The sequence below is a fragment of the Arachis hypogaea genome, chromosome 11 (assembly GCF_003086295.3).
Source record: "Arachis hypogaea cultivar Tifrunner chromosome 11, arahy.Tifrunner.gnm2.J5K5, whole genome shotgun sequence".
Lineage (NCBI taxonomy): Eukaryota > Viridiplantae > Streptophyta > Magnoliopsida > Fabales > Fabaceae > Arachis > Arachis hypogaea.
The window spans coordinates 6861864-6933952 of NC_092046.1; the positions used below are offsets into that span (position 1 = coordinate 6861864).

Here is a 72089-nt window from a genome sequence, read left to right on the forward strand (position 1 = left end):
AGAGGAAGTTGTTGAGGATCTATGCATTTACTGCATATTAGTCGGAAAAAGGCTGATAAATCAGCCAATACGGCGGACACTTGGGTGGGCAATACGTGTTTTGACGCAATTGGCAATAGATGTTCCATTAGGACATGGCTGTCATGACTCTTCAAACCAAATAACTTGCGCTGTTTTAAGTCAACACAGCGAGAGATGTTGCTAGAGTACTCGTCTGGAAAGACCACATTCTTGATGGTCCTAAGAAAGACATCCTTCTGTGAGTTCAACATCGTAAAGACTGCAGTGGGATACTTTCCACCTTCAAGTGGCCACATATCATGCCTGACTCCCATCAACTGGAGATCTTTACGAGCTTTCAGGTGGTCTTTGAATTTACCGCTCTCGTTCAACATGGTGAATACAATATTATCACACACATTCTTCTCTATGTGCATGACGTCAAGGTTGTGACGTAATTCGTTGTTCTCCCAGTATGGCAGATCAAAGAATACACTCCTCTTCTTCCAGGGTAACTTGTCTTGCACCACGGTCTGCTGGCCATGTCTTCTTTTACCGCCCACCGCATGCACCTTGCCCTGTGAGACGGGCACACCCTCCAATTGTCTCAGGACATCCCTGCCAGTCAATTTGGTAGGTGGGAATCTATCCTCTACTTTACCATCAAATCTAATCCGGTCTTGTCTATATCTGTGATCGCGATTCAAGAAGCGCCGATGACCCATATAACACCATTTCTGACTGAAGGTGAGTCGCATAGTCTCGGCGTCCAAGTTACACGTGGGGCAGGCTCTCCCGCCGTACGTATTCCAACCAGATAAATTGCCCAAGCCAGGAAAGTCACTGATAGTCCACATCAACGCAGCACGCATCTTGAATGTTTCCTTCTCATTGGCGTCGTAGGTATCAAGATCGGCCCACAAGTGCTTCAACTCATCGATCAGGGGCTGCAGGTATACATCTATGTCATTGTCAGGCATTTTAGGACCGGAAATAATCAGAGAGTATGAAGTTGGATTGTTTCATGCAAATCCAGGGGGGTAAGTTGTATGGAATAAGAATCACTGGCCATATTGAGTACTTTGAACTGAGGTTTCCATAAGGATTGAAGCCATCACTGGCCAAGGCTAAGCGAACACTGCGCGGATCGCAAGAAAAGTCAGTATATCTCATGTCAAATGCTTTCCAACCCTCGCCATCTCTGGGATGCCTCAAGAAACCGTCAGGGTTGGTGCCTCTCTTGTGCCACAACATGTCCACAGCAGTCTTGCTGGACATGAATAACTGCTGCAACCGTGGAATCAGAGAAAAATAACGAAGAACTTTCACCGCCTGAGGTTTACCATTCTTCTTGACAACAGCGTTGATCCTTACTACAGAATTCTTCCTGATCTTCTGCTTCCACCTGGATGCTCCACACCGTTTGCATCTAGACAGGTCGTGGTCGTCACCCTGGTATAGCATGCAGTCATTCGGACATGCATCTATCTTCTTGTACTCAATACCCAGCTTCCTTATGATCCTCTTGGCATCGTGCAAGGTCTTTGGAATCTGTGCATGCTCAAAGGCATCCCCCAATAGCTCTAAAATCAATCCGAAAGCCTTGTTGCTCACTCTGCACATGCACTTTATATGGTACAGCCTCACCAGGAAAGACAGCTTCGAGAATCTTGAACATCCCGGATATAATTCCTGCTCGCCGTCCTTAAGCAAGTCTTGAAAGGCACGAGCAGAGTGACTAGGTTCATCAGATAAGTACGGGAACCCATCCGCAACGTCTCCATCATGCCCATCCATGGAATCTTCGTCCTCACTCTGCAGTCCCGGCAAATTGAATGCGTCGTGGACCATGTCACGCATTTGATCTCCTGAATTTAAATTGGGATCTAGTTCTTCCCTACCGCTGGGTCTCTCGTCTACAATCCTCTCACCGTGATGTAACCAAAGGGTATAGTTAGGGGGAAATGGTTTCATCAGAAGATGATCGTATGCAGCTTCTCTAGTTTGAAAAAATCGGAACCCACACAAAGGACATGGACAATGTATCATCCCATCGGATGATGCATTGGCAAATGCGAAGTCAAGGAATCTATTCAGTCCATCCCTATATTCTACACTACCTCGTGGCTTTGTAATCCAGCTTTTATCAATGTCTAAAAAATGAAATAGCACATACAAATAGATACTTGGTAAAAAAAGCCATGGAGCTAAAAAAAATTTTAAAAAATGGGGTGTGTGTTAGGAGAACCAATAACAGTGTATCACAATTATGATATGGGAGAGTATCGTACATAATAAACTCGACAATATATACAAGCAAAACCATGTAGGGAGCGACGGGATAACTCAAAAGGGAAACATAAACAAAGTTACTTGCATCCCGGATAACATGAAGCACACGAAAGGTATTGGGAAGGAGGCTTACTCATTACAAAATTCTGTGCTTTCAGAAAAGAATACTGGTAGAGAGAATTGCTGGTTCCAAGTCCAAAAAATGAAAAGACAAAGAAAAGCTTCTTAAAATTTGAAAAAGAAAACAAGACTAACCGTTAAATTTAAAAAATGAATAAGTCAATAAATATAACTAAAAATCATAGCGTACAGTGAATAGAATCTTCAAAATATCTTAAAACAGGGTTGAAAGTTATAATTAAAAGACAATTAAAAAAAATCTAAATTAAGAATTATAACAGATAGAGGATAGGATCTTAAAATTGTATATATATTATGCCTCGTATTCGAGCACAGAAAGTTTGTCGATGAATTTACTTCGAATCCAGTTGCAATTATTGATCTTACAATATAAGAGCATGACCAAATCCAATTAGCCAAACAAATTTGTGATGGACCAGCATGAAAGTATTATGTACATTGAGTATAGCCACTTTATTCATTGTCTCTATTGCCTTTTGTTACGCCAGCAAGATTCAATGCTTAATCTCCTATTAAATTAATTTGTGTTACTTTCATATTGATAATGTCACATTATTTAGGAGATATTATTCTCAATATAAAATGCATTTACGACTAGATCTTATCAACCTGAGATGTGACCGTTTGAAAAGATCAACTTGAAAGTAGCATTCCTTCTAGATAGCCATAGTCAATGTAATCAGGAAATTATTATACACAAGGTCCAAGAACTTGCATCCTAATAATTAAAACTAGATTAGCCCAGAACTAATTATCGACAATGTCCAAGAACAAGCATCCTAATTAAAACTAGATTAGTTTAGGATTCCACCGTGAATAGTCTCCGGCTGCAGTCAAGTCTGCTCTCATGACCACCGGTGAGAACCTTTTTAATGGAAAAAATTCATCACCACAAAATGCTGATTATATTTGGGAAAAAAATGAAATATGGGTTTAGAACTAAGGAATTGAGATATTAAATTTTGGTTTAATTACTCTATATTATTCCTTATAATTTTATTAATATTTTTTAATTAGGTCCTTACCGTTTAAGAATTTGTTATTAGATCTTCACTATTTGTTATTTTTCGCAAAAAAAAAAAAAATACATTGATACTAAAATATTTGCTTTTAGAATATTTCATAACTTATCCTACATCAAACACAAAAATGAATATTTCAACCAAAAATTGTTAGAAATGACCAAATTAAAAGTTTTTATCGAATATAAAGACTCAATTACACTTTTAAACTATAAGGACCTAATTGAAAATTTGATGAAACTAAAAGAACCATCTGAATTGTTAGAAAGGTAATATATTCTAACATGGATAATTAAACCTTAAATTTTCATGCTGATTTTGCTAATCTACTTTGACCTCTATGATTCAGCTACTCCCATGAAAGACTATTCAACTGAGTTAGGAACTGGTTTAGGAAGAATCAACCCTAGAGGAGCATTGGACCCAGGCTTAATCTATGACATTAATTTGGACTCTTACATTGCATTCTTATGCAATGAAGGTTACAATAGCACAAGCATTGGTATACTAAATACCCAATCCAATCATGACCATTTACTTGTTATAGAATGAATGCTAACAAAGTTGAATCAATACTCTCTGCCTTCTGTAACCAGCACGTATATTGAATTAGATATGTAGAGTTACACAAGAATTGCGTTATGACTACTGCTCAGATCAAATGAGTCAACAGAGGTTTAAGAAAATGGTGCATCAAAAGAGGTGAATTGCAGAAAGGGAGCTATTAAGTATTTTAACTCAACTTCTCTACTACTATATTAAAGTGTTGGCTACTTGGCAGAGTTTAACTCCCATACCTTGCCATTGCACTGAAAATTAAACTGTTTTGAAAATAACATGGATACGAATATTTCTTCTACTATCTTATCTTACATTTTCTACGAATGTTGCATTTTTCTCTTTAACAGCACCTATTGGCACTTGTTAGGAATCTAATAGAAAATTTATATAACATGAGAATATAATTAAGGTATTGTAAACTACAAAGATTTTCTATAAAAAGTTTGATAAAACTGTATTTACCTATAACTTTTTTAAATCTTAAAATAAATTTCCAGTTACTTGATTGAAAGACCACTTCAAATCAAACTTTAGAACAAACAAAGTGTTTGTCCTGTAACAATTTTCTCTTATTATCTCTCCCACTTCACACTTCTCATAATTAATATGGATTACTCATTACACATTACACATATACATTTTGCTGCAATTCATTGAGGTGTCTCCAATTTTGTTACTGTAACATCATAAATCTATAATTATACTATTTATTTCTATTTTTAATAACATTGTTATTAGCTATGTTCTTCTGTTTATGCAGAGGTTCTTCAGGAGATTAAACATCAATTGAAAATCTCTATTGCTAATCTGTACATATACATGCAGCAAACAACTATCTACTTTTCTTCTTTTATTACCACTGTTGATTCTTCAAAGTGAAAATAAAAACACACACATGATCAAACAACAACACAGTTTCTCATCATCATTCACTTCTTCAGTTTTGGCATTGATGATCAATCGTAAGAAAAAGGGGAGGAAAAAAGCAACAATGAACAATCAATTGAGAATCACAGAATATGTAAAATTAAATCAGATATAAAAGATATACACAAATACTTGTTCATATCTCTGAACCAATAATGAAAAACCAGAAGAAAGGATCAATGTGGAAGAACAAACCAGTGAAAGGGGAGATGCCGCAATAGCTAAGATTGGCGCAGAGTGGAGGACGTTGTAGCTGTTTCACGCATGATCGATGGGATGCTTAACTTCTTCGCCGGTTATAGGACCACGGTTGGCAGCTGCGCGATTCGACAGCCAAGACAGAAGCGGCGGGTGGAGCAGAGGTCAGGGATTTGGCAAGGGGTTTCTACAAAATTGGGGGAGTCGATTATTGGTTGTATGATGACACTGGGGAATTGAAAAATTCATTTATTATAGGATCCTCACCTGGGTGGGTTCTTGTGCTGATATTGCGCGGCTCTGCTCCCGCTCGTGTTTGGCGCGCTACCAAAATCAACTGATGGGTTTTGCAAAATTGGGGGGGAGGGGGAATCAATTAATAGTTGTAGGGTAATTAAAAGGGGGAATTGAATTAATGAATTGGAACTCACCTAGCGGGATTTCTGGGTGTTCTCGCGGAAAGGTTGAGTGCTCTTCGCGCCTCTGATCGTGTTTGTCTTCGTGCCAAGAGGATGGGTAAAATAAAGAGGATTGAAGTTATATAGAGCCCAAAATTGGCAGCGGTTCTGAGTGCATGGCCGCTACCCAGGGTCGTTTTGCGGCTTCTCTCTAGACCGCAGCTGACCTCTGCGGGGATCTATTCAATTAGCAGCGTTTGTGGCCACGGCCGCTGTTTAGCCGCCACTAGGTTTCGCCTCTGCTGTAGTGTAGTGTAAATTTTACTATTATTATATATAGTAGAGACTAAACGTAAATCATATTACACTTTGTTGTCGAGCTAGAATATATTAAGGCCTCATTCTTCTCTTTTTGTATTTTTTGTATTTTTTGTTTTACATAATCAAGAGACAAAATTATAAATAATCTCCTAAAAACAAAATTTTACATAACTTATTTATTCAAATTTAAATTGATTCAATTCCCTCCTTCTCAATTTATATGGAAATCTTCAAATTCAAATGTAGGATCTATAATAATAGAAAAATTGGATATTTTGTTTATTTTGAGAAAAAGTTGTGTTAATTTTAAGAACAAATTTAGCGCATATATATTTGTTGTTTTATTTGAGTTATTTCTAACACTATAACTATGGAACTATTAATTCATGACTTGAGATGTGCTTAGTGTTGTTTTTTATTATGTAATGTTATTTTTAGTTTTTACTTATGAATTTAGAAATTGAAGGATAGTGATTCCGTTATATGAATTTAGAAATTGGTATAATAGTACTCAAGTACGTATATTGGAAAGAGAGAAAAGGTGAGAAATGTATTAGGAATTTTTTAGAGTAATTCATCTAAATAAATGAAATGGAAATCAATATTACATGAATTTTTTAAATATAAATATATTACATATATGTCTCATTTACATATTTATATAATGATAATAATAATAAAGTCTTATCCCACTAGATGAAATCATCTATATGAATCAAACGAAATCATTTGCATATCTATATAATTTATATAAATCGAATCAATTTACATTTTTTTTAATGTAAATCAAATCAATTAAATTCGAATTAGTAGATATACTAATAAATCAAATTTATTAGCTTTGATTTATTATGAAAAATCGTTTTAAAAAGTAGTCTAATAAGTAAATCGAATCAAAATGCTTCGATTTATAGACTATAGTAAATCGAATTGATTAGGTTCGATTTATAGAAAATGACGTACTAGATAAATTGAATAAAGTAGATTCAATTTATTAGTTGTGTGTCTATATATATAATTTAAATTCAATTCACTACCACAAAAACGGGGTTTAGCCACCAAATTTTAACTACTAACACTAAATCGTGATAAAAATAAATGACCGTATCTTCTATTTATCACGAAACATTGTTACGTGGCTAAAATTTAACCTTTTGCCACACACAATATTTTTCGTAGCTGTACGCATGTACTTTCTGCTTACATTAAGACTATCCTGTTTTGAATAAATTAATTTCTTAAGTAAGTTTATTAATGTATAGTATCATTTTTTTAAATATTCTGGCATTAATACATATTTATGAAATTAAATTTAAAAATATAAAAAATAAATTTAGATAAAACAAAAAATTATAAAAATAAAGATAATATTCTAATATTTGAGTTAATTATAAAGATAAAATTTATTAAAATAATATAATTTGAATAGATAATAAAAATTTCAATAATTTTTAAGTATAACAAAAAATTTAGTTTTTTTTTTAAATAAATTATTTTATTATTTTTTAAATTTAAAAAAAATGAGGATAAATAAAAAAAATTTAGTTTTTATTTACATAGTTTAGTACTCACTATATATTTTTGTGAGTACTGTACTCTTATTATATGCATAATTATCTTTTTAAAAATTATTTTGTAAAATTATGAATTAAATTTTTATTTATATTATTATTTAATTGGTATATTTCATTAATTAATTATTTTATAATGATTTTACGTTATACAAAAATTAATACTAATTAATTTATGAGTCACTTATATAAAAATTTGCAATTTTGTTAAGTAACAAAGAAATTGATTTGTAAAATTTCTTATAACAATTTTATGTGATAATTAGTTTGTCTAATGTAATAAAATTTTAGTAACTAATTTAGTAATTAAAATTTATTAAACATTAAATTTGTTAGGTAAAAATATTTGCAAAACTTACTTAATGTATAACTCTTATTATATTGTTTCGTGTATAATAGATAAATAATTAAATAATAGTGCATTGTTTAAATCGTCAACTATCAACTGCATAAAATGAGAGATTGTGAGAGTCATATATTTATTAAAGTAGTTTGTTGGTTATTTATTGTTATTATAATAAAATTAAAGATAAAAATATTACAGACTCAAAATTTAAATTTAAATTTAAATTTTTAATCATATTTAACCATTAAAAAATAAATAAATAAATAAATAACTATTGTATTAAAAATAAAATAATTTAAAGTATATTTAGTAGATAATAAAGAGTAGAATGAAAAGAAATATTCTTAAGATTAAAAAAGTTAAAAGACGATCTAAACAACAATAACCAAGCTAAATTTTTAAGATTTAAAATTTTAATGTGTAACCTGAGGTAGTTTTTGGCGGAAAGTTAAAGTAATCACTAATCACGGACAAATTCCAATATAACTTCCCATCATTCACGTTGTCTTTCAACTCCTATTTTTGTGCAGCACCTGAAAACACTTTCTTTAACCATACTATATGAACCTATCATATGATAAGGTATCCTCCAAACTCAAAATACCGATTTTTTTCTTTCTTAATTTTTGGTGTTATTTGTTGGTATTTTTTAGCAGATTTTTTCGTGGAGCAAAAACCTAATAACTTAGGAGAGACCCTTTTAGCAGAACTACGATCACCACAGATCAAAAACAATGAAGAATTTGCAGAAGATTTGGACGAAATAAATTTCAAGCAACTGTACCTACCAGAAAAATTATAATAACCCTTTAGTCGTGAATGTCAAAGGTATATGAAATTTTAATTTTTTTTACGTGATTTTTTGAGTTCTAATATTTAATTTATTTCTTTTATTCAATTTTGTATTCAGTAGTAGACACTTCTACGGGAGAAATCACAACTGGCAAAAGGACAACAATTCAAGTTTGGCATTTGAAGAATAAGGACAACAATTCAAGTTTGGCATTTGAAGAATGATGAAAAAGACATTATGGAACTTGATGGGCATGGACAAAGTCGAGATAATGACGCAAATTTATTGGTAGGTTTCTGGGTGTATTGGAAAAGTCTTTGGTGCTGAAAATGTAGACGTGTGATAAATTTAGAGAAGCTGGTTGAAACTTCAGAGAAAAAGCTATGGATACGAAGAAACCAATGCAAGATTCAGTTGGCAGCTCTGTATAAATTTTTGTTATTAAAATACAGTGATAAAGTACCTAGTTTATCCAGTGATATGCCAGACATTTAATTTATGTATTTAATAAGTAATAGTTAAAATTTTAAATATATTTATTCTAGAAGGGATTAGAATTTATTTTATTTATGTTAAAAAAAATTATTTCTTATTATATATAAGTTTAGATTTGTATTATTATTATTATTATTATTATTATTATTTTATTTTTTTTTATGAAAAAATGTTAGATATAATATATTTAAAAAGTTTGATTTTTATTATTAATGTTATATATATAAATATAATTTTAATTTAATAAAATTGTTCAATTAGAACAAATTAGCAGAAATTAGCCACTGATTGTATGTGAAAAATAGAGTGAGTTAGCTAGAAAAATCCGGCCTGCACAAATTATTTAGCCACGGCATTATACGTGGACAATGATATATAAATTGTGGCTCTTTGAAGGTCTCCACGATGTTTAAAATTGTGGCTAATAACGTTAAAATCGTGGCAAATTGAAAATGCAACCCCCGATTAGCCACAAATATTCTTTTGTGGCTAAGTTGCTACGCTTATCTTAGAGTTTAGCTACAATTTTTTTCGTGGCTAAACCCCTTATTTCTTGTAGTGATTATTTCGAATTATAATTTACAACTTCTTTCGCCCCAAGCCACATCCAAGAAAAGAAAGTTAGGTAACAACACCACAAGATTCAAAATTACAGACATCAAGGACGACCCAAGTCGTATTTACCGATTAGACGAAGTTGTCCATATTGCTGATAGTGTTAAGAATTAACAAAAAAGTTAGTGAATGAAATTTATTTTCTTCAAGATAAATCAAAATTGTTAGTAATATTAAGTCGCTTAGAGTATTTGATTATAAGCGTTAGTTAGAATTTTTAAATTACAAATGGTAGTTAGAGTAGTGATTTAGAATTTTGTTAGAATTTTGAAACTACAACTGCAAGTTAGAATATTGATATAAATAACTGTTAGTTAGACTAGTGATTAGAGGTTCTGTTAGAATTTGTAAGTTTTAGATGTTAGATTAACTAGGAACTAAAATTTGAGTTAGAATTTAATTTAAGTTAAAAGTGTATGTGATAATAGTGATTTGGAGTTGTAATATATTTTACATTAAATTTTTTTTATTAGAATTTTTCGTTTTAGGTGACTGTAGATTTAGCTTAGATTTGATTTTTTTTTTTTTTTGAATTTGTTGGGGATATGAATATTGTAAGTTTATTTGTTTGGGTTTAGGGTATTTTGTCCAAAAGGGCATGCATTATTTAATGTTCGATTATCACCTATTTGTCCATCACCATCGCGGTTTTAAATAAGCTGTGAAGGACGAAGATGCCACCAAAACTGCCTCAGATGCAATGACAGACATAGATGAAGAGGTACCAATGGACATTGAACTAGAGGTTTCGGGCATTGCTAAAGATTGAGGATTCTAGTTCGATCCTCCTATATTACAGACCACATCTTCAAACTTGATCAATAGCTCATGGGTCCTCACCTTGAGAAATTGATGATGTTAGTGAAACAAAACTTGCAAATTTTTATCATTATCTATCACAAAAGAGTCGTACTTCACACAATCTCGTACAACAGAATTGGAATTCTATAAAATAACTTCTCCATCCATTTTATGCCATGCAGTCCCAGTTTTTGAATTATAGTATTCTGAAACTCAACAAAACTTGTAGAAGGTTTGATAAAGACGCTTAACAGATTTTTATCAATAAATTTTATTCTCTCTTGCGTTTTTTCTTAATTGTCCCTCTATAGTGCATAAGAATTAAAAAACTATTCTCATTTTGATTTATAGCATTGGCCATATATATATTGAATTCATTAGCTTCAATTTATATAATGTTGTGTCCTATTTAGTAAATTAAACCTATTTACTTCGATTTATACACGCAACATCACTATTTAATTCGATTTATATGAAAGAAAGGTAAATCAAATTCATTAACTTCCATTTTCATAGTTTTTTTTTTTTTTTTTTTTTGGTCAAAACCGAATATGCATGTAACATATTTTTTTTTAGGACTATCATATTATATTGAAGCCCATTTTATTTGTTCATGTCATTTACCCGATTTTTTATGAGTTTCAAACTAAATGTTTTGGAACATAATATCTAATGTGTGATGAGGTTTGGTAATAATAAAGCATGCATGGTAATAATACTCATTGATAATTATTTAGAAAGAAACTATAATTTCTTGTTCTAATAAAATACAATGAAATTGCCAAGCAATTATATATATTTGTTAGAACCCTGCTTTTCTTTGGAGGGTGATTGTTCTACAAACAAATAAAACCTACATAAATATTTCATTAACTATTATTGTACTAACTTACTATTATCTTATCTTATTCACTCTTAGCCACATATTCTTACAGCAATAACACCAAACTAATTAAAACAAAGAAAAGTAAGCATAGTGTTTAACTTGAACTAAGCTTGGCTTGTACAATTCCTTGAATGGACCCCACAAGTCCCACAGCAGTGACAAGAAAGCAAGCAAAGCTGAATATGTTTAGAACAATCCATTTATTACTCCATGCTTCAATTTTGTTCTGCTTGAAGTACATCTCCACTGGGAAGTAAATGGCCAATGGCCAAAAGTTTACTGCTCCTAACACTCCAAGAACTTCGTTGAAGTAAGGGAAAAGGATTGCAAGTACAGTTGTTGTGATCACAAAGATTGTTCTGAAAAAGAACCTGAAGAGGTTGATCTCAAAACGGGGCAATAGGGGTAGTTTCACTTTGTGGAATTTTGCCACAAACCCACTGTTGGGGTATTTTCTTGAGCACCATCTCTCAACTGCACCATATATTGGTTGACTGTAAATCTGTTAAGATCATATATACATCATTAGGTACAAATATAAAATAATGTTTTTAAGATTATCATATGACAATAAAGTTAATGTGTGGCTAATCAAAATACTGGTTTTATTGCAATGATTTTTCAATTGACAAGGATTGCCGAACTATTTATACTCTCAATCATAATTCAAACACCTACCCTTACTTTTATATAGTTTTTGAAAAGAGTTGTTTACATAACATTGTATTGCTAAAAATGATCACAGTGCATATATGACATGTCTTGTAAGAAATTTTGGCTTTTTGGTTTGAGCCTTTAGCAGGAAACGAAACAGAGCTAAGGAGAAAGATGCATAGAAATTCAACTTAGAAAGGAATTCAAAAGGCACCACAGTAGAAATAATGAGAAATTCAGAATGTATAGTACCTGATATCCTCCAACCAAATGAACAATAATGCAAACATTAGCAATGTCAACAAGCCAGAAAGGCTCATAGAATCCAAACCCAGTGAGCAGGTTTCCCGGCGTAGAATCTCCGAACGCAGCGTATCCAAAGCATCCGCAACAGAGATAGAAGAATGTTGTGATGAAGATTGCAATCATGGATGCCCTCTTCATGCTTTGGTTTTCCGGTGGAGAAGACTTTAATGTGTCCTTTACTCAAAAAAAAAAGCAAAATTTAGTACTACTTCATTATTATTACCTTTTTTTTTTTTCATGCACCAAATCTTTAACCACCTAAAAATAATAATATGAATATGAAAGGTCACAAGATACCTTTTGTTTGTGAATTGCTTAAAAAGAAAGGAAATGATGAAAAGAAGAAAGAAAAGGTCACAAGATGAGTACCTCAATCTCAAGGAGGAGAACAGAGTAGGGATAAGCGAATGCAATGTCGCCAAGTGCTTGAAACACCAACCATATTTTGTCTGCAGCAGTTCTAGTTGATATTCCTGTTACCCTACCCATAATGCTTCCATTTTCTGCATCCAAATTCCAATCAATTATTCTTATTTTTCTTTTGTCATACCATTCTTGCTACCATAAAGTAATATCTTTATACTAAAATATATTACTATAAACCAATAAAACAGCCACACTTGAAATGTTTTCTGAATGGTCCATAAAGTAATATCTTCAATTTTTTGGGGCACTATTTAATAGTTTCATCTTTCAATTGTTTTGTTGTGCTAACAATGTAGCAGAGTGATATAGAGTTTAGAATATTGTTAAAATTAGAAAAGTAAATAAAATGAACATTTTTTTTTTTACCTATGACTGTTGCTATGCCAAGTCCAAGTCCTATGAATGAATATGTGAAGGACATAACTGCTGCAACAATTGAAACCCATGCTAAGTTGTGAAGATCTGGTATGAATGACATTACTATCTGAATTGCTCCAAATATCACCATATACAGATTATCTCCATAGTTGCATGGAGCATCATGCCCTTCCTTGTGGTAACAATTTGATTTCAGAATCGCCCTGCAATAAATAAATAATAAGAAACAATCAGCCAATCCCTCTCTAGTGATGAAGTACCATAACCAAACAAAGACACAGAAGAATAGAGAGAGATTTAAAAATAAATATAATAAAAAATAAAAAATAAAACGTAACTACCTCATACTGGTTGCTGTGGTAATAACATATGCGACACAAGTTCCATACAAGATCACAAATTGAAGGAAACCAGCCACCACCGTCCTTTTTTTACCTGAACTTATTATAATACTACACGCGATTAGAATCTACAATTATTACTAATTCATGAAATATAGTTTGGTGTGAGGGTTATTTTTACCAAGATTGTTTGTAACAGCATCCATGTAAGAGTAGTTTCTTTTCCCAGTTACTGGGTCCGGTGTCCTGTAACAATCGGATAAAAGAAACGACGAAATATATGTGACGATTGCGAGGCAGAGCAACGCAACCGGCCCTCCGATCCATCCTAACTGTGCAGTGCTCCAAGCAAGAGACAGAACGCCGGATCCAATCACCGCCGTAATAATATGAGCCACCGCGCTCTTCACGGTTCCGGTTCTCTTGGGATGGCCATCGTCGTCGTAGGCATCACCGATTCTTGATACTTGGAAAGAGTCTTTTAGTTCCATGTTTTTATCCAACTCAGTGCAATAACATGAAGTTTACTGCATTCAATGATCCCATAGAAGGAAAAGGAAAAGGGACTAAGCTTCTGCAACTTCAAATCAAAGACAAAACTATACCATGCACTTGAAAAATGGATTCTATTGCTAAGCTTTCTATGATATTGGACAACTCTGCTTTTGAATTTCTAGAAAAATGTAGATACAATATGTTTTTACTACTTGAAGACAACTAAACTATTTTTTTTCCAAGGCTCTCCCTTCAAAATTAGTAACAAATAAGTAGCTGCATTTATTGTTTTTGTATTTGTCTTTTTGGAGGTTCAAAACAGTCAAACACTACGAAAGTGCTCTTGAATTTGTGTGAAAGGACGCATACCAAACAAAGCCTAACACATATGTGAACAATATGTTTGGCTGAATACCTTAAAAGCACGTCCAATATTTAGTTTTAGTTTAATTTAGTAGTTTTTCTTTAAAATAATACAGTATCTCCTTACTGATATTAATATTATTTTAAAAATTATATCCAATACAAGTTTCAATTTTAAATCAATTCAGTTACTGTAAAAATTAAAAGTGATACCCAAAAAATATCCCAATGGAGGAGTTGTTGATATTTTCTTATACCATCCCAGCAAGCATTGTATGCAGTCTATAGAAAAATTAATACATGTATAGTTCGAAGGGTAAAGGGTGGGAAAAAAATCTCTAATTTGCTACTATTTCCTTATCCTCCTTATGTTTCCAATGCCAATCACACTAATCACATGCGTAAGAACTCACCAACCACATAAATACACTAAGCTAAGCTATTCCTATCATATACTCAGAGATTTGATTAGATTAGATTATTGCTGATGAAACATGTGCTTTGGTAGGTTTATTAGGTAAAATATGATTAATGAATGGCCCCATGATGCAGAAACTGATGAACAAGTGACGAACTTCTAAACTTTTTGGAATCAGTAATGTCTTTGATTGACTAAACTACAAGTATAAGAAAACAGAGTAGCTTACCAGATTACTTGACAGGAAAAAGATGTAAGGAGATTTTCTTTGTACTTGAAGAGTTGAACTTGACCAAATGCTAATGCTCTTAAGTCCAATATAATTATTGTGGGTAGGAGAGAGAGAGAGAGAGAGAGGAGAGGAGAGAAAAGGATAGAACAGTATTTGGAGAAAGCTATATGATGTTTGAGTTCGTTTATGAACTCAATATTATATAGACCTTCCAAATAATGGAAGAATCTGCCGCTTTTTAATTGTTACTTTAAATTTTAAAGTTTTTTAAATATATAAATCTGAGATTAGATTTATTGTTTTTCTATTTTAAAATTTTTTAAGCCAGAATCTACAGTGATTTTCATCACAGAATTTTATTATGAGGAGTGTTAGGGACAATAACTTTTGTGATCTGTAGTCATCAAATAGCCATCAATGATGATTTTAATGGTGTGGGATTAGTGGAAAATTTTATCCAAAGAATAGGAAAAGAATAGATGAAGAAATTTTATTAATTGTTGATTGATTGAATTGAATTAAAAATTATGAAAGTAAAACTAAATATATATAGAGTATTGGGTTAAGAAAGATAAAAGCAAATAAATATAAGATAAAAAAAAAAGATAAGATAAGATAATAAAGACTAAAATTATAATTGAATTTATGTATTCTATTGGGTTGAATTTGTGAATCACGAAACTTCTTTATTATTTTCATGGGCTAAGGTGGAAGAGTAGTTTAATATTTTACATTAACACAAGAGTCAAAAAATCTAAAGAGTATAATGTAGGTAACTTATTAATTTGACTAGTATCTAATTTCATAGTTTTGTCAAACAATCCATTATTTTAAAATCACATGGAAAGAACCCAAAACAAAAATCGGTCTATTTTCCGATAATAATAATAACTACCCCCACGAAGAAAACAGGAAAATAAAACAAATCTAGCTTTTTATTTCTCTCTTCTTTTATTACTTTATGGAGGAATAGTTGAAAGAAGATTCAGTATCAGTGGATCAAATTTAAGAGTATGGGTTGTTGGTATGTCTTCAAAGAACTTGGTAACTGAAAATCATATGTTCCTAATTTTGACCATTGAAAGAAAGCACCAAAACTGGTTAAAAGAAGTTCACACTTTTTACATCAATATTGTCTTATGCTGTAGTGGCAATTTCTTCAGAAGAGTCCTTTACGTCTAGCATCTTTCATCTCAAGGAAAATTTGTAATTTACATTACATAAAAGCTAGAATATCTAGAGAGAACAAATTTATTGGAGATAAAGAAGCATCTTCCTTCAATTTGAGTCACATCTTATGTTCAACACTAAAAGTTGAACCCCAGTTTGATTGGAATATAACTTATCCTAATAGCTAATGATTGTGCTCAATTCTGGTTTTCTAGAATTAACAAGTTGCAAAAATAGATAAGTTACTTCATTTTTTATTTTTTATTAGAGTCCTAATTTAGATAAATAAGATTCAAATAGTCTTTATAAGAATTTAAACAATAGTTATTTTAAAAGCATTATTCAAATTTTTATATATTATTTTATATAATTTTAATATGTATTTTATATTTAATATATATTTTATATACATAATTAATTTAATAATTAATTCTTAACGTATATGTAAACAGTTCATTTAATATTTCATATTTCAAATTCAGTAAGAAAAAAAAAATAATTAACCCACAAAACTGATCTATATATTGACTTGATTTGATCCCTCCAAGACTTTTATTTTCTTATAAATTTATAATTTTTAAAATCAAAACTAAAAAATCCAACCTAATTCTAACCGCACATCCATTCAATTATGTAAGTTGATTCTTTGCTCTAAACCGACCTGCAAAGACTATCAATCAAGAACATAAAAAAGAATCTTGCTAACCCAATTTAGCACAAACCCAATAAGTTACCCACAATTTTGGGTCGATTATTTATTGATAAAATCAAGAACTACCACCAATCCTAGCCATGAAGGGAGTTTGGTATGATATTATTGCCTAAAGATAAGGTTTAGATAACATTTATGTTTAAATTCCTCTTTCGTCGTAACATAGCTTTTGATATTAAGTTAGACTCAATGAACCCTAATAATTTATTAGCTCAAGATGTAAGGAATTGATGCCATGGTTTGGTCTAAGAGGAATTTTTTTTTTTTTAATTTTATCCAGAAAAATTGTTTCACGAGATAGAAGATATTGATCTAGAACGTTTTTTTTTAAGTTTGGACCCTAAAGGAAATCATATTCATATTGGACTATGCTAGGTCACTAGTATAAGCCAGACTGAGTAACGTGATGTAAAAGGGAGTTAGATATTGATTCCTACTAAAAATATACGGAAACTTCAAATTTTGTGTATGAACTATTATTTATTATAATTTTATTTAAAAAATTTTGTGGCTACTCCAAAATTTGGGACCATCCTATATAGTGATAATAATCTGGCTAAGTACAAAACTCAGAGTGAATTTTATTTAAAAATTTTAATAGGCTTGCACCACGTTTGGGTCTATATTTGTGGTCTATGATTTTTCTTTTTTAATTAATTCTAAGAAAAATTCGAATTTGAGCCTATGTAGTTCCAAAATCTGTACACTACTTACTAAGAAAATGTTGGTTTATCAGTTAGCATCTCTGGGCTCGTGACACAATTCCTATTAATAAATTAATTGCGCTAATATAATAGACAGAAACCAAACAAATGAAGGAAAACAGAGCCAATTTGTTATTTTGTTAATAAATCTAATACCTTTTTGAAGGGTTGGTTCACATGATCAAAACCTTCCACTTATGTATCTCTCTGTTATGCATAGACATTTATATAGACACCAAATACGTTACGATATATATATATATATATATATATTATTTAGATAAATAATAATATATATTATTTTTAAATTAATTTTAAAAATACATATTAAAAATAAGGTTGAATAAATTAATATGTGATGGTATTTTAATATGTCTAACCGTATTTGAAGAAGAATTTTTTATCTTTTATTAAAACACAGTTGAATACAGTAGACATGCGTGTTAGATAAATATCATGTTCGAAATGTGTTAGACACAAAAACATAACTCAGCAAAATGTTTGTATTTCATAAATATCTCTTTTAGTACTCACTTGTAATTGGTCTAACCTGATCTAGTTCGGTAAAAAGAAAAAAAATTCAAACTCAAACGTAAAGTTTTTTCTTTTTTAATCTTAAGAGGTGGCTTATTGAAAATCAGGTAAAGTTAGAACATATTTAAAATTATTATGCATATATGTTATTTTTTAAAAGTGTTTTACACTTTTACTTGAGGTTTGAATTCTAAATTTTTAATTTAAAAACTTTATTATTTATCTATTTACCAAATTTTTTTAATTATATAAAATAATTTTGTCGGTATCTTATTAGATCTTAAACTCATTTAAAATTTTAGTCTAATTTAAACTTTTTATTTGTTAGTAGGCTCGTTAACAAGCCTCAAATTGGATCAGACTTTTGAACAAGCCAAACTCAGACATCTAAACAAGTATTTAATAGAACATAAACGGACTCAAGTTAAATAACTACAATATAGATCTGGTCTTTTAACGATAAAATTTGACTTGATCTGACCAATTTTTATCTTTAATCATTCCTACAGTATTCTTAAATAAATGAAAGAAAACAAAGACATTTATTATTTTTAATATGTATTTTATATAAGTAATTAATTTTGTAATTAATTTTTTGATAAATTCTACTTAACCACTTCTAAAATAATATGTAAATTATCATTTATGATGTGTCATATTTTAATTGGTTATTATCTTAATCATAGTTGAGTTATTTTATAATTTATTATTTGACATGGTAATAGTATAATTTTTTAAAATATCAAAACCCCGCTCCGATTAATTAAAGCGCATTTCCACTATTTCCTTTTTTTTTTTCCGTCACGTAGCTTCGGTCGTTTCAAGAAACATCGACGTCGTTACTATCTACTTCGTGGTTATTCCCAGTATAGCCAGCCCCCGTAACTTATTGAGTGAGATGATAGAAGATAGCGATGATGCCAACGCTGGTTATGTTGGGAAAGGACAGCGAAGTTACGAATGACGGGAATTCAACGATGTTAGTAAGGGATGATGCACTGAAGAAAGAGAGGGCAGTAGATAGCGACGACGTCGCGATGTCAATACTTGGAAGGATCGAAACTACGTGATGAAAAAAGAATGGAGGAGTGAAAATGTGCTTCAATTAAGGGGAGTGAGATTTTGATATTTTAAAAAATTATACCATTACCCATCGTAAATAATAAATTACAAAAATAACTCGACTATGATTAAAATAATGACAAATTAAAATATGACACATCATAAAAAAATAACTTACATGTTATTTTAAAAGGAGTTAGGTAGAATTCACCTAATTTTTTATATATATCTAGCATGATTGTTTCTTTAAAACAAAGACATAATTTTTATTTTGGAATATAGGGTTTCTTCATCATAAAGAGTATTCCAATAGTAGACCTTCTGTTTGTTAACCCTAAATTTAGATATTAAAAGTAAATAATTTAAATAATTAAAATTCCAATATATCAACAAAAACGTGACATAATTGGAGGAGAATATGATGAATTTTAGTCCTAGAAAAGGTACTAGATAGGAGAGCAAGAGCTTAAGATAACTACCCATACAACGGAAGTACTCTGTTTTGAAATAGAAAATATAAGAACTGTTAAGGAAGTAGATAAGAAAATAGAAAATAAACAACAATGTCCTGGTAGCAAAAGAAACCAATCTTAACTTGTATATTTTATGTATATTTATATATTCTTTTACATATTTTTAATAAAAAAATAATTAATTATTAAAATAATCAAAATTGTTATAATAAAATAAAAAGAAAATTTCTAATAGAATATAACTAATTTTTTATAACAATAATAAATAATCAAACATTATATAAATAATAAAAATCAATTATTACTATATCTTTTATTTTTTTTTTTTGTTTATAAATTTACGTAAAATTTATTATATTATTTATGAAATTTAGTTATAAATATAAATTATATTGTTGGTAAAATTTAACTATAAGAATACTTATCTAAATTACTTCCTGAGGTTTTTAATATTCGACACTTTAATTTTTCAGGTTTTAAAATACACAAAATAATTCTTAACATTTATACCTGTTAGATAATACAGTTCTTCTCTAATTTAACTAGTTTATCGAAATAATCAATTTTAAAATTTTTAAAATTTTTCAAAACCTGTTTTGAGATTTTTTAAACTCTTCGTAGATTATTTTGTATTTTATTGTTCGAATTAAATTGAAGAGTGTGTATTGTATATTTTAAAACCTAAGAACTAAAATATTCGATATTAAAATTTTACGGACCGATTTGAGTAATTTTTCTAATTATAAATATGAATGCGAGTTCATTTTATATTTTTTTTATTTCTGAAATTTTATGTGGCATGTTTTATTTGAGAAATAAATGGCTTTTAGCTAGTTAGGTTCATTTCACCATGCATGTCTTTGTCTATGTGATGAGAAAGAAGAGCATAGAAGACCACAGAGGAACAACCGAACAAAGAACGAGAATAAGAAAGGGATGCCAAAAGACAACAACAAATTGACAAACACTAATCAAGTATTCATCATTTGAGACGAAACCTCAACGGAGAAGTCTCGTGTATGTTCGCCACAATGGAAATGGAGGTAGTAGAAGCTAAGGTCGGTCCACTAGGGTTCAATATTAGGGATTGAATGATCAAGTTAATTAAGTAAGTCTCAAAATGATCTATGAATATTTTCACTTGAACTTCAAATTAGTAGTTAAATTTTCAATTGTCTCATAATATACTTCCCACCACTTATAAAAAAGTAATGACATATCAAGTAGTGACATGTAATATGTCGAATCATATTATGATATGTGGTAATACTTTGTTAACAAAAAATATTTGAGAAATTAATGTGAATTACAAAATAAAAATTTAAGATTTAAATTGAGATGACATTATGAGAAAAATTATTTTTAGCTGTTTTTTATTTTATTTTTAGTGACAATAAAACTAGCTATTAATAATATATTTATTGGTAATTTTTTATATTAGTTGTCATATATTTTATTGCTAAAGAATTTTAGTGGTAATTATACAATTATCAGTAAAAAATCTTTTTAATGGTCGTAAAAAATATATATTTATTACTATAACCTATAGTAATAACAATAAATATATAATTACCTCTAAAACATAAATTAAATAAGACATATAGTAGTCATTATGCTATTAATTACCACTAAAAATTGGTCACTAAAAATATTTATTATTGTAGTGTGATTGAAAAATTAAAAATCAATTTGAAATTTGAGTAAATATTTAGAGACTATTTTAAAATTTAACTCAGATTAAATAATAGGTAGATTCTAATATACCCATATTTATTGTGATTATGATAGTTATACAAATATTTTTAAAATTAAAGTCATTTTTTTTTACATTTTGATAACACGTTTTTTAGCACCATTTTTTTTAAAAATATTGTTAAATAATAAAAAAATATTACTTTAATTTTAACAACATTTTAGACATAATCTTAAAAAGCATAACTATAGCTAATCTATTCAAACTCAAAACACATTAGTGACATGTCAACTACTAAACCTAATCTTAAAAAGCATAACTATAGCTACCTCATAGACAAGTTATTATTTGCTCTTATAATATTTTAGACATCATTAATGATTCATTTTAGTTTTTCAACAGAGTAAATTAACAAAAACATATTTAAAAGATTTAAACGTTGATAAAAATAAGAAAAATAAAAAAGCTCATGATGAAAAATTGAAAATATTAAAAAACTGACCAAGGGTTATTAGTTCTGTTTTATGTTGTTAGCAAAAAACACTTAAACAAGCACTAAATGCATCTATCTCACATTCTTAATTAAGTCTTTACAATTGATCATTTTTGTCCATTTTAAAATTTTTTTTATCATTTTAATCTTATCTTTTCAAATACATTTTTAATAATTTATTATTTTAAAATAAATTTGAACATTAGAAAAACGAAAACTAGTGGCTACACAAATTCATAGAATTTGCATCCATATAGATATAGGCCATACCGAACAAAAATATCACTCTCCTAGTGGTCACTGATCAATGCTAACAATCCATCCCACTTTCAAATTCAACTAAGAACCAAAAATAAATTTAAAAAAAAAAAAGAAAGAAGAAAGAAAATTAAAGGAGCGGTCCAGTTTGTGCTTTGTGTTATGACAGAACAGGAATCTGTGAAGAGAGAAAAGCTGGAAAAAAGTGTGTTTTATGCAATAATGTCCAAAATTGAAGATCGAGTGGTGCATATGTGATGCTACTTCTGTGGCTTTTGTGAGGGATAACAACAAGGGAATGAACTCATTTTATTTATCTTATGATAACGTAAGCTTTCTTGCAATGATTTTAGACCTTTTTTTCTTCTTGTGTGGCAAATGAGAAACAATTTCTTTTGGTGTATATCATGAACCGATCAAAATGGAACCATGATTTTTTTTTTTATTTATTTATTTAGGGTTCGAATGTTGCGGTAGTGGTTTTGTGAGAAATGATAAGCAAATATTTGATATCCTCCACGTGTGTTGTTACTTGTTACGCAAAATTTTCCTTTTAGTTGTAAAAAAATTAAACTAATAAAATGGTTTTTGATTTTTGAGAATACAGAAAAAATACTTCCCGCAATAAAAATTAAAAATACATCCAAAATATTTTAAAATGTTACAAAAATGTTGGACGGTAAAGAAATTTTTTTCCGTTTAGTTGAATTAGCCAAGGTGACAAACGAAAATAAAAATATAGCATTATTTCTAAGACGAATGTATTAAAAAGAAGATTAAAATTGAGAGACAGAGACATTGAAACATAGAAATTAAATTAAATTTTTGTATTATATTTAGTATAAAATATATTGAATTGGATTATATTTTAGTATTATGTCTGGTTTAAGATAAATATAAAAATTAAAAAATAAATTTAAAATTTAAAAAATTAAATAAAATATTTTTAAAAAATATTATAAAAATTTTAATCTCTTGTATTTTCATTTTTTAGAAATACTAAAGTTTAAAAGAATTGGAATTTTATATCTCAAAACTAAAATTTTAATTTCTAATTACCAAATACACTACTCAGTTTCAGTTTCTTAATTTCAATCACAATCCCAAAAAATAAACACAACTTAATATATCGAATCTCATTTCTTAATTATATTTAATTATTCTTGCAACACTAATTTAAACACTAATAAAAAGTTATAATAAAACTAAGAATTTAACTTTTATGTTAAATATGTACTAATAATATAAAATAATTTTACACGAACATCTAATCTTATATTATCACATATAAAAAATAATTTCAAACTTAAATACTATTTAAAAATTATTTAAATAAATAAATTTAATTAAATAATTATATTAAATCCTTTATACTACTACCGAGATATTAAAATTAAACTCTAAAACTAAACCAAACTTATATGGTTTAAACTAAGTCACCTACCTCATTTTGTTATAACACAATATTTTTAAATTGTTTATTTAACTATTAATTAAAAAATATATTGGCAATTTTTAATTGAAAATTAAGATGTTAAGAATTGAATATTCCTATCTTTAGGAAAAGTCTGTGCATGTCTCTTAGTCTTTCATTCATATCATATCCCATAAATAATATTTATTAACATTTTTCATTTAACTTGAAAATATTTTCCACAAAATGGAATATATTCTCATATAACATTTAATAAAAGAGGTATTATCAATTCATATTAAAAAACATTATTTAAATATTTTCATTTCTTTCAAGTTATGGGCTACACGTTTAAGTATCTCAGTAGTTTTAAATTGATAGTGGATATCACAGAATCAAGTGTCGACTTTAACTGGATATTGAATTTCAATTAAAAACATTATGGAGTTATTGAGAGTTTTCTAGCTATAACATGATTATATATACTCAAAAAAAAATGAAAAATAATATATAAATAAAGTTATATCTAGATTAGATAAGTTTGCTACAGTAATTTTAGGGAAAACATAAATATGCTAGACAAAAAAAATCAAATAGTTATTTTTCTTAAGATAATTAAATATACATTCTCAATCATAATTTAATTCATATAAGTTGGATTTAATAGCTCAAATTCAAAATAATATATATTAGTATTTAAGATAATTATTATTATATAATTTAAAATAAAAAAGTAATAATAAAAAATTAAAACAACTTTTAATTAAGGATAATTTAATATTTTAAATTAAGAATAACTTATAGCGTTTGAGTGTCTGCAAATAAAGTGATGGCATTATAAAATCCAGAAGATGTTGCTAGAAGAAACAAAGATAAGAGAAAACAAAAACCATTAAGTACTAACATTTAATGAAGTCAATGTATTTTTTGTATTTTGCTTTTCAGGTCAACAATAAAAGCTATATGGCAGGTATTTATTTATTTATTTATTTATGTCCTTTTATTTTAAGAGTATATATTAAGATTATTAATTAAAATTTTTTAATACTAAGATATAAATTTAAGTTTTTAATATATTTTTTATTTAAAATAAAAAATAAATTCAATAATTAATTTAACAACATATTCTTGAAATACATGTTAACAAAATAAATTATTTATTTATTTTTTATTTTTTGTTTATTTTCTGTAGTTTTATTAGAGCCGTATAAGTTTAATTTAATTTTAAAAATTATTTTAAAGAATAAATGTTTTTTCTCAATTATAAAGCCTATAAAAATTTTATTCATGATAATATCTAGGGTTATAATATAAAAAATGGATAGTGCCGCTTCTATTTTAGTAATATCGTTCTTTAATCTTTGAAATCATATAATACAACAAAATTATATTTAAAATGACATTATCAAAAATAGGAATAAGGTTATTATTTTTCTATTATATATTCATATGTAATGTTAGTGTATATATATGTATATATTTATTTTTATTCCCGTATTATTACTAACTTATCTTTAAGGAGTGAAGATGTGTGTACACACATACCCAAAACAAATAAATACTTTGAAGGCGGCAACATTAAATGAAGTCAATCTATCTATTTGATTTTTTCTATCAAGTCAACAATAAAAGCTACTTTAAGATATTTATTTATTCGTTTGCTGATTTTCATAGTAAGCATTCTTGTCATAATTCTGAAATATAGAGAATTTGGTTTTGACATGAAAAAGTAGCAGAGTAAATATTATAAAAAATATTATTAAAATAAAGTAATACAAAGTTTAGATTACTTTTTAAATGATAAATTTAAAAAATAATTATTTTTTATTAATATAATAATACATGATTGGATAGTGGTGTAAAATTCTTATATCAATAATGCATGAAAATAAATTTTTCAGAAATAGTCTAAAACTGAAATAATGTAATGCGTTAATATTTATAATTCTCTTGTGTGACCTGAATCTTTTATAGTAGTATTAAGATAAAAAAAAAAATCAACTTAAATAATATAAAAAATCTAGATTAATGCTCCAAATTTTTTAACTTTTTAGGTATATATATAATATTATATGTAATTATATATGTATATGAATATATATTCTTTAATATATTTAATTACACTCCACTTAAACTTTAAAGGATTAAAGTAATAAATTTTTAAGTCAATATTATACATTATGGTTTAGTCTGCTTTTCAGAACTTGAGTAACACTACATCAAGTTTAAAAATAATTAACAACATTAGGGTGACCCTTCTTAGTTTCCCCAATAATTTATGTACTAATGAAGTGGAGTTAAATTTTAAAGTAGTCTGTAAATTTGCACTCAAACTTTAAAGTGATTTTTAAAATTAATAATTATTCAAATTCGTCCCTAATAAAATTATTTTCTATTACTCATAATAGTCTCTAAAATAATTTCCGTCTATCCTTATTATTAAAAAAGATTGAAACGACGTCATTTTATATTTATTAAAAAACAAAAATACCTACTCTTCCCCAACCTTTCTCCAGTTCTCCTTTCCCTTTTCCTATTCCTTCCACGCTTCTTTTCTTTTTTCCCAACCCTTCTTCGGTTTCTCTTTCCCGCTCCCCTTCCCCTTCCTCAATCCATTCCCAGTTCTCCTTTTCCTTTTCCTTTCCCAATCTGAATTCCTTTCTCTTCTTCTTCACCTTACCGATTCACTCCTAAGTCCTTCCAAGTAAATGACAATGGGCTATAACTTGCTCACGCACTCTTTCAAAGCTACGCCCTCTCCGATGTCCACATGGTGCACATGCACTCCCTCAAAACACTTGCCTCTGCTATTGTCTTTTTTTTCCAACAACACTACTCCTCACCTTCCCCTTCCACTCTAACTCCAATCAACAGCTGCAATGGTGTCAGACTACTAACAAGAAATTCTCCTCTTCCTCTTCGATGATTCTGAATCATGCATCCTCTTTCATTCTGAATCAGATGCTCAAGATGTAAGGTCCCACATCGGTTGGGGAGGGGAACGAAGCATGCCTTATAAGGGTGTGGATACCTATCCCTAACATGATGCATTTTAACGAGTGAGTGTGGGGGGCTTTGGCCATCATCCCTATCGTCAAAGGCAAAATCGTGAGGCCTTGTGTGCCAAAGCGGACAATATCATGCTAGCGGATGGTTTGGACTGTTACAGATGGTATCAGAGACAGAACCCGGATCGATGTGCCAGCGAGGACGCTGGACTCCCTTAGGGGGTGGATTGTAAGGTCCCACATCGGTTGGGGAGGGGAACAAAGCATGCCTTATAAGGGTGTGGATACCTCTCCCTAGCATGACGCGTTTTGACGAGTGAGTGTGGGGGGCTTTGGCTATCATCCCTATTGTCAAAGACAAAATCGTGAGGCCTTGTGTGTCAAAGCGGACAATATCATGCTAGCGGGTGGTCTGGACTGTTACACAAGATATAGACGATAGCTAAATAGAGTTATTCATCATTGTAAATCGTCCCAATGAGTATCTCAACCACCATACTCACGATAACTCGCTTTTATGCATTACATACTCCAATTTCTGTCGCATCTGCCTTTTCCTCCCAGCACCTCACGTTGAGAATTCTTCAACTTTTTCGAACCCTATGATGATACTCATTGTGCCATAACTGACATGGCAACATAAGAAGATAAGAAAGACACTGACAGAGAAAAGAAAAAGTGCCTTAGATTGGAAAAGAAAAAGGAGAAGGAAAAGGGCAAGAAAAACTGGGAATGAGTTGGGAAAGGAAAAGGGGAAGGAGAGCGTAGAAGGGAAGGAGAACTGAGAAAGGAAAAAAGGGAACTGCGAAAGTGTTGGGGAAGAAGAAAGGAAACATGGACGGAAAAGGGAAAGGAAAAGGGGAAAGAAGGGTTGAGGAAGAGGAGGTGTTTTTTTTTTTTTAATAAATATAAAACGACGTCATTTCAGTCTTTTTTAATAATAAAGATGGACGAAAATTATTTTAGAAATTACTATGAGTCCCGAAGGATAATTTTAGGGGCGAATTTAAGTAATTATTAATTTTAAGTATCACTTTAAGATTTGAGCGTAAATTTAGGAACTACTTTAAAATTTAACCCAATAAATGTTCTTTCACAATAATACTCAAAAGTCAAGGTTACCTTGGTGAAATTGTTGAATTAGACGCATATCTGTGTTCTTTTATTAACACATTTTTTACTGGATGGTTTTAGAAATATTTATAACTACTAATTATCTCTATTGTTTTTCTTTTTATTTATTTTTTAGACAATGTAAATAAAAGTAAGTAATTTTAATACTTATAAAAAGTAACACAAATAATTTAGTGTAATTTATTTTAAGAACATATAATTTTTTTTGGGTTAAAGTAAAGAGATTTATTTATAGGCCTCTATTGAATATGATAAAATCAGACATGGTCCTTTCAATGTGATCATATTTGTGAGTCATTATGATGACATAGCCAAATCATTTCATGGTTGGCTAATTGGTGTCCCTTCATTTCATCATGTGTCTTCTACATTAGATTTGACGAGAAAATAACCCTACACTCAGCTCCTTGTATTTTTGTCCATAAATTTCTGCACCTCTCACTTTCATTAATGTTTATTGATGGCCCTTTTACAAGTTGACTAGTGATCTTCATGCAATCAAACACATCACAAATTAAAGGAGATTATTTAATTTCTAACTCAAACATAGAATAACTAATTTTAATTTAGAATATTTTTATAATTTTAAACTTCATTTGTTTTATCAATAGCATCAGCATGACAACCCATTTGTGAATGTTTTACATACGTTATTAAAGTGATAGATTCCAATCTCATCCGTGACTTTGTCAGTATCGAAAACATTTAGTTTGTGTCAGGTTCATATCTTCATTTGAAGAGACATCAGACAAATAGTAATGTCAAATAATTATGTCTGTCCATTCAAAATGCAAACTCTGTATAATTAGAACCATAGGGTTGTATTATTGTTGAGTCGGAGAGTTTCTTTTATACCTTGATTAGATGTCCATCATTGATTTTGTTTAAAATGTAAAAGTAGTTATGATTTTAGGCAAATTTTTATAGGTGTCTTATTAAAGAATTGTCACTCTGCTAATAACTAAGATGTGCATTTTATCATGCACTTTTGTAAGAATTATGAAGTTTTTTTTTTTTTAAATTTAAACTAATATATATTATATTTTTTTTAAATTTAAACTAATAAAAAATATATATAAAATACTTATATCTTTTAAGTAAATGTGGTGCATCATATGGGATTTGGAGTTTGAGAAGGAAGAAAAAAAAAGTAAAAGAATGAGGTTTAAATTTGTTGAAAAATAAAAATGAGAGAGGAGATTGAACAAACGTAGTTTTAATAAAAGTATTATTAATAGTATAACAATTTCATTAAGTTAGTAAGAGATTTGCTGATGAGATAACATTGATATCATTTTAAATGTTTTAGGATAAAAATAAAACGATTAAAATGTTAAAGACTAAAATAAAGCTCATTTAAAAAATTAGAGGCTAAAATTATAGTTTATTCTTATATTTTTATTTTTTGTACTTGTTAAAATTGAGAACGAAAGATACCTGTTTTTGCTTTTTATGTTTGAACTTATTTTGTGGCAGATTTGAGAAAAGTCAACAATTATATACATTTAACCTAATTAAGGACACTAAACACATTTTATGGTACAAATAATAACACATCATCAGTCACATAGATATGAGAGCATCTGACACTAGGCAACAAGCTTAAATCTTTGTGGTTTTTAAAATAACAACAATTAGAGAGCACAGTTAAATTGTCGATATTTTTATTCTGATAAGCCAAGAATTAATTTATAGGTTGTTGTATATGTAAAGTAATATTTAAATTTATAATACTTATTTAATTAGATTAGTTCAGTGAATTAATCACTTGCCTAAATTAATTTAGTTTGTAATTTTTGAATTCTTGTAAACATACACAAATTACTATATACATAAACGGTTGGGATTGGATTAAATGTTTAAAAATTCACATGATCACTTTTTGTTGTTGTTTTTTTATGGATTATTTTTGTTTTAATCTTTGTTATTTGTATTTGTATAAGATTTATCCAGTTAAGTGTCATAGTTTTGGACATATTTTAATTCTACTGTATCGATATTTGGACTTACTTAACCCCTTAAATTAAGATCAAATTAGTGTAACTCTCAATATTTAGCAAGAAAGCTAAGAATACAAGAGAAATAAAATTTTAGTGAAAAAAATATTTTATTACTCAAGTGTTTATTATAAATGACTCACACAGATACATTCTAACTCTCACTCCTTATTTATAGTCATCCACCTCCGCAATTGATGGTTAGGACTAAATATAATCAATGGTCTAGATTGATCATCTAGAACCTTCGTTATAAATATCTATCCTACCACATTTCTCTAAATACTTCTAAATTATTCCATACTACTTTTCATACTTTTATATACATCCACACTCTTTCAGAATACTCTATGACATTCCAAAATCTTCTAGAATCTTTTAAGATATTCCGAGACTTTCTAGAACATTCTAAAACGTTTCGAAATCACCTAAAATATTCTCAAACACTCTAAAAAACTATACAAATACTGTTAAATCTAATTTTTTAAAATTTTCCGTGACACAAGTGTCGCTACTTGCTCTCAGTTTCTTCTTCTTCCTCTATTTTCCGTTCCTAGTTTTTTATTCATTAGTGTGCTCTTAGCGAGCCCAAGGAAAAGATATGGACAAACAATTGCCAACTCTTTTTTATTTTTCTTTCTGTATCTTTTTGGGACATATCCAACTACAAAGAAGTTATGACTATTGACTAAACAGTTATTGGGCCATTTTAGGTTAACCTGGCCCACATGCTTTTAAACTCCAAGTTTAAATATTATGTTATGTCACATAGCAAAACAAAAAAGAGTTTTTTATGGACAATCTAAGATTGAAAGATTGGATCCAAAAAAGGCTAAAAATATCAAAATTACTAAAAGCTTTAGATTCTTGACCAAAAAAAAAAAGCTTCAGATTGGTCATTCTACCAAAAAGAAAAGTAATTAACTAAGTACCTTGGAAACATCAAATTTCAGGCTGTAGAAACTAGAAACTGAAAAATCTTCGTAGAGAAACTCCCACGGCTTTCATGGCATGGGACCTCAATTGAATTAGATCAAGCTTATTTGAGTTCCTGATAGTATGATTCAGAAACCAACAATTCAATAAAACAATATTGTTTTTGGCATACAATAAAAAACTATTTTCAAGTTATAAAGAAACCAAAAAGATTATGATGGGGGTGGTTTGTCATTAAGCTAATTATCAATTATGCTGATGAACCAAAAAGATTATGATAATAAGAAACCAACAAGAAAAATTAAATTGTGGGACCAATTGAGGTATTACTCTTTATTTATTTTGCATTATGCTAAGAGCACTTAATGATTTTTAATAAAGAAAATTGATAAAATTGTGAAAGAATAAGAAAAGAAGAGAGGAAGAATATTATACTTTGTATTTTTTGATTGATTGAATTGAATTGTATTATGAAAGTAAAACTAATATATATAGAGCATTGGCCTAAGAAAGATAAACGCAAATAAAGATAAGATAAGAACAACTAAAGATAAGATAAGATAAAATAATAAAGACTAAACTTGTAATTAAATTTATGTATTATGTTGGACTGAATTTATATGTCACGAGACTTTTTTATTTATGTCATGGACTAAGGTAGAAAAGTAGTTTAATAAACATTTTGATTACGAAGTTAAAACTTTAAAATGTCCAATTGGGTATTGTTAAAGAAAAAGCTATGGAAGTTTCGAATTTAAATTACCTTGACTTAGCTTACCCTTTATTTAAAAGCGCATTTATTTGAAAATAATGCATTTTTTTCTTTTGGAATAAATAATATTAGAGCAATACTTTAAATTAATCTAAAACAATTAACCTTTATACCGGATAAATTAATCCCTAACAAAAAGGTTTAACAAAGTGACTATTTAATTCTTTTATAAAATTATACAAATTAACTTTTAACAAAATAAATAAACAGATTAATTAACCCCTTGATTTTTAAAAGTTTTATGCAATTTAATCTCTCAACCGTACTTATATTTTAAAAAAAAATATAAAAAACTTATTTGTCATTTTTTAAAATAAAATTAGAGACTAATATGTTCTTTAATTTTATTTTATTAAGAACTTTGTCTAATATATAAAAGATTAGGGATCCAATTTTTTTTTTAAAAACAATACTAATTTGTCTGATATAATAATTGACGGTATAAAGAATTTTACTAAATCACCAAATTAAATTCATATGTTTAGATGATTTTTTAATTGGTGAATTTAAAAGTGAATTACTTTTGATGATATATGACAATGTACGACTAGATGTTTATATAAAATTTATATTATCAGTATATGAAAATTAAGTTATAATAGTATTTGTTAAAATTCTTTTTAAAGTTTGAAATAATTATAAGAGAAATAAATATAATAATAATTAATTTTTAATTTTCCTATTTTTTAATGTTTAATATTATATTAAATTTTTTAATTTTAAAAATATAAACTAATTACTTTTATACAATATTTTCATAAGTTCTTTTAAAGTACTTCTGAATCCTAAGATTTGAAAATAAAAAACACAACTACATGAATTTTTTTTTTAACAAAGATAAGAGACTCGAACCCGCAACCTCTTAGTTGAGTATAGGAAGATTATGCCATTTAAGTTATAATTCATTGGCCACAACTACATGAACTTGTCAACCTATTAAACATAAAGTGTTATCTTATAATTTTAAAAGTATAAATATCTTTCGAATAAGTATTATCAGTTTCATCCTTAGTGTTTTGTTATATTTCGGCTTATCAACAAGCACTTTTTAGTTGTGTCCATTTTGAGTTTGACGACCATAACAAATGCAATGAACAATAATGTATCTATCCCCCACATGTGCAATAACGATGACAAAACATGATTTGATGTATCTATCCCCATTACAAGGTGCATCCTAGTGACTTACACAGGATAGGACACAATATAAATACACATAAATTTTTAATTATATAAAATATTTAAAATATTTTTTATTTTAATAAATAATAATATATATTATTTTTAAGCTTATTTCAAAAATATATTTAGATATACATTTTTTTATTAAGTGGGTCTAAGTGTATATAATTTTTTTTTATTTTTTATTAAGATGATTAAGAACAAAAAATATACGTATCAAACAAATGTTGTATCTAAAATATATTTAACACGTAAATGCAGTTAGCAAAGTGCCATATTTCATAGATCATTGCAAGATGAACGAACTGGGAATATTGCAGGAACTAAATAGCTAGGGACCAGAGAAAAGGAAAAGGAGTTGTTTCTGCATGGAAACATTTGCATTAATTGCATGGCTTATCATCTATAGTTCTTAATATGCGTATAACAAAACAACGGCTCAAGTGCTCAACTATCTCGATTACCTATATCTATATGTCGAAATATTTACAAACAAATAGAAATTAATCACGGTCTTTGATTATGAATACCTCAATCTTTTTTAAGAAAAGTAAATGCAAACAAGTTTCGCAGTGTACTATAAAGCTACCAAAGAAAGTTAACAATAATAATGGTTTGTTCTATATATGAGAATTGAAAGACTTTGATATCGTTGGTTAATTACCTTACCTTATGGAAGGAAATGTTTTTGAAGCGCTTCCTTCTATTGTAAATCCTTAATTGTATTTCATTCTTGTAACAATGTGACAATTTCTAATCTTGGGATTTGATGACTAATCTATCTCTTAATTTGATTAGCCTCTTTCATCTTCCACTATCCCAAAATGTGAAGCTTCAGTCTCAACACACCGAATCAATTAAGTCCCTTTTGTCCTTGTGACGTTATTGGAAGGTATATTGCATTTGTCTTTGTTTTCTTGTTTCTATTTCCGTTTCGGAAATCAACCAAAAACAAAATACATACTTGTTGATGTTTATGCCCTCATTTTTACAAACAAGTACTCTAACCGTTAAAATCTCAGCGAATTTAGGAATAAAATGATTCACATCCGATCAATTGGAAATTGGGTTTTGACTTTTGAGTTGCGATGACTTGGAGTTTAGCCGGTCCGGTTCGATTTTCAAAAGCGTACGATTTTTTTGGATTTAGTTATGCTAGATTAGATTAAAGTGTGGCTAGTTTTTTTAGTTTGTTGTTGTAGGTGCTACATATTCATCGGAGAAATCAAAATTAATTAAGTATTGGGCACTATTACTAAAAACAAATTTAAATCACATTAATTTTTTTTCTCACATATTTTTAGATAGATAATAATAATAATGAATACTATTTTCCTTTGTCAATAACACGCAGTAAAGAAAGCTTAACCACAAAAAAAAAAGAGAAGTAAATTTAGTGCGTAGCTTACTTGATGCTGTTAGAAGTTGTAATGATGTAAGCAATATTTGTGCCAAATAAGCCTCCATGAACCAGCACTCCACATATCTTTTCCTTTGTATCTCCTAATTAGTAATTAGTAATTGGTAATTAGTAATTACAATCAATCATAATATGCAATCTACAAAGTCAATGTTGTAGACAAACGATTGAGGCTACTAATAAAGTAATAAGTTCTTTCTAAACAATGTATGTTAATTAGTATGCCGAGGAAATTGGTAAAATAAGAAATTAGGAATCTAATTATCTTTGAATTAAGATCATAAAATTCATACATAAAATTATAAATTTAATGTGGTTAATTCTATTTTGTTACTTTACAATTTTTTTTACTTTGGATCATTTTTTTAGATGAATATTTCTATAAAGATATCTTCACATAAAAATAATATTGCAAATTGTTAGATAATTTAACATATTTTACTGAATCATCTAACAATTATAATATCATCTTTATATAAAATGTTTTTTATGAGAATATTCATATTCATTTTTTTTAATACAAGACATTCAAAATGTGTTAGTTATTGTATAGTTATTTTTATCAAAGTATTCATTTATGAAAAGTTTGTTTTATATGATGAACAGTAGATAATTTATATATGTTAAAATATAAAATATATATTAAAAATTAATTAACTAATATATTTATATATAAATATATAATAATTAATTTAGTAATATATTAAATTTGTTGAGAGAGAGAGAAAGAGATTTGACCAAGAAACATCTTGACAGCAAGCATGTAGGAAGAGTTCCTAATAGAACCAAGTTGAGGGTGAGGAAATCTGTAGCAATCACATAGAATGTATGAAGAAACAAAGGTGATGGGTGCAAAGAGCATGAGCAACAATGGACCTGCGATCCACCCTAACTGTGCCACTGCCCATGCTAGAGACAACACTCCTGCCCCTATTACACCTGTTATTATGTGTGACACTGCACTCCATACACTCCCTTCAAAATTTAATATTGATTGATATTAAATTATTAATTATATATGCTTTTTCGAGAAGAATGAATATATAGAAGAAGGTAGCAACACTTACCAGTTCTCTTTGAAGGTCCTCCTAAAACATCACCAGAACAAAAGCTTTGAATCAATGGAGATTCATCATCAATTGCTCCCTCCACCACCATTATTGTTTCTACAAATCCTTTAACCAAAAACGGAAAACCTTATTCAACTTAAATTAAATAGCCTATATATATATATATGGACCTATCAGCACTTTTATTATTATTATTTTTTCTTTTGGTCAGCATCTTTCCTTTTATTATAATGGGAATGATGTTGGATTTGAATTTTCAGGGGATGCGACTTTCTTGATGGAAATTCTCAATATATATGATAAAATAAGGTAGAAACTTAGGTGGAATCGACTTCACGTGAAGTTAATAATTGAGAACCGTTAGATAGTTTGACTGATTTGATTAAATTTTCGTCTAATAGCTCTCAGCTATCAACTTTATCTAAAGTTAACTACACCTGAGTTTCCACCTATGTTTTCTTCTAAGCAAAATGCAATAACTCATTGAGGATGAAAACGACCGAGGCTAACTGAAAAGAAAAAACAAACAAACAAAAAGAAAATATATATATATATATATATATATATATATATATATATATATATATATATATATATTCTTCATATCCCAAATTTTTTTTTTAAATTGTATAAGTTGAATTATTATTGAAGACTTGACCACTTTTAAATTTTAAAATGTGTGAGAACAACGGAGTATTTCAGCATTATAACTTCCACGCAAACGCTAGGAATGCAATTTTCTTCATTTCTCTCTCTTTGTGGTTCAAAGTACGCACGATAGAGAAATAGTTCATGGACAGTGCAATAAAAGCCAAAATTTTGGAACCTTCATTCGGCTCTTGCATGTTTTTCGGAAAGAAGTCACTACTCACTAGCAACTTGACATGCTTGAATTGAGTTAGTCTCAACTAAATCATATTTTCTAGCGAGAAGTCTTAGAAAACAAAAATTTTTAGCCAAAACAAAAATTTTTAGCCAAAACTTACTATTTTTCGCTTTATTTAATGTACCCATAAGGATGTTTATGGATCGAATTCAATTCACATATCTGTGATATTTATTCAAATCCAATCTGAAAATTAAGAATATTGATCTAATTCACAAGGTTTTTCGCATGCTAAAAAGTTTGGATTGTAGATTTTAAATAGATATCCACATATCTGTATATTTGCAAAAATAAATAAATAAATAAATAAATATTCTTCTTATGTTTTATTTCAATTAATAATTATTATATATTTTGTATTATTTTATTTTTATTATTTAAAAAAATATATTTAATAATATTTTAAGAGTAACATACTTAAAAGAGTGAAAAAAAGAAAATTTATTGATACTTTTTAATAAAAATAAAATTTTTAAAATATTTTTATATTTTATGGATATATTCGATATCTGATCCAATTTGATCCACCGCTAATCCGATCCGACAATTTTAGTGTGAATCGAATCGAGCATCCTACAATAAACAAATGATAAATAAAACAAATTTTCTAAAACCTAGGTTCTTGAAATGAACCCAAAAATCCAAACTCCACAAGAGTTGCGAAATGCAGACTCCCAATAGAAACCTCTAGTAAAATATCCTCACCATAAGTCCATAACTCAATTAAGTGAAACGTTTTTCTTCTTCGATGCATAGAGCTAAAACTCGAAGTTTTTTGTGAGATGGAACATTGCCGGTAAAGTTCAGAAAAGAAAATGCTTATGGTGTATGCTACCTTCATTTCTTAATTACTCCTGTACTTTCATATACTATGCATTTATTTAGTAAAACCAAAAGGTGGAAAGAGGAACTGAATTAACTCATTACATTTGCATCAGGTTTAACAGAACAAAAACCTTTACAACCTAATTTCCCAAACCACAAAAAAAAAAAGGAAGAAAAATAATACTAATAATAATCATAATAATAAGGTAATATAAAATGGAATTTATCTCGTTAGGGAACAGGCTGGTCTTCAGAATTGGAATCTACATGTACATAAAAACTAGCTGCTACTATCAGATAGCAAAGCACAAGCATTACCCCCTTGAAGTAATTTGCAGTTCCTTCCTGCAAAATCAATAATGATTTACCATGTGTCGTTGTAAGCTCCGAACATCATAACGATACGCCACATAAATAGTTTTATTTCTCTACATTGGTAGTGTCAAAAGAGTTTTCCACTGTCGTCCAATCAGATGCTTTCATTTATACAAATTTGACATAGTGGCTGTGAGTCAAAACTATGTGGCGATATATGATTGGACGTGTGTAAAACTTTTTTAGGCTGACAATGTTTACAAATTAAATTCTCTTGGAAGGAAGAAAATAACCTGTAACATGAAGGCAACAACTATAACAGTTAGAAATAGTGCTGCTGTCTCAAAAAGTTGAAAGTTCAGGTCCAATGGTTGCCCCATTATCCACCCCATAACAACACAAAATGGTATCTGCACAATTAAACAGAGAAAAACTTCAAGGAACCAAACAACATAAGAATATTCGAAATCATATTAATACAGAAATTCAACATCATAAGATCTTTCTCCAAATACCCTAATCCAAGTGCAAAACTTGCAGCATCTTCCACAAAACAGAAGCACACAAACACAGGCAAAAGTTTAGAGAAAGCAATGTATGTTTGCTACCCTGACAAACAATTCAACAATAATACTTACAACGAACATAGATATCTGTGTGGACGACCCTATCGCTACTCCCAAGGAGATGTCCTGAAAGGAGTAAAATTATAAAATTGAAAAGTTATATTAATGTTAGAGGAAGAGCAGAAGAAGTGAAGAAAGCTCACTAATTTATCTTTCATGGCAAACATGATAGCACTAGCATGTTCTGCTGCATTCCCCACCAGTGGAAGCAATATGACACTAATGAATGTTACAGGTATGTTCCATGAATTAGATGCTCCCTGTTACACAGTTGATCAAACAGAAATGTAAATTTCATAAAAAATTATAGAGAAAAGGACAAATAGGTCCCTGACCTTTTGTCTCGCGGACATTTTTGTTCCTGACCATTGAAAAACACTTTTAAGTCCCTGACTTTCACAAAATTTGGACGGATCAGTCCCTCCGTCCAAATGCCTCCGTCAGGGACTGATCCGTCCAAATGACTCCGTCAGGGACTGATCCGTCCAAGTTTTGTGAAGGTCAGGGACTTAAAAGTATTTTTCAATGGTCAGGGACAAAAATGTCCGCAGAGCAAAAGGTCAGGGACCTATTTGTCCTTTTCTCAAATTTCTAAAGAGAAAAGTACTGAAAATTTTCATTCATTTAAATACTTGGTATCTAAGAAAAGTCATTTTCTTGTAAAATATTCTCAAGACAAAATGACATTTCAATTAAAATCAAATCAAGCATTTAGAGTGATTTGAATGGATTAAGGACAACTCAAGTTTAAAATAGAGAAAAAGATTTTACTTCAAAAACATCAAACCTATGAATGGCAATGCAATGGCATCATATGCTAACAAACATGCATACATAAAACATGATATGCTAAGTAATGATTATATTATCTTCCTTTTTTTTTTCTTTGACAAGGAAGTAATAATTATATTTCAATCAAACATATAAACTCAAATGAGAATCTACTTGAGTTTCTCTACCTCTGAAAGGGTATGAGTGTTATATTTCGGGTAGCAATAAAAAAGAAACACAAGAACCTCAAACAGATAAATGCTATGTGAAAGAGGAACATGAAACATTATCCACCTCTATAGCGCCAACCAAATATTCGGAAAGAATTGATATCCAAGCAGTCATAACCGAAAGCCAGATTATTGATTCCCATTTAGAAATTTCAGGAGATTCATCGTCAGTTGAGTTGTCGCCTGTCTCTCTCTCTTCCTAAATTGGTTAGCCAAGATGTTATTATGTCAGTACAAGAAGCAAAACCCAGCCAAGCCATGACTTGTATCCCAATAATGAACATTGAACATATTACAAAAGCTCTTGGTGAGTGCAGAAGATTTAAGAAAATCGCAAAACTGAAAAATCTCTTTACTTGTACAAGTAAGTGATGGGGGGAAAAAAAATCCTAGCTAGCCAATCATCCACAGGTTTCTTTGGTCTTTCAGATATTAATATCCCTGGAAAACCTGGATGAAAACTTCTCCAAAATAATTCCTCAGGAATAAAAACATGAACCAAACTTAAAAATCTTGGTGTGAATTTTAATCCCTAAGGGGATCAGAAATGGCAGACATATCTATTGGGACATATTACAAATAGTGTGAAAAATTGATAAACGGAGACAGTTATTTTGAACAAATCAAATTCTACTAGTCTGCAACATATATATAGACTCTGCTAATCTGCATTCTGTTCAAGATATATATTATTATCCTAAATAGTCCCTGTCTCATAATCCCGTACTTTAATTCAAACAAATCTACCACATGGCACTCCATTAGCATATACTGTACATGCACATATAATAGAGTGACCGAGGAAGCAAAAGCCAAACAATTCTACCAACCTCGTTCGCAGAGATATAGAGACCACTTTGACTTCTCAACTGGAAAAATAAGTATGCAGCATAGGCCACAAGCATGACACAGCTGCTGAATCTTGAAAGCGCCAGTTCTGACTTCCCAAAATGCACCTCAGTTCGTGTATAATGAAGAACAGCTGGAAAAAGTAGGCCCATAACTGCCATAAGCAGCAATCCTGAATTCACCGTAGCAGCTGCCTGAATGCTAATTTGAATCAGCTACAGTTTTTTTTTTTTTATGAAATGAAAATCGGGAAGAAAATCAAAGAGGCAGACAGTTAACATGTCTACCTTGTTAAATACTTGTTCCTTCTTGCTGAAAACAATACCACCACTTAAGAATGCACATCCAAGCACAAGCAACATGTTTGACAAAATTGAACCCAGCAGCGAGAGCTGGACTACTCGTGTCAATCCACTTTTCAGAGCATATAACGAGATTATTAATTCTGTTGCATTTCCAAATGTAGCATTTAAAAGACCCCCAACTGCAAGATAAAATGGAATAAGTGGGAAATAAAATACCACAACTTAGATATCACAGAGAGAAAATAAATGCACATTGTATGATTAAAGTGAATAACAGGAATCAGTACTTTCAAATGTAATATACCATTTAAATCAAGATTAAGAGAGACTTGTCCTAATAATTATTCCCTATGTTACAAAATATCTGCCAAAAAACTTTGGAAACTTGTTACATTAATAGTTCAAGGTATCTAGATATAATTTGTATCAAGATTAAGTTATGAATGTTTCATAATTTTATTGCATAGTGCAGTTTTAAGTTATTTCAGCATCAAAACTGGGTTGATTTTAGAAGAAGATCAAAGGTAAAATGTTATTTATCGGAACTGTTTACAAAATTGCATACCTGTATCTCCAGTGTAAAATGCAAGTTGCCTATATAAGACCAAGAAAAGCATATCATTAGCAACCATAAAAAGTAAAAAAATTTAAGAAAAACTTCAGAAAAAAAGAGCACAATATAATATTACTCTGTGGCATAACCGAGCCGCTCTGCCAAAGGCATTATCCCCAGTAAACTAAGACCGAAGACCCAGCCCTGCAATTGACCTAAACAAATCAATATTTGATATTTACCCAAAAATGCAGGTAAGTAAAGAATTTAGTGAACTACAGCTCACATGATGACCAGTCAATTTCTGAACAAGAATCGCAAGAGGCCCAAAAGGCATAAGCAAGTTGAGTCTGTTCGAGAAAACCACAAGCCGTATGCTCCTGTAAATAATGCCCCCCAATGTTTCGCTGCGAACAGTGAGCGATTCTCCGGGATGTGATCCACGTGCAGCCATAGTAGATTCTGGCTGGTGATAAGCTATTTCAGGGCTAAAAGGAACTTGATCCTCAAACTTGTTTGTTGGTCTTCCATTCGAAGAATTCATCTGGTACTCGGACAATGTATCATCAAGTTTTAGATCGATTATCGAAAGAATGTTGCATATGAACACTAAGTTTGTGAGCAAAGAAGTTCCAGTAGCACACTAGTTTGGAATTCTGAACTTGACTTTTGAAAAACATTTTACTAATAATAGAAAAAGGAAAAAGAAAAGAAAAGAAAAAAGATGACTAAATCTATGTTGCTTTTGGCACTTGAATCATTGTACTATAAAAGCCATCATTTTCCTAATGATGAACATTGCAGATCTCCCACATTGTTTTATGCAACTCACATTAAAAAAAAAAAAAGGTACAAATCCAAAAATCTTACTGTATCTAACACAAAAAAAATATTACCCCGTATTCATATAAAATATATCCACAAAATTAAGTTTTCTTTCATTTTCTATTTTGGGGAAAAAATTACAATCCCAATTCCTAAAAATAAGAAAAGGAATCAAAGGCGTAATCAGAATGAATTAAAGAACACACCTTGCGAGTCTCAGGCAAGTCATCTGAAAATCCGGATGTACTGCAATGCGGAGACTGAAAATTAGAGAAAGAGACCAAAAAAAAATTGTAATTGACCAAAAAAAATTAGTTTTTTTTTTCCCTTTCTAAAAAAATACACTAAGAAAAAGGTCAAATAAAATAATAATAAGGAAATTTGATGTACCCAGATCTTACTTCAGTGTTGGTTGTTTCACTTCAACTCGAGATTCCATGTATTCCACAACATACGAAGTGATTGTTTTGGAATTTCTTTTTCTTTTTCTTTTTTTGGGAGAGAGAAAGAGTTGAACGGTGAAGCAGTTCGGTTTCAGTTTCAGTGTGTGTGTGTGTGTGTGTTTTTTTTTTGTGGGTTCGTTAAAGAATTTGGAGAGAGTTCATTTCTCTTTGTTGCAGCCGTTTATCGAATATCTTCTCTTTTTTTTCTTTTTTTGTTCTTCTCGTCTTGTTTGATTTGGAAGAACGAATACACGTTTCTCACATTGAAGTAAACGCTATCATACTTTCCTAAAAACGGAAATCAAATTTAGGATGCTGAAACTTATATGCTTCTTGTTAATTTTCAATTAATTTACATTAATTAAATGTTTAATTTAGTTATCTTGAAATTGTATGTTAAATATTTTATAAATTTAATTTTAATAAAATAAAAAAATACATATGACCGTCTAAATAAAAATATAGAACGAATGCTAATGTATTTTAAAATAAGTAAAAAATATATAATTTTTGAATTTTTAAATTTAAATTTTGAATTTAAATTTTAAATTTTAAATCTTAAATTATAAATACTAAATTATAAATTATAAATTTTATATTCTAATTCTTATACCTTAAGTACTAGATTCTATATTCTAAATCTAAGTTATTAATACAAAATATAGTAAATAAAATATTAAAATTTATTTAATTGACAAATTTTTAGTAAATTTTACTAATGAAAGTTTTATTAAAATTTGTGTGTTGATGTGTGATGTGTCTATGTTAATGTTAGTATTCGTACATTATAAATTATTGACTGATGAATTATTATATGTACAAAAAATTTGAATTTTTGATATTTATTTAAATAAGTGAAGGAATTATTTTTTTTGTTTTTTTATGGTATCTCTCAATTTAACAGGTTGAAGATTAATTTTCTATAATATTAAATTTCATTTAAGGGTTTGTCGTTGACCAATAACAAAGAAACTATTTGATAAACTTAAATTGATTACATGCTTAACATTTTATTTTTGGTATTTACGTGCTTTTTTTTTGACATTGTATTTACATGCTTAGCATAATTAAGTAGATTTTGCTCAAATCCACTGGCCCATCCCCAAATTCCAACAACCAAATAACACCCAAACACGAACAACCAAATACAGGAAACAAAAAGTCAAACAATGCAAATCGACAAAGCCCATATAAAAGAAACACTGTTCCACTTTTTTTTTTTTGTCACTGTACTGTTTCACTTCTTTCCCACTTCCGAAGTTTCAATCAAGACCAATGGATTGGGGACATAAAAACCGAAGGTTATGCAAAGATTGAATTTTTCTTTTCAAGTTATACCATAACATACATGTGGCGGGAATTCGACTATGTTTTTATATTGGTTGTAAAAAATCTAACATAATTTTTCTCCTTTATCTGAACTTAGAACCGGTTATGTATCGCAAGTGTAATCTAGACGGAGAAAATTCTAATATAGAGGTGAAGATTGGAGAAAACATCCTACGAAAAGTTAAAAGTTTTAAGTATCTTGGGTGTATCATACAGGATAATGGAGAGATTGAATATGATGTAAATCATAGGATCCAAGCAGGTTGGTCAAAATGGTGGAGTGCACCTGGTTTTATATGCGACAAAAGTGTTTTTAAAACTTAAAGGTAAATTCTATCACACTGCTATAAGACCGGCTATACTTTATGGTACGGAGTGTTGGGCGTAGGGGTGTCCACGGATCGGATCGGATCGGATATGGCCAAAAATTCGATCCGATCCGCACAATTTTCATCGGATCGGATCGGATATGATATCCGCACTTTTTAGTGCCGGATCCGATCCGCACATTTGCGAATCGGATCGGATCGGATATCGGATATATTCGCATAATTAAACCTTCTCTTTTTAATCATATTTCTATGTAAAAGAATTCGATAAAAATATTTCTTTCATACTTTTAAACTTATTTATTCCTAAAATATTTTTAATCAAACTCTCTCTAAATAACAAAAATAAAATAATACAATATATGAATAATAATTACTAACTAAAACATACAAGCAAGTAAATATAATACCAAACATATATTTATTTATTTATTTTTTAATTATTATAGTGCGAATCTCCGGATCCGCGGATCGGATACGCGGATGTAGAGCAGATATCCGCGATCCGATCCGCAAAGGGTACGGATCGTATCCGATCCGATCAATTTGCGGATCGGATCGTATCCGCAATTTTCGGATCGGATGCGGATATTTACCGCGGATCTGCGGATACGATCCGATCCATGGACACCCCTAGTTGGGCGTTCAAAGGGGAGCACAAACATAAGTTGAGTATGGCAGAAATGAAGATATTAAGATGGATGAGTAGTCATACGCGATTGGATAAAATAAGTAACGAAGATATAAGGGAGAGAGTTGGAGTAGCACCTATTGTGGAAAAGATGGTAGAATTGCATCTCAGATGGTTTGGACATGTGAGAAGAAGACCGACAGAACATTCAGTCAGGAGGGTGGATGAGATGGAAAATGGACAAGGAGTGAAAGACAGAGGAAGACCTAAGAAGACCATCCATGAGGTGGTCAAACGAGATCTACATGTAAACTGTTAGAAACAAGAGACTGAGAGAATAATATGAAAAGTGTATTATTGAGTTGTGATGAAAAGTACAATATACAAGAGGTATTTATAGGTGCTAAATGAATCAGAGTAATAAAGGCATAGAATCCTATAATTAATATACAGATATACTACATAAATATAGACGATACTAATTGATCCTAATTGATGCTAATGATTCTCTAACATCCCCCCTCAAACTCAAGTGGGAGCTAAGGATACCAACTTGAGTTTGGATAACAAAGTCCGGAAACGAGTCGGGTGATGAGCTTTCGTGAAGATATCAGCAGTCTGAGCTAGTGTTCCAACAGCAATGAGACGAATAGCATCAATAAGGATACGTTGCCGAACAAAGTGACAATCAAGCTCAATGTGTTTGGTGCGTTCATGAAAGACATCATTATGGGCGATCTGAATAGCACTGCGATTATCACAAAAAACATCAGTAGGGGACGACTGAGGAGCACCCAAATCTTCGAGAAGCCAACGAACCGAGACAACTTCAGCAGTGGTGTCAGCGAGGGCACGGTACTCAGCTTCTGTGCTTGAGCGAGCAGTGAACGTTTGCTTCTTAGCACGCCAAGAAATGAGAGCGTCGCCAAGAAACAAACAGTAACCAGTAGTAGAACGACGATCAGTGGGATCACCAGCCCAATCAGCATCGGAGTAAGCCTGAAGAGATAAAGAGGAATGGGCAGAAAAATAAAGACCATGAAAGAGAGTGCCTTTGATGTAGCGAAGAATGCGTAGAACTGCCGCATAGTGAGTAGTACGAGGAGCTGACAAGAACTGGCTAAGTACATGAACCGGATAGGCGATGTCTGGACGGGTGACAGTCAAGTAGACCAGACCGCCAACTAACTGTCGATAGAGAGTCGGATTATCCAAAACAGTGCCATCCATAGGGGTAAATCGAACATTAGGCTCAAGAAGAGTAGACTCAGTGCGACTATCTGTAATCCCAGCACGAGCAAGAAGATCTGAAGCATACTTAGCCTGAGAGAGATAGATGCCATCATCGGTGGAGATGACCTCGAGACCAAGAAAATAGCTGAGAGAACCAAGATCTTTCATCTCAAAGGTACGGTGAAGTGAGGCCTTGAGAGCAGAGATACCATCAACATCATCCCCAGTGATTATCATGTCATCAACATACAAAAGTAGAAGAACAACTCCACGTTCGCTTTTACGAATGAAGAGCACATTCTCATGAGGGCTAGAAGTAAAACCAAGACTGCATATGGTAGTGCTGAACTTGTCAAACCATTCACGAGGAGCTTGCTTAAGTCCATAAAGTGCCTTGCGAAGGAGACAAACCTTATCAGAAGGACAAGGATATCCCGGAGGGGGTTTCATATAGACTGTCTTTTTCAAATCCCCATTAAGAAATGCATTCTTCACATCCATTTGACTGAGAGACCATTTTTTAACCGCGGCAATGGCAAGAAGAGCTCGAACAGACGTAAGGCGAGCGACAGGGGCAAAAGTCTCTTCATAATCAATACCATACTCTTGCGTACAACCTTGAGCAACCAAGCGGGCCTTATAACAGTCAATAGAGCCATCAGAGCGAGTCTTGATCTTGTATACCCATCTACTGCCCACAACTTCCTGATCAGAAGGAGGATCAACCAGATCCCAAGTATGTGCTTTTTCAAGTGCCTGTAATTCTTCTTGCATTGCTTGTTGCCAATTTGGGTTTGAGGAGGCTTCTCTGAATGTCTTAGGTTCATGTTGATGAAGAATAGTAGAAAAACAATGGTAATCAAGAAGATGAGGAGGTGGATTCCTTACCCTAGAAGAACGAGCAGGAGGAGGAGGCATGACGGTAGGAGCAGGATCATCGTCCGGTCTGGAGTCATCGGGAGATGGAGAAGGTAGAGGAACAGGAGGCTGTGGAGGGTCACTCGAGATAGAACCTGTAGAATCATCACTAGGAAAAAGATCAACATTGGGATTAGTAAACAAAGGTGACTGAGTAGTAGGAATCGACTCAAAGGATGAGAACCGAGAAAACATGTGGTGCTCCCAAAAGACAACATGATGAGATATACGAATACGTTTAGAAAGAGGATCCCAACAACGATAACCCTTGTGTTCAGTGCCATAACCAAGAAAACAACACATACGAGCCCGAGGTTCAAGTTTACTATGTTCATGAGGCTGAAGAAGAACAAAACATACACAACCGAAAACTCGAAGAGAACTGTAATCTGGGGGGGTATGATAAAGACGCTCAAAGGGAGTAACATTACCAAGAACAGAAGAAGGGAGTCTATTGATAACATGAACAGCAGTAAGAACAGCTTCACCCCAAGTACGCTCAGGACACGAAGAGGAAAGGAGCATTGCACGGACGGAGTCAAGAATGTGACGGTGTTTGCGTTCAGCTCTACCATTTTGTTGAGATGTACCAGGACAAGAAAACTCAGACAGAGTACCCTGTTCTGCAAGAAAGGCTAAGAGTTTGGAATCACGGTATTCCATAGCATTATCACGTCGGAAAACCTTAATGGCCTTGGAAAACTGAGTTTTAATCATAGTAGCAAAGTTGATATAGATCCGAGGTAACTCATGGCGATTAGTCATCAAATAAACCCAAGTAAAACGGGAATAATCATCAATGAAAACAACAAAGTATCGAGCTCCGCCCATAGAGGCAGTGGGAGCGGGGCCCCAAACATCAGAGTGAATGAGATCAAAAGGAGAGCAAGCAAGGGATGAATTATTGTGAAAAGATAAAGCAGGTTGTTTGGCAGTTTGGCAAGAAATGCAGTCAAAAGATTCATTCGGAACCTGACCTAAAACACCCTGAGATACAAGAGGACGCAGTTTTCCTAAGGAGGTGTGGGCAAGACGTTGATGCCATAAGTGAAGGGTAGAGGGAGAAGAAGCAGCACAGAGATTTGGTACAGGAGGAATATGAAGACTTTCGAGTTCAAACAACCTTCCGACCTTACGTCCAGTCCCGATGATCTGTCCCGTCCGAGGATCCTGTACACGACAACCAGAAACAGAAAAGGTGACGTCAAAACCCAGATCAACAAGTTGACCAACAGAAATAAGATTGAAGTTTAATTTGGGAATGTAGTAAGTATCAGGAAGATTAAGAGATGACTGAGATATAGAACCCTTGTGTGTTGCATGCAAGAGGGAGCCATTTGCAGTATTGACAGAAGGTCCATTTGTAGTTGCAGACATAGACGAGAAAATATTACGCAACGGAGACATGTGATTAAAGCAACCCGAGTCAAAGTACCATTTAGAAGTACCTGGAGGGCTCGATAAAGCAGCAGGGGTATTACCAGAAACAGAGAGAAGACGCTGTAGAAGAGATACAATATCAGATAGAGAGACAGTGGTAGGTTCAGTAGTAGCAGCAACAGCAGAAGCAGGCGCAGGACGTGGTGGACGAGTAGGACAGGTAGTAAGCAAATGTCCCGAGAGCTTGCAATAACGGCAGAACAACTGTGAACAATGGTAGCTAATATGCCCTTTCTGGTGGCATGTGCGACATTCAACAGAGGGACAGCTGGAGAACGGGTGCCCGAAACGGTTACAGTTGCGACAGAAGGCCCCCTTTCTGTCTGTGACAGCAAAAACATCTGACTTTTCCATAAAAGTAGTCATAGAGAACAAGGAGAGGAGAGAAAAACTGCAATTTCGGAGCAGAAAATGAGGAAACGGATGGCAAAATCGGAAAGAGCTCACCAAAAAACCTTAGGGAGGGTCCCACTTGTCTGCCACGTCAGCGCCACGTCAGCAGCCACGTCAGCGCCACGTCAGGGCAACGGAGACACGTGGCAGCCCGTGAGAGGATGAGGAGGACGAGCTGGCGTCGAGGTGGCGGCCGGGTCAGCGCGCGGGCCGGGTCGGGTCAGGAGCGGGTGCGCGGGTCGCAGGGAAGGCTGGTGGCGTGACACGTGGCGGCTTCAGGATCGTGTGATCAACAGCGAGATCCAACGGCTACTGAAGCATCTCGGGGGAGGATCAATGGAGGTGGACAACGATCTTCCAGCGGCGCGTGGCGGCGCGTCCGGGGGCGTCTGGCGGCGATCTTGACGGCGTTGGAAAGCTGACGACGAGAGGATCACAACGGTGCCGGAGGTGACAAACCAAAGCGTCGGAAACAGGTCGAAAAAGGCGAGCAAAGAGGCACGGGTGGTAGCTAGAAGGAAGAGCAACCTGGTCGTGGCAGCGTATTTCGACGGCGCGTGGAGGCGCGTCTGACGGCAGATGGCGGTGGTTCTGGTTGCGTTGGAATCACGGAGACAAGACGAACAAGATGGTTATGAGGGTGACGAACCAAAGCGTCGAAAAGAGAACGAAAAAGGAGGCCAAAGAACACTGCCGGAAAGGAAAAACAATGGGCTATGAACTAATATTCATTGAAAAAAAAAAAGGACCTAAGCTCTTGATACCATGTTAGAAACAAGAGACTGAGAGAATAATATGAAAAGTGTATTATTGAGTTGTGATGAAAAGTACAATATACAAGAGGTATTTATAGGTGCTAAATGAATCAGAGTAATAAAGGCATAGAATCCTATAATTAATATACAGATATACTACATAAATATAGACGATACTAATTGATCCTAATTGATGCTAATGATTCTCTAACATAAACGATTTCTCTATAGACATGATACATGACAGAGCTCAATGACATCGTTTGATTCATGTAGCCGATCCCACCTAGTGGGATAAGATTTTGTTGTTGTTGTTTGTTGTTGTCACACCATAACATACATTCTCTATATTTTTTTCGAGTTCTATATAACTATTTTCTAATCACAATTAGAATTTAAACTCAGTGTATGATCCAAAATAATAATAATAATAAAAAATCTAGTGCACTTTCTAAGCAAGACAATAGGTAGCATTTGGTTTGGGATTCTGAGACTAAAATTAGAAAATTAAGACTTAATATTATACTTGATGACTAAAAATTGGAACTAAAATTTCAGTTCTAAAAAATAGAATTTCAATCCCTTTAGTACCTCTAAAAATAGAGACACAAGAGACTAAAATTTTAAGAATAGAGACTGAAATTTTAACAAATATTTTTTTTAAATACCCTCATTTCAAATTAATAATTTTAAGTTTATCCTTTTTACAAATTTAATTAGGGCTTATTCAGTTTTTCTACCACCTCCTCTGCCCTATTGTTGCTGTCAGGACCACCACCTCTCACCATCTAACTCCAGTTAATTTCTCACCCCTACTATCATACTTCTACCATCATTCCTCCTTGCAATCCATTACCACTAACAACAATAATAATACCAAAAACAACAACAACATCATAAACATATCTCAAAATCAAAACAGAGAGAAAAGAGAAGATAAGAAAGGAGAGGAAGGAAGGAGGAGGAGGAGATAGTGGCGCAAAAAGAGGAGCCACCAACGTCGAAGATGCGACGGCACGGATTGCTGCGATTGCAATGTGGGTACTAGGGGACGGGGTCAAAGGCAGCGAATGCTACTTGTGACGACATATAGACTTGAGAGGAGTTGTCAATGATAGGATTTAAAAATGGTGAGGCCTTTGGACTCGTCGAGGAGTTGTGCGATGGCGAAGAAAAGGGAGAAGGATAAGGAGAGTGAAGAGGATGGCGACTTCCAACGACGTAAGAAGAAACGGCACAAAAAATCACGATCCCCGAGTGTCCCTAGCGACGCAATTGAGAAGCGTTACAACCATTGTAATGTGCTGTGCTGGAGGGGGTCGTTTTTGACGTCGACTTTTACGGTGCTGCTGGTGGCTAAATTGATTGGAGGTGGTCTTCACTGCACAACCATTTTCAGGACATAGTAAAGGAGAAAAGGAATGGAGGAAAATTAAATCATAGGGATTTGGGTTTTATTTTAACATTAAAGTATAAATAAGAATATTTTAGTAACTTCAATAATTTCAGTCTCTAATTTCATCTTAAACTAAATAGAATACTGAAATATAATCTAATTTGATACACTTTATACCAAATATAATATTTAAACTTAGTTCAATTTCTATTGCTTAGTCTCTTTCTCTCATTCTTAGTCTCGATTTCAAAATTATATAGATATCCCTAAATCAAATTCTACAGTGGAGGTTATGCAAGATCAACACACCCACCATTATTTCAGAAGTTTCGATCTTTTAGAAATTCAAAGCCCACAAAAATGAAAATGGATAATAACTTGTTAAAATAAATAGTTTATCACAGTTGAATTTATAGTTTCTATCACATAATTCATTGAATGCAATAAAATAGTTATCAAATTTTTAATTGTCATGACATAAAAAAATGTAAATTCTTTTTTCGTTAATGACATACTGATTTACAAACATCATTGAGATTAATCAACATAATTTAAGTCAATTCCTAATTTGTTTTTCTCTGATATGCTTGGTTAACTACATAGAACCACATAATATATTTGATGATATAGACTATTAATATCATATGACACATTATAATTTAACCGTAGTTGGTAAAATTTTTTTTAAAAATATTTGTACTTTTTAAAAGCATAAACTCTCTCACTTTATACCTAGTTAATTAAAAAGATCATATACTTATATTTATATATTTTAAAAAAATAATAACATCGTATATTAATTAATTTTTAATTTAATTTTTATATTTATATTTATTATAATATTTTAAAATTTAAAAATAATTTTAATATTATTACTTGTATCTATTAAAAATTATTTTAATATTATTACTTATATTTATTAAAAATTATTTTTAATTTAGTTTATCAAATATAAATATTATAACTTTAACAAAATTATCTTTTAAAAATTAATTTTCATGAGCTATTTTTAAAAATTTACCAAATCAAATTTTAATTAGATGCAATAAAATAATAACGCGTTGACCAATAACACATACATGAATAAATATAATGCCATATATTCATGTAGGACAATCTATGAAACACGGACATTTTATTGAGTTGTTGTGTCGATGTGTTGGACGCATTTCAGACATGACGCAGATAGACATTCGTCCATTACGCGTATCTTTCGTGTTCATATGTGTCTTGTCCAAGAATATAGAGAAGAATCATTTTGTTTATGAAGAATGCATATGAATTACTCAAATTGCCGAAGATGTTTCTTTTATAAAAAAAAAAACCTCATTGTTAATCACCTTATGAGCGAAGTTATCTATTTTCAATAAATTTTTTTCATTGAAGTTACTTAATGTTGTTCCTACTCGATTTTGCCTCCACCATTGTGATGCTCAAAAGATTTAGGTTGTTAAAGCAACGATTCAAAAAGATGGTTATAAGTGAGAAGTAGTCTTCATATAAGGAAGATAATATTGACAAAGTTGAGTTTGTTATAGCTAAAAAAAAATTGAGTGAAAATTAGTGGAAAAAATTGATTATATTCTTGTTTTCACAAATCCTATTTACGATGTTTTAAGAAGTACAGACATGGATGCATTTACTCTTCATCATTTAGTTCATGAGATGTGGAATTCAATGAACAAGAAGGTAAAAAGTGCTATATATCTCTATAAAATAAAAGATGAACAAGAGTCATCATTCTTCTACAATATTGTGCACTTAATATTAGTTTAAGAATGGAAAAAAAAACAACACACCCTTCATTGTTTAACATATTCATTGGATCCAAAATTATAAGGTAACCTAACCGTTTAATTACTTTTATAATTTATAATTTTTATTTATAAGTAAAGATAATTAAATTTTTACTAATTTTTTTAATCATTAATTATATAGGTATTATAGTCATCAATGATTGAGAGAAGACCCTACATAAATCTCTCATTAAAATATTGAAATCACTAACGAGAGAGTTAAATGCTTGAAAAGGTATTTTCTAGATGAAGAAGAGAGGAAAAAAGTAAAATATTGAATTTGCAAACTTTTCTGACGGTAGTGATGTCTTTGATGATTACGAATTTATGATTATTATTCCTTGAATGATAGAGGCATAGTCGATGCAAAATTTTGGTGGCTAATTCATGATGATAAAGTAAAATTTATTCAACCAATTGTTCTTAGACTACTAGAACAACCATCTTCATTTTCTTGTTGTGAAAGGAATTGGAGTACTTATTCCTTTATTCATTTTCTATAAAAAAACAAGTTGAAGTCTAAACGTGCAAAAAAATTAGTATTTGTTCATATTAATCTTCGTCTTCTTTCAAAAAAGTCTTCACAATATATACAATAAAAGAGAAATTATGATGTGAGATATTATCGGAGATGATTTTTACCAATTGATGAAGAAAATAGTATCCTTAAAGTTGCCCACTTTTTTTAGTGAACCGAAATTAGAAAGAGTAATTTTTTTTAATGATAAAGATATCAATCATATATGATCAAAAAATAATATGACTTTAGATGATTTTTTTTTGTATACATATGATGTTCAAAATTCTTACTAATTCTATCAAGATAAGAGTTCATGATTTTTTTTTTTAAATACTTATACACTTTAGAAAAAAAATACATATCATATGATTATTTTTGAAAATAACTATTGATTTAATATTAACGAGTATATTATTTATATATACCTTGTTTAAGTCATGGTATTTGTAAGACTCCAGATTTTTAAAAATTAAATAATTAGTTATTATGAGCTAATATATTATATTGAGATGTAGTTTTTAAGAAAACTATTTTTAACAAAAATAATTAAATAAAATTTAATGATTATTATTAAAATTTAATTTAATTATTACTTATTCTATTAAATTTAAATTATTTATCAAAAAATAATTTGATAAAATAAAAATAAAATTTATTATTATTATTATTATTATAACAACCCAGACCACCCGCTAGCATGATATTGTCCGCTTTGGCACACAAGGCCTCACGGTTTTGCCTTTGACGATAGAGATGATAGCCAAAGCCCCCCACACTCACTCATTAAAATGCGTCATGCTAGGGAGAGGTATCCACACCCTTATAAGGCATGCTTCGTTCCCCTCCCCAACCGATGTGGGACCTTACAAAGTTACAATCCACCCCCCTAAGGGAGTCCAGCGCCCTCGCTGGCACATCGATCCGGGTTCTGGCTTTGATACCATCTGTAACAGCCCAGACCACCCGCTAGCATGATATTGTCTGCTTTGGCACACAATGCCTCACGATTTTGCCTTTGACGATAGGGATGATAGCCAAAGCCCCCCACACTCACTCGTCAAAACGCGTCATACTAGGGAGAGGTATCCACACCCTTATAAGGCATGCTTCGTTCCCCTCCCCAACCGATGTCGAACCTTACAATTATTATTATTATTATTGCCAAAGCCATTAAGGAACAAAGGAAAAAGAAAATGGAAATGTGGCTTCCATGAACATATGTGTATATATAACATAACATAACGTTGACACCTAAGTTTTCTTATTTCATTAATCATCATCCAATTTGCATGGCTGAATTCATTTCAAAGGAAAAAGAAAGAATGGCCGTGAGAGAGAAAGAAAGAAAACCATAGAACCTCAACCCTTCCGAGTTTGATTTCTTGCGATCCGTAATTCCAATAAAAAATCTAATCCGGTAAAAGTGTTTATATTCTCCTCCTCTACATATTGGCGTTACTTTTGTTCGATAGAAGTTAACAGTAACGTAGCTCCCCTACCCTTTGAGTTCGGCCAACTGGAGTTCTAGAAGGCACAGACAATTCTGGACGTTTTCTTCTTCAACGGCTCGGTCAGAAGGCTTCTCCGGAGCTTTGAGTATTTTGATTTCGTCCAAAGGTAGGATTTTGGTAAATTCTCACCGGTTAAATTGGTATTGGACAAGTGAATTGATGTCGTGATTATTTGTTGATTGAATTTGATTGAATTTATATTGAATTTTGTGATATATTGATATTTGTGATATGTTTGAGGTTCAGAGGGTTTTAGTGCAGCCAGGAACTGAGTTATTCTGATGAATTTGATTTCTGGATTATGATAGGATAATTTGAAAATGTTAGAATTTGTCTGGTTTGAATTATTGAAAATGATTTGAAAAGATCACGAGAGCGTGACAGAAAGTAAATAGTTATAGTGTTGATGCGAACATATTAAGCCGTGGGCTTTATGAGTGAATGATTGTACGGGGATACCCGTGTATATGGAATGACTTCCAGGAGAAAGGGGCACATACTTTAGCTGGAGAATCAGTGCCTGCAAGTACTTGCAGAGGTCATGTTCGACATACTTCAGCTGGAGAATCAGCGCCTGCAAGAAGTAGTAACTTGCAGAGGTTATGTCGTTGGATCGGAATGCCTTATCTGACTTGCGAGTCGGATTGCGTTGGGTGCGGGTCAAAACTGACAAATGAGCTCATTACCTGCAATAGGGCTAGACATGCATCATCCTTGTTGTGCATTTGCATTTTGCTTGATACGGTGTATTTGTTTGTGATTGTCATCTTGTGTTTATGCATTCCTTAATGTTATTCTGAATTGTGGTGATTAGATACTTCTCTGTGACACTTGTATATTTCGTTGTGAATTACTTGAACTGTGATAATCCTGACTTAACTAACTACCCCCGACTCTATTAAGAACTCCCCAGTTCTTACCCCCCTATCTCCACCCATTTCATCTACAGGTGCGAAGGCTTAGTGCGAAACTACAAGAACATAGAAGATTCTGTTTACAAGTTGAGTTGATAGATTTTTATTTTCTCCTCGTCATTTATTGTTTTAGTTTTTAGAGGGGTAGGAATTGTATTTGAGAATCTTTGAGTAAGTCTATGTATATAATGGTAAGTGGATATATATAATTTTGTGATTAAATGATTTAAAGTACCGACTCTTCGTTTTCTTGGTGAAAGTTTCGGTTCGTATTCGCGAAGACTCAATATTAAATAAAAAAAATATAGAATAAAAAGGTTTAGAGGTAAGTAATGCCTGAACTTTTAGTATGATCATAATGTGCTAAAAGTTAGGGTGTTATAGTATTTCTACTAGAAAGAACAATATGTGACCTTTTCTAATATTAACTACTTAATACCGAGCCTTTATATCGCTATCTCGTTTCCGATTTAAAAAAAAAGCTAATAAATTTTGTTTTTGTTCTTTAGCAATCGTCCATCAAGATCTCCAAACAATATTATTCATATATTATTAGTAACATATTATAGTTATTGAAATGAACAATAGATACAAGCTTACCCTTCTCTAAGAGAAATAAAGACTTCAAATAATAAGGCAATGGAAAAAAATAAATTCTAACATTAATAACTTAACTTGCAAATAAACTCTTCTACTTATCCGCGGCTTCACGACGAGTCTTCACGCTTGAGTTTCAGAAAGGGTTGAAAAATTCAGAATGAGAACAAATCACTTGTTCTCAGTATAGAATGAGAATGCCGTAAAAGTAAAAAATTAATGCACATAGTTCTCTTGTCTTTCAAGAATAATTTTTTTAATTAAACTTTTAAAATTTCGAGTCTTACTTTAAATGATTTAGCAGTTTTCTTCAAATAATATTATTTTAAAATAATTTTCAGTTACATTAATCAATCTTCAATCACCTCAGTTCAGAGTCACATTTATAAATCGACAAGCATAAACAAGGTACACAATACAAACATACAAACAATTCACGCAAGTCAAACAACAAGAAATTTCACAGATAACATAACACAGCAATAGAAGGCACACTCAAGCAATTCATACAAATGTATATGATGAATGTCTATTCCTATACAGGTTGTGAGCTCACGTGTCAGTTCGTTGCCCGATACCCAACAGTGGTCCTGAGATAGGTGTTGCGTATCGCTATCCCTACCTCAGCCAACGTCCCTTCCATGAACGTTCCATATCGTCATCCTCATGGAAAACTTTCCTTCTGGTCTCAAGTGGGCGTTACATATCACCATTCGCCCATCCAACTGAATCTTATGCATAATATCTCAAGCGAGCGTTACGTATCGCCGTTCTCACGAGATTGTGCTCAATATCATATCCTTTAATTCAAATTATGCAATCTTTTCCTCAATATTTATTCCTAAAACTTCAAACATTTTAGCCTTTAACTTTTACGTAATTGCCTTCTTATTCCTAAACTTTCACATAATTATCTTTTAGAGTAAAGTATCGTTTTTGTCCCCAACATTTGGAGTAAGTCTCAAAGTTGTCTCTAACGTTTGAATCGTCCTATTTAAGTCCCTAACGTTTCAAAATTGACTCAATGTTGTCCTGTCGTTAGAAATTTGTTAACGAAATTGACGGCGGGACAAAATTGATATGATTTTGACATGTTAGGAACTTAAATAGGATGAAAACATTGGGGACAAAAACGATACATAAAAATAAATTTTAATTTTATCTTTCACCAATATCAATCTTTTACGGTACATAGTTATTCAATTATTTTTTAATCATATTTAAATAAATTACACTTAATCACATTGCTTTGATTCTAAATAAATTTATTTTTTTTATAATTTTACTCTTAAAGATTTTTACTCATCATGAAATGTTTGTAAAATGACTAGAATCACATTACTTTATTATATATGTACCATTTTTTCCCCACAAATTTATGTACTAGTCATTCTACAAATATTATATGATGAGTAAACATTTCTAAGAGTAAAATTATAAAAAAAGAAATTTCTTTAGAATAAAATTAATGTGATTAACTGTAATTTACTTAGATGTGATTAAAAAATAACTAAATAACTATGTACCGTAAAAAATTGATATTATTGAAGGATAAAATTAAAACTTATTCTATGTATCATTTTTGTCCCCAACATGTTCGTCCTATTTAAGTCCCTAACGTTTTAAAATCGTCTCAATTTTGTCCCACCATCAATTCCGTTAACAGATTCCTAACGGCGGGACAACATTGAGTCAATTTTGAAACGTTAGGGACAACTTTGAGACTTACCCCAAACGTTGGAGGCAAAAACGATACTTTACTCTAATACCATTCGAACACTGTGAAACCTTTGCCCTCATATATTTTCTTATACTTTCCCTTATCTTTCTTTCTTAAATTTTTTTTTAATTCAAACCTAGATCTTAAAATTTACTTCATAGTTAGTACTTTAACTAATTTAATTTGAACCACTTTCAAGCACTTTAAACATTTCTTTTTAGCTATCAAATACTAAATTTATCAATCGTGCATCCAAGACACATTTCACATAATTCAATTTATTTAATCTCTTATATTTTTATAAAAATTTGGACATAACCTCCTCTAAAAATAGACTCAACCACTCTTAAGAATTCCCTCAATCTCAATAATTTATAAATCATTTTAACCTTCAACCACAATATCATCAAATTAAATCAAAGCTTTCCAACGAACATTCAATTTTAAACAAACTTACAAAGGTATATATACTACAAGAAAAACGCTAAATACTGTCGGATTTACCAAAAAATTCGTCGATAACCTATTTATCGTCGAATTTAGTGGCAGAATAAATTCAACGATATAAATCTCCCCGGTAACTATTTACCATCGAATTTTTTCATCCGCCGCTAATTACTGGCAGATTTAACGGCGATATAAACTTTTAATTGTGAAATTCTGGAGCTTGTTACCGTCGGATTTTAATTTTTTCTGGTAAATTCGACGGTAATATATTGTTTATTATTAATAATTACCGGTGGATTTAACCGACGGTTAACTTAGATTTTAATTTTTTTTTAAAAAATATTTAAAAATTTAATATATAATTAAAAAATATTTAAATCTAATAATTTCTAAACTAACAGTTTAATAATTTTTAGTTGAAAGTTTACAAACAAGTTTAAATATCAAAGTTTATTATTAAAACAAAAAAAAAAGAGAATTTAATTAAGCAGAAAAATCAGATTTAAAATGCATCAAACCCTCAATTACTAAAATTGAACGAAATTAAATTAGAAATTGAAAGAGCGATACTAACGAGTATTAAAGATTAGACTATACTAATACTATTACATTACATAAAGAATTAGACATACCAAACTATTTATGATATTAACAATTAACTAATTTATTGTCCACAACATTAATCATACATTGTCGTAAAGTAAGTCAATACAATAGTCAAATCAAACATCAATTCATAACCAATAAAATTTTCATTGTTAACTATTATTAATATGGAAAAGTATAGGTAAAAAATGAAAATATTAAACAATGTGAACAATGGATATATCAGATGTTCAATTCACTAGGTGTGCGGATGGTTATTCTAATATTAAGATTTAGGTGAGTAATTTGAGGTGTAGTGTGTTTTACTTGAATTTGGTCAATTTTAGGGCCCGTTGTTCATGTTGTTCAAGAAAATCATTGATTACCTAGCATAACCTTATTAATATTAATAATCTGAGACAATTCTAAAAGTTGAAAAGTAAATAAGTTTTTTTAGTTACCCAAGATTCAGTCCTGGTTTTTCAATTAACTTTGATGGAACTTGACGTGTCAAGTTGTTTTGTAGAAATCTGCAATAGCCAAAGAGAGTCCAATAAAAAAACTTAAAACAAAAAATTTGCACCGCCACCATTATCATTCAGTCATAAGTTCACAAACCATACATGAACAAAAATCAAGCAAACACCAAAAGCACCTAAACCATAAAAATTTTGCAGATCTATTCACCAAATCTAAAATTTACAATATCAGCCAAATACAACCACATACAAAATCAATCAATCAGCCACATCAAACACTCATTGACTTTTAGCCATCATTAATCCAAAAACATAATTTAAACCAATCCTGAAATTGGTTGCCATTGCCTTATACTAATTAACCTTCAAACACTAATACATCTTCTGTAGACTCACCTTAACATTCATAAACAACAAAATCAAATTTAGAAAAAAATTAGAACAGGATTTTTTTAGTAGTAAATAAATAAATTTTTGCAAAATAAAAAATTAAAAAATTCGATTTTGAATAAAATAAAATACTCGTTTTCCTTTCGGTAGTAATATCGTCGACTGCAGAACTTCCATCATGGTCGTTGTAGGTTATTTTCCGCTACATGCATAGCTAACATTAATTTTGTTTTCTTGTTCTTCAACTCTAACTCATCGCAGGCAGAGGTGGACATGAATGATGGTTCAAAAAAGGGGTTAGGACCAAAAGGGGTTATGATTTTTTATTAAAAAATTAAAAACAAGATGGAATAGGAAGAGGGATGAGGCCAACCTACCTGGACAACGGAGAAGAGACATAGCTCTGACGTCAAAGGGAGCGGCAGCGGCAGCTCTTCTAACGGTGACGAAGACAGATGGAGCAACTCCGTTTGAGGCAACGAAACACAATCCATGCAACTTGACATAGACTTTAGAGGAGAATGGAGGTGGGCAGCGCTGGCAGAGGGTGGTCGAAGGGGCTATCAGAGGATGTTGTAGGGGAGAGAGAAGAGAGAGGAGAATGGGAGGGAGAAGGTTGTTCTCGAAAGTGAGGGGAGAGGGTCGCACATTTTTAATTTAGATAAGATTTAACGGTAGATAAATCCGACGGTAATCTCGGTGCCAATTTTTCTTGTTTTTCTTCTAATTATTATCGGTGAATCTACCGTTAGAATATCAAATCCGATGGTATGCATTTTATTCGACGAATTTATTGCCAAATCCGCCGGTAAAATCGCCGCTAACGTTCGATACTACATCCGACGACATTCAATGTTTTTCTTATAGTGATATAACCGTCGAACAATTCTCAATTTCACACGCATTCAATCATCATCACAATAAATTCAGAATCAATCAAATTCATAGCTACAAACCAAACTCAATAACACTACAATTTGTTAATTTATTTGCAATTATCCTTTATACTTTTTATGCATTCTTAAATTAAAATCATTAATTTTAAAAAATATATCCCCTACCTCAATTAACCGAAACTCAAAAATTAAATGCAACGAATCCCTTTTTATTTTTAATTCGTATCAGCAACAACAATTTTAATAGCTTTCAAATAATATCAATAGCATTGACGGTCAGAGCAACAGTAACTAAACTGACATAGATTAAAATCAAAGCGAAAATAGATATTAGGCACAATTAAAACAGATTATCGTGGTGAATCAAGGCAAAAGAAGTTTAATCTCATCGCAAGAACACAGGCCAAAAGGATATAGCAATAGCTCCAGCGATGGTATTTCTACTAGAAAAAATATTATGTGATTTTTTTTAATATTAACTACTTAATACTGAGCTTTTATATCGCTAACTCGTTTTCGATTTTAAGCCAATAAATTTTGTTTCTATTTTTTAACAATCGTCTATCAAGATCTCCAAATAATATTGTTCACATAATTATTATTAATATATTATAGTTATTCAAATGAACAACAGATATAAGTCCACTCCTCTGTAAGAGAAACAAAGACTTCAAATAACAAGGGGGAAAAATAAATTCTAACGTTAATAACTTAACTTGCAGATAAACTTTTCGATTTATCCGTAGTTTCATGACGAGTCTCCACACTTGAGTTTCTAAAAGAGTTGAAAATTTTGGGGGTGAGAATAAACCACTCGTTCTCAGTAGAGAATGAAAAATGCCATAAAAGTAAAAGATAAATGCACATAACTCTCTTATCGTTTAAGAAGAATTTCTTTTTATTAAATCTCTAAAATTTTGAAATTTACTTTAAATGATTTAGCATCAGTTTTATTAATCAATCCTCAATCATCTCAGTTTATAATCACATTTATAAACCAATAAACATAAACAAAGTACACAATATAAACATACAAACAATTCACATACACCAGTCAAATAATAGAGAATTTTATAGACAATATATATAGCACGGTAATAGAAGACATACTCAAATAATCCTTACAAACGTATATAATAAATGTCTATTTTTATGTAGATCGTAAACTCACGTGTCAGTTCGTTGTCCAATATTCAACAATAATCTTAAAATAACACTAAAAGAAACATCGTTAAAATCGACGGCCAAATTGACGGCTAAGCCGTCGATAATATTAAAATTCGACAGCAAAATAGACGGCGAAAGTGGTCGCTATTAAGCTTGTCGATTTTTCAAAATTCTAATAAAATCGATGGCTTGCCTAGCCGTCGATAATAATTTAATAAAATCGATAGTATTTCTATCTATAACATGAGTTTGAGAATTTTACCTTCTTACTAAAATCGACAATGTTGCCATCGATATTATTATATAAAATCGATGCCATTTTTGTCGATATTTGATTCAATAAAATCGACAATATTTTCGTCTATAATATACTTAATAAAATCGACAACTTGCCATCGATATTTGATTCAATAAAATTGACACATTTGCCATCGATTTAATTATTTAGAAACTGACAAATTATGTGTCTATATTTTGGTTTTTTTGTCTATTTTAAATTTAAAAAGCGACAACTATGCCGTCGATTTTAATAGTTATATGTTTTAATTATTTTTTAATTAAAAAATAGTAAACAATTAATGCAAATAAACTATTAAATATAAAAATAAAATTTATATAAATAAACTTTTAGATATAGAAATAAAATAGAAAACAGTTAATGCAAATAAATTTTAAATATTAGATAATAAGTTTACAAACTTATCAAAATAATAAATAATACTCTAACATTAAGACTCAAAATAGGGGTGTGTATGGGTCGGGTGAAACCGGGTTTGATGTGACCCAGACCCGCCCCGAAATATATACCGGGCCTATTTATTAGACCCAAACCCGGCCCTAGACCCGATGAAACCTATACACTTTCGGGCCACAATTATACTGGGTGAAAATCGGGCCGTTAACATTACATTACCTTGATACCTTCTTATAAGCTAGCATGTGAAAATATCCAAATTTCCAAGACTCCAACCATTATTTGACATGGTAAAATTCACTTAGAAAAATATAACAATAATCAACTCTTCTCTAAAATAAAGCATAACCATAATCAATACTGGTTCGTCCGAACACTAGGGATGCCGAGCCTAAGCGCTTCCGAGTGAGTTGACACCAAAGAGGAAGAGCTTTACGTCAGCCGGAAGTCAAACACCGCGGCGGGAATACCTGCACAAGATACTCCGAGCTCAAGTCAGTAATGATTCTCAGTGAGTGAGTTAAGAGTAAAGAGTAGAAGAATGAGAGTGATAGAACCTGAGACCTAGCCGAGCATATTAGCTAGGTTTTATAGGAGTTGGTTTTTACCCGTTGGTGGATAAGTCCTAGTTTGTAGGTTGGTTGAGATATTCTATTTTGGTGCTATAAACCAGCTGAGCACGTTTCTTATTTTCAGTTGGGTGATTCAGCTTCGGTCCTGATCATGTGCCGAGATTTTCGGACGGCTGATGCGGGACCGAGCTTTATGATGCACGTGTCTTTTTATTCGAATGGGTGAGGCCGAGCTTATCAGCTGACGTGCCGAGCTTGTTTGATGTGACATCAGCCTCAGATATTTGTGTGCCGAGAATTCCGAGAGACCGAGGATGTGGGTGACGTATCATAGCCCCCAAGCTTGCCTTGGTTTGGACAAGACTAAGGCGAGCTTTGTACACTTCGGGTGGCAAAATCCTCGGTCGCTTTATTTGTTATGTGTGTCCCTTACAGCCCCCGAGCTTGTCTTAGTTTTGGCGCATTTTGTGTTTTGAAACGGTTTGTATCATTAATTTCCGGCGTCGTTCTTCGTGCGTTTAATGAATGATTGATTTGATTGTGCTGCGCATTCCAAGGAACCCCTGACCGTCTGATTTGCAGAGTGTTGATCGTGGGTTTTTTGATGGCTTTGATTAGAGGTTAACGTTTCGTTTCTAACTGCTCCTTTTTCTGTAATAAACGAGGCTTTTTTTTCCTTAGTTTTGGATGTTGGGAGCTTCTGCATTTTGGAGAAAAAATGAGCCAGAAAGGTGAGTGTTGATTTTGAGTTTTTATTTCTTTCCTCCTGCCTTAATTTTAGTTTTCTCTGCCGTATTTTATGGAAGAGGGAAATTCTGGTGTGGGTAAGGGCGATATGTATGGTTGGGTTGATTCAAAGGTCAAGGAATATGTGTCTCAATTTAGTGATAAGGAGGCAGTTGACATGTTAGGCTCTAATGTCTGGGTTAGGAGTGGGAGTGGAGTAAGGATAGAGATACTTCCATGTGATGCCAGTGACCGGGTCTTCCATTGTCGCGACGATTGGGCTTATTTCTATATGTATAGTTGCCTGTTTATTGAGTTGGGGGTTAGGGTTCCGTTTACTGATTTTGAGTGTAGCGTTCTTTATTGGTTAAACTGTGCTCCTAGTCAACTTCATCCGAATTCCTGGGGGTTCGTTAGAGCTTTCGAAGTGTTGATGGATTTTCTTGAACAGCCGCCTTCTCTCCGTTTGTTCTTTTCTTTATTTCAGGCGAAAGGGGTTGATCGGGGTGTTTGGGTTAATCTAAATAGTTATCCTCATCGTGCGATTTTTGGCCTTTACAAGTCTTCTTTTAAGAACTTCAAAACTATGTATGTTAAAGTGAGGAGTGTACCCGAGGAGTTTCCTTTCTACCTGAATGAGTACCTTGTTGAGAGGTTCCCTTTATTTTGGTGTTCTGAACCTATGCAAGCTTTAGATGTGGATAGGTCGGTTGATGATCAGCTTATGATGGAATTTTTGTTTGAAAAGTTGGGCCCAAAGGGATTGTTATCCGTGTCGGAGTTGTTGAAATGGGACACAGATAGGGTGGCTGTTCTGAAGTATTTAGGTAATTTAATCGTTTTTGGATGTATTGTTGTTTTCTTCTCGCTCGTTCTTATTGCTTTTGTTTTCTGAATAGGTGAGAAGGCGCCGACGATCACTACTGCTGGTCTGAAGTTGTTCTTCAGTCAGCGAAAAAAGGCTGAAAAGGAGGGTTCGACCACCAATGCTGAGAAAGATTTTGTTGTTCATCCTGAATCTGCTCTTAAGGTTAAGCGCAAGAGAGGTCATGTGAAAGAGAGAGTTGCTGAGGCTTTCTTGGAGAAAGGGGAGTCTTCCATCGAACTCCGAAGGGTGGAGTCAGCGTATGAGTCTCAGAAGAAGTTGCATGGTTATTCGGAAGACATACATAGTCAGTCCTTATGGGGTAAGTTATACCCTTTTTCTGTTATGGCGGATGAACTTTGTTGTTTTCCGGAAGACATGAAAATGATTGAGGATATCGGACATGTGGGAGTGAGTCGCTTTCTGCAGGTAAGTGTTATAATTTCTGTTCTCGTATCTTCTTGCTTTGGTGCAGTTTTAATATGTTTTTTTTTCTTGTCTTAGGTGATTGGTGCGCGTATCGTGGCTGTTGGGCGTGCTCAAGAGCTCGCCATTGAGAAGGAGAATAAATCTGCCTTGGATGTCGCTAAGTTATCCTTGGCTTTGGAGGAGAAAGAGAAAACCATCTCTGAGCTGTCTTCTGAGCTGTCTGAGGAGAAGCGCCTTCGGCTTACTTCTGCGGAGGAGGTAAGGACTACTAAGGTTGAGAATGATCGCTTGGGGTCAAGGGTTAAGGAGTTGCAGACTGAAGTCTACGAGGCCTTTGCACAAGGGTTTGAACGTGCTGTTTCTCAAGTGCGGGTGCTGTTTCCTGAGTCGGATGTGGATAAGCTTGATGCGACAAAGGTGGTTGTGGGTGGGCAGCTTGTGGAAGACGAACCTGTTGTTGCTGATGAAGGTGAAGGATCCAGCATTGGTGACAAAGTCGAGTAGGCTCTTAGTTAAAATTTGTGAGCTTCGTATGTAGTGTTGTGGTTCTTTTAGAACTTTTTTGCTTTTTTGGGTAACTCCGAATATTGTTATCGGTAGTGATACTTTTGTTTCCGAGCATATAGCTCGGCTTAATTATGAAAAAAGGTTGATGTTTTGGATGAATTTATGATTATGTGTTGGAAACAGTCGTATGTATGTATTGAAGATGGCCTAAGCCATTCTTTGTTTAAGTGAACTTGTCAGAAATGTGAATAGATGTTCTAATGTAGTACTTGTCTTTTTGAATGGAAGCGCTTTAAGATTTGTTTGATGATAATGTTTGTTTGTACTTCTCCCGAGCAGTATGCTCGGTATGCGCGTGTTGTTTTCCGAGTATGAAGCTCGGATTAGTTTGTTAATTGGAAACACGTTGACTTATTTTTATGGTGAAAGTTTTCCGAGGAATATGTGATGCTAGGGTTCCGAGGATAATGCTCGGATAATTTGGAGCGTTTATCAACTGAAATGTATGCTGACTGTCAGGATGAAAACTGTTTTGATTGCACAGTAAGTTGTATTTGTACAATGATTTGTTGCGTCCGGCCTCATTAAAACCCTTTCCGAGTAAAACCCTTGTGTTTTTGGGAAAAAACCTTCGGAGGGAAAAAGAGTACCATCATTCGCTATTATACAGGCTGTGTCATGATTGATATTCTCTTAGGGAGGAGACGTTCCATGTTCCTGGGAGTTGTTCTCCTCTAAGGGTTTCTAATTTGTAAGCCCCCTTTCCGAGGTTTTGGAGGACTCGGAAAGGTCCTTCCCAATTTGCCGCTAATTTGCCATGTGATGATGGTTTTCGAGCATCCTCTGTTCGTCTGAGTATGAGGTCTCCATTGTTGAAGGATCTGTGTACTACTCTTTTGTTGTGTCTTAGCTCTAGATATTGTTTTCTGGCTCGTTGTTTTATGGCGGAAATGTCCCTTTCTTCTTCTACAAGGTCCAATTCGGCTGTCCGAGCTTGTTGATTATTTGGTTGATTATATAGCTCGGTTCTTAATGTTGGGATGCTGACCTCTACTGGAATGAGCGCTTCTGCGCCATATACCAATTTGAAGGGAGTTTCCCCTGTGGCAGATTGAATGCTGGTATTATAGCTCCATAGGATTTCTGCGATGAGATCGGCCCACTCTCCTTTAGCATCGCCGAGCTTTTTCTTTAATCCCTGCAAGATAATTCTGTTAGCCGATTCAACCTGTCCGTTAGTTTGCGGGTGCTCTACTGAGTTGAAATGATGTTTGATGTTAAAGTTTGTTAGAAAGGTAGCGAGCTTATGATCTGTAAATTGTCTCCCGTTATCCGAGATTATCTCTCTTGGGATACCAAATCTGCATATGATATTTTTCCATAGAAAAGATCGCACTTTCTCTGCTGTTATGTGCGCTAGTGGTTGTGCTTCTATCCACTTAGAGAAATAGTCAATTGACACTAAAAGAAACTTTACCTGGCCTGGCGCTTTCGGAAAGGGTCCGAGGATATCCAGTCCCCACCTATCGAAAGGCCAGCTTACCTCTATGGTATGGAGCTCCTCGGCCGGGGTCTCTGAGAGGGTGGCGTGCTTTTGACAATTATCACATGCTTTGACTTTTGTGATGCAGTCTCGTTTTATCGTTGGCCAATAGTATCCTGTTCGCAAGATCTTTGCTGCTAATGCTCGGCCGCCGATGTGGTTTCCACAGACTCCTTCATGCGTTTCAGCCATAACCTCCTCGGCTTCCTCTCTGCTGATGCACTTGAGCAGTGGTTGTGAATGTCCTCGCCTGTATAGGGTGTTTCCGAGCACTGTATAGAAGCTTGCTCTTCTTCGGAAGAGCGGCAAGTTCGGTTCGTCATTTGGTATAGTGCCTGTGTTTATGTAATTGAGAAAAGGTGTTCGCCAATTTGGGACCTGTGTTATACTCAAAATTGTACCCTGCTCAAAACTCGGTTTGTCAAGTGTTAGCTGGGACAGTGCCGATGTGTTTTCGGCTTGCCGAGTCGTGGCCAACTTAGATAACACATCGGCCCTGGTGTTTTGTTCTCGGTTTACATGAATAATATCGAATTCTTTAAATTTTGAAATTAGATCCTTTGTTATGAGCCAATATTTCTCTAACAAAGGATCTTTTACCTGGAATTCGCCCTTTATTTGATGTACCACTAACGAAGAGTCGCAGTAGGCTGTTATTCGAGGTATCTGTAGTTGTAGGGCGAGCTTTAGTCCAGCAAGTAGGGCCTCATATTCTGCCTGATTGTTGCTTGCGTTGAAGCAGAACTGTAGTGACTGCTCGGCCACCACTTTGTCTCTTTCTTTTAGTAGTATCCCGGCTCCACTGCCTTCTTTGTTTGACGCTCCATCCACATGTATGCTCCAACTGACCTCTGTATTATGTGTGTCATTAGTCATCTCCGATATAAAGTCGGCTAGCACCTGTGACTTTAGTGTTTTTCTTGATTCGTACTGAATGTCGAACTCGGAGAGCTCGACCGACCATTTTATCAATCTGCCGGCGAGCTCGGGTCTGGTTAATATCTGCCTTAGTGGTTGGTCCGTTCGTACTATGATTGTGTGGCTTTGGAAATAGTGCCGCAGTCTTCTTGCTGTGGTGATTAGTGCTAGCGCCAGTTGTTCTATCCTCGGGTACCGTGTTTCTGTTGGTTGTAGCACCCTACTGATGAAGTATACTGGGCTTTGCTTTCTTCCTGTTTCTGTTACTAAAACCGAGCTTACAGCGTGGTTAGATACTGATAGGTATAAATGCAGCGGCTTACCTGTCTCTGGTCTTTGGAGGATTGGTGGTGATGTCAAGTGTTGTTTAAGTTCGGTAAAAGCATTTTCGCATTCGTCTGTCCAGTTGAATTTCCTGCCTTTAGAGAATGTCTGGAAAAAGTGATAAGATCGGTTTGCCACTGCAGGTAGGAAACGTGACAGGGCAGCTATTCGTCCTGCAAGTTGCTGGACTTCCTTTACCGTTTTTGGGCTTGTCATGTTCAGTACGGCCTTGCACTTTTCTGGGTTGGCCTCGATACCTCGAGATGTTAACATGAATCCCAGGAACTTCCCTCCTTGTACCCCGAACGCGCATTTGTTTGGATTGAGTCTCATGTTATATGCTCGGAGTTGCTTGAAGATTTCTACTAAATCGTCACAGTGTGATCCCTGCATAGGTGTTTTGGCTACCATGTCATCTACATAGACCTCCATATTGCGGCCTATCTGCTGCTGGAATACTTTGTCCATTAGCCTTTGGTATGTCGCACCTCCATTCTTTAGGCCAAAAGGCATTACCTTGTAACAAAAATTCCCATGTTCTGTTATAAAAGCTGTTTTGCTTTGGTCTTCTGGGTGCATTAGAATCTGGTTATAGCCAGAGTATGCATCCATAAAACTCAAAGTTTTGAAACCAGAGGCGTTATCAACTAACTTATCAATACAAGGCAATGGGTATGCATCTTTAGGACAAGCTTTGTTTAAGTTTGTAAAGTCGACGCACATGCGCCATTTACCTGAGTTTTTCCTTACCATTACCACGTTGGACAACCATGTGGTGGAGCGAATTTCTCTGATGAAACCTGCATTGAGGAGCTTCTGGGTTTCTTCGAGTGCTGCTTGTTTTTTCTCTTCTCCGAGGTTCCTTTTCTTCTGTGCAACTGGTCGGATCGTTTTGTCGATTGCTAGCTTGTGGCAGATGACTTCTTGGTTGATTCCGGGCATGTCATCTGGCGTCCATGCAAAAAGGTCGGCGTTCTGACGCAGTATGTGAATGAGTTTTGCTCGGTCTGCCCCTTCTAATGCTTCTCCAACATATGTGCATTGTTTGTCGTCTGATGTCAGTGTTACTTGTTGAAGATTGTCCATTGGCCGAGGTCTTTCGCCGAGGTCTTCTCTTGGGTCGAGGTCGGCTAGTGTCGCTGTGTTGGCGGACGTGTGGATTGCTTGAACCTGGGGCCGAGCTTCCTGTTTTGTTTGTACTGGTTTTAAACCAGCGTTATAGCATTGCCGAGCTTCTTGATGGTCGGCATACACCGTAGCGATCTTGTTTTCCTGCACTAGAAACTTGACACACAGATGTAATGTGGACACCACTGCCCTGAATATATTCAGGGCGGGTCTCCCAAGTATAATATTGTAAGGGCTGTAACAGTTTACTATTAGGTATTGAATATCAATCGACTTTGACATAAGGATTTCTCCCATTGTGGTCTTTAGCCATATGTGTCCCATGATGGGGACTTTCTCTCCGGAGAACCCAATTAGCTCTCCGGAGAAGGGTTGTATCAATTTTTCTGATAATTTCATTTTTGTAAAAGTAGAGTAAAATAAAACATCAGCACTACTACCTGGATCTAACAATGTTTTTCTTACCAACAGTTCTCCGACCTGGATTGAAATTACCACGGGATCGTCGAGGTTAGGGCTTGCCGATTTGAAGTCTGCTTGGTTGAAGGATATTGTGACATCTGGTTCTTTGTCCTTCTTTGGTTGTATAGTTCCTTCGATTGCCAGCATTGCTCTATAGCTTCGTTTCCTGGCCGAGCTTGTTTCTCCTCCGCCTGCGAATCCCCCTGATATGTGGTTGATGACTCCTCTTGGTGGATCAGGAGTCGTTCTCTCTTTTTTATCGTCGGCGATTGCTTGCTTATGTTCTACCCTGTCCGAGTTTCCTCCTCTGCCTTTCCGGGTCTCGATGTATTTGTCCAGGAGCCCTTGGCGTGCTAGCCTTTCCAGGAGGTCCTTCGCAACGATGCAGTCATCCGTAGTATGACCGAACTTCCGGTGGAAGGCACAATGCTTTGTCTTGTCCACGAACCGTTGATCATGGTAGTTCCCTGCTCGGGCTGGTGGCTTTATGATTTTGGCGTTGAGGATTTCTCTGATGATGTTCTCTCTTCTGGTGTTGAATCTGGTGTATGTGTTGTACTTTGACGCGGGCTTAGAAGGTTTCTTAGTGTCCCTGTTGCTTGGCGATCTGAAAGTCCTTTCTTCGTCTCTCCGATGTGGTTGTTTGTCCGACTTTTGGGCTTCTCGGAGTTCTTCGATCTCCATTTGACCTGCCGCCCTTTCCCGGAATTCCTCTAGCGTCTTCGGCTTTGTTATGGCAATGGTCTCCCGAAATTTGCCAGGCCTAAGGCCGGCCTTGAGAGCGTGCAGGTGAACGGCCGGGTCCAAGTCTTGGATCTCCATAGTGGCGTCAGCGAATCTGGTCATGTAGTCTTTCAGGCTTTCGTGCTGACCTTGTTTGATGGTGCCAAGATAGTCCGAGCCATGTACGTAGATTCTTGATGCAGCGAAATAATCAATGAATGATCTGGCGAGGTCTTCAAAGGAGGAAATCGAACCTGCAGAAAGTTTAGAAAACCAGAGTAATGCAGCACCATCTAGGTATGTGGGGAATGCTCGGTAGAGGACGGGCTCATTGTTAGGGCCGTTGAAAAACATCATTGATTGGAACTTCTTCACATGGGCCCGAGGATCGCCGAACCCCTTGTATGGTTCTAGCGCGGTAGGCAGCGTAAAGTTTTTCGGTATTTGGTAGTTTGTGATCTCCTCGGAGAAAGGGTTGTCAAGGGTGAGCTTCTCCTTTGGCGGGACGATGTTTAAAGGGTCCGCCGCACTTTGAGCCGAGCCTTTGGAGTTCTCTCCATTGTTCTGTGTTGAGAGCTCGGCTATTCTTCGTACCTCCGCCTGAAGCTCAGCGATTTGAGCCAGGAGGTCGTCCTGTGAGAGTTGTGGATTTTCCTTGTCAGCCATGTCCGAGGATCGAGAATCCTGCAAAATAAAGTAGAAGACTAAACGAAGGGAAAAATGGGGTTAGATGTACTCCGGGCCCCACGGTGGGCGCCAAGTGGTTCGTCCGAACACTAGGGATGCCGAGCTTAAGCGCTTCTGAGTGAGTTGACACCAAAGAGGAAGAGCTTTACGTCGGCCGGAAGTCAAACACCACGGCGGGAATACCTGCACAAGATACTCCGATGCTCAAGTCAGTAATGATTCTCAGTGAGTGAGTTAAGAGTAAAGAGTAGAAGAATGAGAGTGATAGAACCTGAGACCTAGCCGAGCATATTAGCTAGGTTTTATAGGAGTTGGTTTTTACCCGTTGGTGGATAAGTCCTAGTTTGTAGGTTGGTTGAGATATTCTATTTTGGTGCTATAAACCAGCTGAGCACGTTTCTTATTTTCAGTTCGGTGATTCAGCTTCGGTCCTGATCATGTGCCGAGATTTTCGGACGGCTGATGCGGGACCGAGCTTTATGATGAACGTGTCTTTTTATTCGAATGGGTGAGGCCGAGCTTATCAGCTGACGTGCCGAGCTTGTTTGATGTGACATCAGCCTCAGATATTTGTGTGCCGAGAATTCCGGGAGACCGAGGATGTGGGTGACGTATCAAATACTAATATTTTCTAATAACACCAAATATTTAAATCAATACAAATAACACAATATTATGTATTAGTCTAAAATCTTATACATTTTAAACATAAAACATTAACTTATAGTCTTATAATAACTAATAACACAAAATATTAAAGTTTACAATACTTAAATTCCACATAAGAATAGCCATCATCCATCACTAATAATACAAAATATTAATTGTGTATGATGATCGGGCCACCGGGCCGAATTCGGGTGACCTGAGTCATGGCCCAGACTCAACCTGAAATAATGACCGGGTCTATTTTTGAGACCCTTATCCGACCTTAGACCCAGTGAAATCACACCAAATTAGCCCCTAAAATATTCGGGGCCTGGTCGGGTGTTCGGGTCGGGCTGGGCCATATACACCCCTAACTCAAGACAAGATAAATAACCAAACTTAGAGTTATATTCATTTAAATTGCAATCCACTAATAATACAAAATATTCAAAACAAAAGAAAACATTTAGCTATGATGACTTTTAAATTGCAATCCTTCTTGACACGTCTTACAATTTCTTCCATAATTGCCTTTTCAACTGCTCTAATCCTCCTCTGCATGCTAAGCAAATCTGAAACCCCAACTGGGATCAATTCACCTTTTTTATCTCTTAAAATTTCATTGGTATCTTCTTGGAGACAAGTCTCAACTACTATATCTACATCCTGGACAAAACGTTAATGATAGGACTGAATTAGTGGAAAGCATAATTTTATATACAAACTCTTTTGACATGACAAAAAGGATGTAATTTATAGAAGTACACAATAGCTAGT

At 32.8% G+C, this 72089-nt stretch overlaps 5 protein-coding genes across 15 annotated transcripts in view; all 5 read right to left on the reverse strand.

Moving 5' to 3' along the window:
• The window catches only part of LOC112720084 (uncharacterized), a 9950-nt gene extending 4052 nt beyond the window's left edge, over positions 1–5898 (reverse strand). For 4 of the 8 annotated variants that reach the window (XR_011867228.1, XR_003162043.3, XM_025770896.3 and 1 more), the window contains exons 1-4: positions 5573–5848; positions 5409–5478; positions 5139–5328; positions 2426–2475 (exon numbers count right to left, since the gene is read on the reverse strand). The gene's annotated coding sequence lies outside the window, so the exon portion shown is untranslated. Of the gene's footprint in view, positions 1–2425; positions 2476–5138; positions 5329–5408; positions 5479–5572 lie in introns of all 8 variants that reach the window. The other 4 variants (XR_011867227.1, XR_003162042.3, XM_072206379.1 and 1 more) reach the window with 2 other exon arrangements.
• A 5312-nt stretch (positions 5899–11210) lies between these two features.
• Positions 11211–15306, reverse strand: LOC112720085 (probable amino acid permease 7). Its single transcript, XM_025770897.3, has 7 exons — positions 14978–15306; positions 13654–13999; positions 13473–13566; positions 13120–13334; positions 12697–12830; positions 12274–12501; positions 11211–11869 (listed from the first exon to the last, which is right to left on the reverse strand). Exons 2-7 carry the CDS (start codon positions 13961–13963, stop codon positions 11462–11464), a joined length of 1389 nt encoding a protein of 462 aa, XP_025626682.1. The 5' UTR covers positions 13964–13999; positions 14978–15306; the 3' UTR covers positions 11211–11461.
• A 15254-nt stretch (positions 15307–30560) lies between these two features.
• Positions 30561–35135, reverse strand: LOC112720087 (probable amino acid permease 7). Its single transcript, XM_025770903.2, has 4 exons — positions 35010–35135; positions 34681–34917; positions 33932–34025; positions 30561–30683 (listed from the first exon to the last, which is right to left on the reverse strand). The coding sequence occupies exons 1-4, from the start codon at positions 35098–35100 to the stop codon at positions 30596–30598; spliced, it is 510 nt and encodes a 169-aa protein (XP_025626688.2). The 5' UTR covers positions 35101–35135; the 3' UTR covers positions 30561–30595.
• A 1623-nt stretch (positions 35136–36758) lies between these two features.
• On the reverse strand, positions 36759–41937 carry LOC112720086 (vacuolar cation/proton exchanger 5). Of its 4 annotated transcripts, none has more exons than XM_025770899.3 (12): positions 41599–41937; positions 41404–41457; positions 40659–40916; positions 40509–40576; positions 40385–40413; positions 39802–39998; positions 39496–39708; positions 38730–38864; positions 37808–37924; positions 37677–37730; positions 37332–37448; positions 36759–37068 (listed from the first exon to the last, which is right to left on the reverse strand). In XM_025770899.3, the coding sequence occupies exons 3-12, from the start codon at positions 40914–40916 to the stop codon at positions 36955–36957; spliced, it is 1302 nt and encodes a 433-aa protein (XP_025626684.1). In that variant the 5' UTR covers positions 41404–41457; positions 41599–41937; the 3' UTR covers positions 36759–36954. The 4 variants fall into 4 exon arrangements, with proteins under 4 accessions (XP_025626684.1, XP_025626683.1, XP_025626685.1 ...); XM_025770898.3 differs by having other exon boundaries at positions 41404–41443; positions 41599–41936; XM_025770900.3 differs by having other exon boundaries at positions 41588–41936.
• Positions 41938–65555: 23618 nt separating this feature from the next.
• On the reverse strand, positions 65556–70643 carry LOC140176002 (uncharacterized). The gene is made up of 3 exons (XM_072205843.1): positions 68415–70643; positions 67023–68315; positions 65556–66824 (listed from the first exon to the last, which is right to left on the reverse strand). Exons 1-3 carry the CDS (start codon positions 70641–70643, stop codon positions 65556–65558), a joined length of 4791 nt encoding a protein of 1596 aa, XP_072061944.1.
• Between the last annotated feature and the right edge of the window lie 1446 nt (positions 70644–72089).

Coding starts and splice junctions, on each gene's coding strand:
- LOC112720085 (XM_025770897.3), bottom strand. CDS start 13,963: ATGGAACTAAAAGACTCTTTCCAAGTATCAAGAATCGGTGATGCCTAC. Junction 13,567..13,653: donor TGCTGTTACAAACAATCTTG/GTAAAAATAACC, acceptor TAATAAGTTCAG/GTAAAAAAAGGACGGTGGTG. Junction 11,870..12,273: donor ATTTGGTTGGAGGATATCAG/GTACTATACATT, acceptor TGATCTTAACAG/ATTTACAGTCAACCAATATA.
- LOC112720087 (XM_025770903.2), bottom strand. CDS start 35,100: ATGGTGGTGGAGGGAGCAATTGATGATGAATCTCCATTGATTCAAAGC. Junction 34,918..35,009: donor AGGACCTTCAAAGAGAACTG/GTAAGTGTTGCT, acceptor TAAATTTTGAAG/GGAGTGTATGGAGTGCAGTG. Junction 34,026..34,680: donor TGCTGTCAAGATGTTTCTTG/GTCAAATCTCTT, acceptor ATTACTAATTAG/GAGATACAAAGGAAAAGATA.
- LOC112720086 (XM_025770898.3), bottom strand. CDS start 41,636: ATGGAATCTCGAGTTGAAGTGAAACAACCAACACTGAA. Junction 40,917..41,403: donor ACTTGCCTGAGACTCGCAAG/GTGTGTTCTTTA, acceptor TCCGAGTACCAG/ATGAATTCTTCGAATGGAAG. Junction 37,449..37,676: donor CACAGATATCTATGTTCGTT/GTAAGTATTATT, acceptor TTAATTGTGCAG/ATACCATTTTGTGTTGTTAT.
- LOC140176002 (XM_072205843.1), bottom strand. CDS start 70,643: ATGGCTGACAAGGAAAATCCACAACTCTCACAGGACGACCTCCTGGCT. Junction 68,316..68,414: donor GGTTGTCCAACGTGGTAATG/GTAAGGAAAAAC, acceptor TGTATTGATAAG/TTAGTTGATAACGCCTCTGG. Junction 66,825..67,022: donor AAATAAAGGGCGAATTCCAG/GTAAAAGATCCT, acceptor AGTTTTGAGCAG/GGTACAATTTTGAGTATAAC.